Source organism: Triticum urartu, chromosome 1A (assembly GCF_056163025.1).
Source record: "Triticum urartu cultivar PI428250 chromosome 1A, HENAU_Tu73, whole genome shotgun sequence".
NCBI lineage: Eukaryota > Viridiplantae > Streptophyta > Magnoliopsida > Poales > Poaceae > Triticum > Triticum urartu.
In genome coordinates, this window is record NC_141873.1 from 11,311,903 (window position 1) to 11,383,991 (window position 72,089).

At 45.7% G+C, this 72,089-nt stretch overlaps 2 protein-coding genes and 3 pseudogenes across 2 annotated transcripts; 3 read left to right on the top strand and 2 right to left on the bottom strand.

The window, feature by feature from the left end:
* The first annotated feature begins 24,944 nt into the window (after window positions 1-24,944).
* LOC147988328 (uncharacterized) lies at window positions 24,945-25,723 on the top strand. The gene is made up of 2 exons (XM_087538450.1): window positions 24,945-25,091; window positions 25,201-25,723. Exons 1-2 carry the CDS (start codon window positions 24,979-24,981, stop codon window positions 25,721-25,723), a joined length of 636 nt encoding a protein of 211 aa, XP_087394576.1. The 5' UTR covers window positions 24,945-24,978.
* Window positions 25,724-26,241: 518 nt separating this feature from the next.
* Window positions 26,242-32,138, bottom strand: LOC125542232 (disease resistance protein RGA2). Its single transcript, XM_087543816.1, has 3 exons — window positions 31,212-32,138; window positions 26,909-31,098; window positions 26,242-26,708 (listed from the first exon to the last, which is right to left on the bottom strand). Exons 2-3 carry the CDS (start codon window positions 31,059-31,061, stop codon window positions 26,623-26,625), a joined length of 4,239 nt encoding a protein of 1,412 aa, XP_087399942.1. The 5' UTR covers window positions 31,062-31,098; window positions 31,212-32,138; the 3' UTR covers window positions 26,242-26,622.
* Window positions 32,139-40,353: 8,215 nt separating this feature from the next.
* LOC147988329 (uncharacterized) lies at window positions 40,354-41,583 on the top strand (annotated as a pseudogene).
* Window positions 41,584-47,542: 5,959 nt separating this feature from the next.
* Window positions 47,543-56,294, top strand: LOC147988330 (glutenin, low molecular weight subunit PTDUCD1-like; annotated as a pseudogene).
* A 2,170-nt stretch (window positions 56,295-58,464) lies between these two features.
* On the bottom strand, window positions 58,465-58,988 carry LOC147988331 (uncharacterized; annotated as a pseudogene).
* Between the last annotated feature and the right edge of the window lie 13,101 nt (window positions 58,989-72,089).

Here is a 72,089-nt window from a genome sequence, read left to right on the forward strand (position 1 = left end):
CAATCTACTTGCTAACTATGACAGCAATCATAATGGCAAGCAGGCCAAGATACAGAAGACCTCCAAATCCTAAAATCCCATCCCTATAGAGCAATATCTCCTTGTGCATCTTAACCATTGCCCTCTTTTCTTTCTCATTCCTTTTAATTTCAGCTTCAGATTCTGTAATCTTAGTCTCCAGTTTCTTGTTCTTCATGGCAAGATACTTAATGACTGACTTTGCTTTGCTATCCCACTCCCCATCAACCCATTCAACATACTCAGAAGTGATATCATCCTCAATAAATCATGAGCAATTCAAGTCATTTTATAACTGAACTTGTCGCTGCAAGCGTTAAACACTAAACTTTTTTGCAGCTTGACCGCAGTAGCAGTACTAGTTTGAAGATCATGCTCAGTAGACTAACCTCAAACACACATCCCCCGAGTGCGCTGCCAAAATTGTCTGCATCTACGTAGACACGTCCACTAGGAGTTTCCTGATAACCACATATATGGAGCTTGTCATGGCCACATGTGATGAATTATGGGCGATAATGCTGGGATGTAAAGAACAACGGTAAAGAACTTACCTTTTTGCCACCAAAGTGTAGCACTGAAGAAACCCTAGCCGTGGGTTCTCCCAACCCGCCGCCGCCCACGAAACCCCCTTCCCCTGTTCCACTAGATCCGCCGCCGCTGCCTCCTGTGCCACTGAATCCGCCCCACCTGCTTGCAGGACCCAGGGTTCGACCTAACTTGCGGTCGCCACCGCTCTTCTCGCCGCAGCAGCCGCCACCCAACACCCAGCTCGCTGTCATGCTTTCGCCGTTGAGATTTGGAGACGCAAATAGAGATGAAGGGATAGGGATTTGGAAAGGGAAACAAGAAAAGGGGAAAGATCGATGTGAACCTGGCAAAATGGGCTGGTGTAGCGCTGCCGGGAAGATAGCCCGCCTATGGGGCCCCTCACGTGGTTAGATGGGCTGTGCCTGGCATTATGGTGAGTACATAAAAAGTTAATTATACATATAATAAAAAAACAACGGGTTTGTAAAACAAAATAGAAAAACATGATGCCTGATAACACGCGATAGAGCCAACGAGCTGACATGACTAATTTTGATCAGTGTGATATTACATTTTGGCTCGATATATTTACTTATCTACCATGACTACTTTTCATAATCATGTGATGAGGGGGAATTACTAGGAGATTATGCAAGATGATGACATGCAGATAGCTAAGGCAGAAGGCAAAGCTTGGTAGAGTTTTAAAAAAAGTTAAGATTGTGAAAATTTTAATATGAAACTTACGAGAGCAGTTGAAGAGAAAAATAGACTATTATAAAAAAATGGAGAACGAGAAAAATATTAAGCAAGAACACTTGATAACTGAAGCCGTGAAAAATACAATTATAAAAAATTGGAAACGAGAAAAATATTAAGCAAGAACAATTGATAAGTAAAGCCAAAACTTTATTGGTACGACCAAATTGTCTTCTCCGAGTGAATTTTATGACCGAATTGTCTTGTACGAGCGAATTGTCTGACAAACACATACACATGCATGTGTCACAATATTCGAGATGCCCTGTTTATTACATAAAAATGATAGAACCCCTAAGATAATCATGCCGTCGAAACCTTCGACCAGACTAAATCCAAACCACTAAAACTTCAATCTTGCATGCCGCATGAATTCTTCAGGCGCGCCTTTTCCTTGCGGTTTCACGAATTTTGTTCTTCACACACTCCATCGAGTTCGAAGGTGACATAAGAAACTCTACGACGAAACGTCTTCTCCTTGCGTCAATGGTGGCCTGCAAAAAATGACATAAAGATTACATGAACCTAAGTTGCTACACCACCATAGTAGCTAGTCTACAAACGTAAATAATAGCATACCTGTGTAAAATCGCGGGTGATTCGGTCCCCGTCCCAATGTTCTAGACATTCTGTGACAAAAAGGCCATAAGATTTCCTGGTACATATCCAAACATTAGCGGTGGGCAATACGAACATGTGTGTTGTTGTTTGATTGTGCATGATGTCCTATTAACTCACCCATCCTCTTGCTGGGGTATGTCATACTCCTTGATAGGCCACTTACTTATGTCCAGATATTTCCCTGGTGTAATAAGATTTGCCTGACGCATATCGTGTGCTATAGCCATTCGCTATAAAGAGGATAGTGTTCAAGAACAATCATAAACAATATGTAAGAGCAATGGTACAAATGTTGGTTACATTACCAGTGCTTTAACAGTCCTCTCAGTCAGGTCCAGAGGATAGAGCGAATCGAAAACTTGGAATTCTTTCTTGATCATGTGCATGACCACGGTCATCCAGTGGCTATTGTCGATATTCAACGCGATATACGTCTACAGTGCAAAAAACCATTATGGATCAAAAGAAATACTTGATGAACTATCCTGTACTGATGAATCACAAACATTACGTACCTTATCATGCACAGTATACTCTTTCGTGACTCTATTAACTGCTCCAGCTTTGGTCAAAGCACTATCCATGTTGCAGCTCGATGGCAATGGATCGTCATGTGCGATAGCACGATCTACAAGGAATTTGGACCTCCACGCTGACCAACACGCAACTTCAAATGTCCCATATAAGCATCAATAACCTACATAAAATATCAGCGCATTACATGTTGAAAGTTGAGACATAGATTATTGAGCATTTTAAAAACAGGACATGCAAGTAGTACTTACATCGTCCGACAACCATCTATGAGCTAGTACCGGTAGAATCCTTTTGGAAGTCAGAGTTATGCCACGGCCTTTACTTTAGTAAATTTTTTTGTTCTTGTTCTTCTCAGTGCTAGCAGCTAACTCGACAAATGAAACAACTGCATCAATTATTTCCGGCGTCAACTCATCTGCCACAACCTCCGGCACATTATTGTTCGAAAATAGAGCTGCATGAAATAATATGAACGTCAACAATGGTGATCATATGCATTGGTAGTAAATAAAAAATTAAGAATGTTAGTTACGATACCTCTAGTAGCAGTACTAGTACCAGAGGTTCTCTGACCACGGCTGGTACACCTGCCGGGCTTGTCAAGTGCGTAGGGGAATTCAAATTTCTTGGGAACGGTCCGCTTCCGCTTACCGGACATAACCTCCTCATCCTTATCGATTGTTGCACCCTTTTTCCATTCTCCTTAGCCAGGAACTTGCTGACAGAAGATGGACAAATGTTTATGTCCGATGAAGGTGCTAGAGTAGAAGTACCAACCACCCAAGAGTTTTCTGGTGCACCCCCACATACATCATTACGCTTAACAGGTGAAGCTTCCTTGTGTCCATTCATCTTCGATGGGGTTTTCTGTTTGGCAAACTAAATCGTGTGAACATTTCTGGACGTAAAAAATTAAACGAGAAAATTATAGACAGAAAGATAAATACATAGTACCTCAGGTATGGTTTTATGGTCGGGAAGCACTATTTCAGGCTGCGTCATGTCAATGATCGGTTGTCCATCACTGTCCATGTCTTCCTTGTACACGAATTCCTTCTTTTCATATGGACCATTCTCGAACAAATCCACTTCGTCCGGATCATTCTCCGCGGATGGCACGGCAGCAGCCGGCTTGTACATGACACCTGCTTTGTTCAACTTCTCCAACAACCTCTGCAATAGAAATATAAACTTAGTAATGCTAGCATGGTTTAAAACAGCAAACATACTGTAAACTATAAAGTTTGGGTGTGATACCTCAGCAACTTGATCAGGGATTTGCCTCATCTGGGTGTGTATGAAGTCCATGCACCGCTTCATTAGAAGCTCCATCAAATCTTCCGACAATGCGGCTGTCGTCGACTGCTTTGCGTTTCCAGTTGCAGGCTTGGTTTTTGGCTTCATGGTAGGCGCATTATTTGGGATGTTGGGCTCCTGACCCCTATACTCCTGGGTGATATTATTTTCGATCTGCATGCGATATTGAAGTACATGTGATGAATAAACAATAAATAGTATTAAGTTACAAAACATTTAAGAAAGACGAAACACAATGACTTACCCTGACGTTACCACGGTCGCGCCCATTGTCATAGTCGAACCTATCTCTCCTAGTGGCTGCACCTTCTGTCCAGTTCCTCATAAGAGGTTGTATGGACAAGTTGGGATTATAGGCGCATTCGCCTTCAACCGGTTGCACCTTCTCCCAGTACAAGTACTACAAAAAAAATAAGGATTTAGAGTTAGTAAAATACATTACATAAAATTGCAATGATATGATAATTGACATTATGCAACATGTCTCATATGTGTACCTGCAAGAGAGCCAAATTGCCTTTCGGCCATTGGCGGAGGTGTTTGCCTTTCTTCACTATGCGAAGGGAATCAAGGAGAACACGCATGGTGAAGGCATTCCAGTTAATCTTTAAAATACGTTTCACATCTTTAACCAAAGCGTAGTACTGCTTTGGCACAATCTTGCTCGACATGGGAGCAATAATTGTTCCTAAAAGGACAAGGACTACTTTGCGAAGGAAATCGTCGTCGGTGGCTTTACTTTTAATTATGTCCTCAATGAGATTATCCATCACTATGTTTTCTGATGTCTTACTAAGAAATTGTGGTGGCACCCGCTCCTTCATGTCCTCGCCTTCTTCAGTCAGAATGTCCGAAGTGGACAGTCCTTGGTTCTCGAGGTTAAAGATGCAAACGACATCGACCGCACCGAGAGTCACCTCCCCAACCTGCTCTTGTATGATGAATCTGCCCATGCTGGCCTGAAAATTCTTAATCATATACCTAATCAGTAGGGTATGCATCTTAATAGATGGTATCTGCAGCATGCTGCACAATGTTGTATCAGCCACTCTAGCGCGTTGACAGCTCGATAGAGCTGCAACAAGCTTGCACCATTTCTCAGCGGTGCATACTATTTCTCCATTTAGCTCGTCCATCCTGTTGAAAGAAAATATATAATTTCGTGACATTAGCTAACACTAAAGCAAAAATAACAATAGACATGCAAAAATATAAAACTTTCTGGCACTAGCTAACACTAATGCAAAAATAACACTAATGCAAATACAAAACTATCACCATGTATACTGCAACATGCAGCCAAGTGTGTGCTGACATGAGGCAATAAAAAATAGCTACAATTGGTAATTGAATTTACTTGCATCTGATCAAGTTCTTTGAGTATCAGATAAATTATATACTCAATAAATTTAATATGGTAAACTGTTACTAATTCGTCTGGTTGTCTTATTAATAGTGTGACAAATTGTTCATCTGTAAATAAACTAGAGTCTATAGCAATGGTACCTATTTGAGGTTCAGCAACATATAATGCTAATAACTCTTTAATGTTCTATGTGCACAACAATATAATTGGATCGTGTGACAAAAATATAATTGGATCTTGTGACAAAAAATATATTGCATCATGCTTCTCGAGAAACAACATCTTATTCTACCATGCTATGAAAGAACCAAAGATTGTTTTCATCTACGCCATCTGGTCAGAACGCGTCTAGTCAAGTTCATACTAGTTGAAAATATGTGGTAAACCTAAGTCCATCAAAGCAACGAGACAGAGGAAGTACCTTGCCATGAAGGCGCGAGGGAAGGAGGACAATTTACTTGATCGGTCGACGAAGATGAAAGAAGTCGGCGATGCGTTCTCGGCGTAGTTCGTCGAGGTCGGCCTGCACGTGCGGACGACCTTGATCTTCTAGGGGTTTTTATGGCGTGTGGGATGCGGCGGATGGAGCTGTCGATGCCTCACCGGCAGGAGTCAATCTAGTCGACGACATGTGCGAGGAGGAGGAGATTATATACGAGGTCGACGCCTAGGTCGTCGTAACTTCCCTGTGGCCAATCTCTCGATCTATATTTTCCTCCATTGAAGCGAGGCTGAACGTGGTACTCAATCGTAGGGATTAGGAACATATGGATTAGCACGATCCCAGAATTGTGTAACAGAACAGCAACTACTCCCGTGATCGACGTGTGTGTGATCAACGTGCATGGAAAGCGCAGCGTTGTGGGCCCCACAATATGGATCCGACACTTATTTGCGGTCTGGGCCGGCCCACCTACCTTCATTGTTTCTTCCCTCAAAATAAATATCATTGCTTCATCCTTAAAAAAACTATTTGTGACACCTATTAGTTATTGTATACTTGTATATGTTCAACAATATTTATAGTATCTCTATCATTTCTACAATTTTATTTTGGGACCATGTGGGCTTGGCCAATGTGGTCCCCCAGGCAAGGTGTGCACGAATTCAGACACAAAACGCATGTTGCGTCATGTGGGAGCAGTGTTGTAGGGTTCTATCGTCGGAGAAACCCTAGAAAATGCATCGAGTGTCGGAAATGAATGATACTTGTCATGCATGCATGCCATGGTAATCCTAGGGTATGCATAAAGTTTGGGATCATTTGGTGGGACCGTCAAGGAAAACCACTTTCATACCTGCCCTCCGGCAGACCCAAATGGTCCTGCTTGTACATGGTGCATGTGGAAGCATGCATGAGATGACCCCAACTTTTGGGACCATGTGGGCTTGGCCAATGTGGTCCCCCAGGCAAGGTGTGCATGAATTCGGACACAAAACACACGTTGCGTCACGTGGGGGCAGTGTTGTAGGGTTCTGTCGCCGGAGAAACCCTAGAAAATGCATCGAGTGTCGGAAATGAACGATACTTGTCATGCATGTATGCCATGGTAATCCTAGGGTATGCATAAAGTTTGGGATCATTTGGTGGGACCGTCAAGGAAAACCACTTTCATACCTGCCCTCCGGCAGACCCGAATGGTCCTGCTTGTACATGGTGCATGTGGAAGCATGCATGAGATGACCCCAACTTTTGGGACCATGTGGGCTTGGCCAATGTGGTCCCCCAGGCAAGGTGTGCACGAATTCGGACACAAAACGCATGTTGCGTCACGTGGGGGCAGTGTTGTAGGGTTATGTCGCCGGAGAAACCCTAGAAAATGCATCGAGTGTCGGAAATGAACGATACTTGTCTTGCATGCATGCCATGGTAATCCTAGGGTATGCATAAAGTTTGGGATCATTTGGTGGGACCGTCAAGGAAAACCACTTTCAGACCTGCCCTCCGGCAGACCCGAATGGTCCTGCTTGTACACGGTGCATGTGGAAGCATGCATGAGATGACCCCAACTTTTGGGACCATGTGGGCTTGGCCAATGTGGTCGCCCAGGAAAGGTGTGCACGAATTCGGACACAAAACACACGTGGAGGCACGCATGCGATTGTCCCAACTAGGGTGTGCATACAGTTTGGTCTCAATTGGTGAGACCGAGAAGATAAACCTGATTCTAGTTCATGGTGCATGTGGAGGCATGCATGCGATTGTCCCAACTAGATTTGATTTAATAATATTTCAAATATGAAACAGAAAAGAAAATTTATAATTAGGAAAGAGAACCATGAAAAGTGAAATAAAAGACAACATTATATCATACATTATATAAATTTATAACTGTCAGAACAAAGAAAAGAGGAGAATATAGAAAACAGAAGAATTATTTGAATGAATAAGTGCAATAAAATACAACATATTATCTTACATTTAAAAACTAATTCAAATATAAGAAAGATTAGATCTATTAGAATGAAGAAGTGAAATAAAAGATAACATATTATCTTACATTTTCAAAATATTGCAAATATAAAGAAGAGAACAAATATTAGAATGAAGAAGTGAAATAAAAGAGAACATTTTATCTTACAAACTAAAAATATTTCAATAATAATAAAGATAAGAAATATTAGAATGAATAATTGAAATAAAACACACCATTTTAGTTTATATTTCGTAAATATTATCAATATACAAAAGAGAACGAACAAATGAAATAAAACATAATAGAATTTGGCATTTTTTTAAACTTTAGTAAACACTGTTAGAAATAATACAAAAAATAGATTTGATTTTAAATATTAGAAATATAAAAAAGAAAATAAATTAATAGAGCAGCGCGCGGGTAAGGCTGCACTGGGCCAGCCCACCCGAATTGGGCCCAAGGCGGAGCCGAGCAGGGCACATCGCAGCGCACAGCCGTTGGGTGGTGGGAGTTTAGTCCCACCTGGCCAAGCGAGAGAGCGCGGCACCTGTTTATATACCCGGTTGCGACTCCCCTCCCAAGCTCCTATCAATTGCATGCAGTACATTGCCTAACTCTCCTCCCCTCTGCCCCGTGGGGCCTACTAGCAGCAGAGATATTCTGCACCACGGGCCTACGTCCTGGCCAATGCACGGTAGGGTTCCTAGTCGTATGCAGGCCGTGGAGTATGAATTCTCCTGTCTGGTAGGTGGGCACTTTTTTGGCATATTTCCATGTGTATTGATCTTCAAATCACACACTAAATTATACACATGCTCACTTGCATTCCATACACATTTTTTTTGCATATATGATAAGTTAATGTTTTGACCTTCAAGTCATCTAATAATTTTTACACATGCTCACTTACATGTAATACACATAGATATTAATTGGATTTCAACAAAAATAAGGCCGTGGTGTATGAATTCTCCTCCCACATGGATGCCTTGGTCATGGTACGGTGTGCCTTGGTCACGTCGGGGCACTGTTCTAGGGTTTTATCACCGCAAAACGCCTACAAAATGCATAGAGTGTCGGAAATGAATGGTAGTTGCCAGGCATGCTTGCTATGGTCATCGTAGGGTGTGCATAAAAGAACCTGCTTGTAGTACATGGTGCAAGTGGAGGCATACATGCGACTGTCCCAACTAGATTTGATTTAATAATATTTCAATTATGAAATAGAAAAGAAAATTTATAATTAGGAAAGACAACCATGAAAAGTGAAATATGAGAAAACATTATATCATACATTATTTAAATTTATAACTGTCAGAAAAAAGAAAAAAGAGGAGAATATAGAAAACAGAAGAAAATTTTGAATGAATAAGTGCAATAAAAGACAACATATTATCTTACATTTAAAAAATAATTCAAATATAAAAAAGATAAGATCTATTAGAATGAAGAAGTGAAATAAAAGATAACATATTATCTTACATTTTCAAAATATTTCAAATATAAAGAAGAGAACAAATATTAGAATGAAGAAGTGAAATAAAACAGAACATTTTATCTTACAAACTAAAAATATTTCAATAATAATAAAGATGAGAAATATTAGAATGAAGAATCGAAATAAAACACACCATTTTAGTTTATATTTCGTAAATATTATCAATATACAAAAGAGAATGAACAAATGAAATAAAACACAACGGAATTTGGCATAGTTTTTTAATTTTAGTAAACACTGTTAGAAATAATATAGCAAAAAAGAGATTTGATTTTAAATATTATAAATATAAACAAGAAAAGAAACAAAGAAAATATCAAACATATCAGCGTGCGGGTAAGGCTGCCCTGGGCCAGCCCGCCCGAATTCGTCCCAAGGCAGAGCCGCACAGGGCACATCGCAGCGCACAGCCGTTGGGTGGTGGGAGTTTAGTCCCACCTCGCCAAGCGAGAGAGCGCGGCACTGGTTTATATACCCGGCTGCGAGCCCCCTCCCAAGATCCTATCAATTGCAGGCAGTACATTGCCTAACTCTCCTCCCCTCTGCCCCATGGTGCCTACTAGCAGCAGAGATATTCTGCACCACGGGCCTGCGTCCTGGCCCATGCACGGCAGGGTTCCTAGTCATATGCAGGCCGTGGAGTATGAATTCTCCTGCTCTGGTAGGTGGGCACTTTTTTGGCATATTGCCATGTGTATTGATCTTCAAATCACACACTAAATTATACACATGCTCACTTGCATTCCATACACATTTTTTTGCATATATGACGAGTTAATGTTTTGACCTTCAAGTCATCTAATAAATTTTACACATGCTCACTTACATGTAATACACATGGATATTAATTGGATTTCAACAAAAATGAGGCCCTGGTGTATGAATTCTCCTCCCACAAGCATGCCATGATCATGGTACGGTGTGCAAAAAGTTTGGGATCATTTGGTGGGTCCGGCAAGGAAAACCTCTTTCAAACTTGCCCTCCGGCAGACCCGAATGGTCCGGCTTGTACATGGTGCATGTGGGGGCATGCATGAGATGACCCCAACTTTTGGGAGTATGTGAGCATGGCCAATGTGGCCCCCCAGGCAAGGTATGCACGAATTCGGACACAAAACGCACGTTGTGTCACGCCGCATCAGTGTTCTAGGGTTTTTTCGACCACCTCCAAATGACCTCAACTTTGGCACACATGATTTTTTGCACAAAAAAAGGTGGGTTTCCATGGTTTTATATTTTTTGAATTTTTAATTGATTTATAATGCCCTCTAGACTGACTGGTCAAAACATCGGTCTATACCTCAGGGGGGCATTGTAAAATATTCTTTTTCCAAATTTTCTTTCATAGGCATGATTGGCACATGTGGGTCACCAAGTTTAAGAAAGTTAATCACATTTGGAGGTTGTGGGAAAAATCACATTTGTTAAAAAATTGGCTTAAGTTAGACCAAATGCCCCCTCCGGAATGCGGTCATTTTTTTGACCACCTCCAAATGACCTCAACTTTGGCACGCATGATCTCTTGCACAAACAAAGGTGGGTTTCCAAGGTTTTATATTTTTTGAATTTTTAATTAATTTATAATGCCCTCTAGACTGACTGGTCAAAACATCGGTCTATACCTCAGGGGGGCATTGTAAAATATTCTTTTTCCAAATTTTCTTTCATAGTCATGATTGGCACATGTGGGTCACCATGTTCAAGAAAGTTTGGGTGATTTGGAGGTGGTGGGAAAAATCACATTTGTTCAAAAACTGGCTTAAGTTAGACCAAATGGCCCCTCCGGAATGCGGTCATTTTTTCGACCACCTCCTAATCACCTCAACTTTGGCACACATGATCTCTTGCACAAACAAAGGTGGGTTTCTAAGGTTTTATATTTTTTATTTTTTAATTAATTTATAATGCCCTCTAGACTGACTGGTCAAAACATCGGTCTATACCTCAGGGGGCATTGTAAAATATTCTTTTTCAAAATTTTCTTTCATAGGCATGATTGGAACATGTGGGTCACCATGTTCAAGAAAGTTTGTATGATTTGGAGGTGGTGGGAAAAATCACATTTGTTCAAAAACTGGCTTAAGTTAGACCAGATGGCCCCTTCGGAATGCCGTCATTTTTTCGACCACCTCCTAATCACCTTAACTTTGGCACACATTATCTCTTGCACAAACAAAGGTGGGTTTCCAAGGTTTTATATTTTTTGAATTTTTAATTAATTTATAATGCCCTCTAGACTGACTGGTCAAAACATCGGTCTATTCCTCAGGGGGGCATTGTAAAATATTCTTTCTATTTTTTGAATTTTTTTAATTTATAATGCCCTCTTATATTGGTTTATTTTTTAATGCCCTCTTATATTTGTTTATTTTTTAATGCCCTCTTATTTTTTGAATTTTTTTATTTATAAAGCTAGGTTTCCAAGATGGCTAGGATGGCCCATGCTTTTCCTTTTCTTTATTTTTTTCCTTTACCTTCACTTTACATAAAAATTACCTGAGCACTCAAAAAATAAGATAAAAATTACATGACCCCTCAAATAATAACATACCAAAAATTCAAAAGGTGTTTTTATCAAACACATCTTTTTGACTATTTATATTTTCTTTTCTTATAAATAAGTGACATTTTCAAAATTCTAATAAGTAGGGTAATATAACTTTATTACAAAATAGAGTAGATCTTATTTCGAATTCCTTTTTTTGCACACATTATTTTTAACTAGTATTACATTACTCTTCTAAATTTACATTTAATTCATTCACACTTTGATAATGGAATATTTGCTCTCTAATTGCAACATAGGTTCAAATGATGGAACATTTGATCTTTTTGCTTATTCAAATTATGCGTTGATGGAATGTGTGAGGATGAACAATTATCACTAACTTTACTAAACCCCATGTAATATAATTCACGACAGCCGGAACATTGCCACATTCAATATTTGGTATAATTGGCACATGGGCACAGCATGTTCCACTTGCCCACATCATAGACAAGTGTTGCAGCATGTCTGAAGCAACACCGAAGCGCCATTTGTGTTCATTGCACCATGAAACAACAACTAAACATGAAGGAAGCATTCACCACCAATAAAGTTAAGGCCACACATATATAGATAGCATTCTAGGTTACCACCACAGGTAGCAGGCAGTTCACAACAGATCTAGTTCAGACACACATTACATTGCATTAATATAGCTAGTCTCCAAGCAGTTCACACCCAAATGCAGCTTTCCAAGAGTAAAACATCATCAAATATACTGATGATGAGTACGGCTTCCAGCTTCTGATGATCAGCATGATGTGGGACTAGAGGTTAGGGTTTCTCGGGACCTTCAAGAGGGCACAATGCTGAGCCCTGATCTTGTAATCATGACTGGAGATCGATGTAGCCCGACAATGTTCCATCAGATGCTCCAATAACACAGACCTCCGCTTGAGCTTGCTGCAGTAGGGGCAGCGGTACTTTTCAGTCCTCCAGTTGTGATACATACCAGGTCCTTGGGCCCTGATCTTCAACACCTCCTTCTCTTCAAAGGACTCAACGTTCGCCTCGTCCACATCATCTCCAGATTCATACTGCACACATTAATAACTGAAATTAATACATTATGCATTCAAAAACTATAAACACGTAATACTAACTCAATGCAGAAATAACAATTCAACTAGGCCTTACCTCGTACGGCTGATCTTCATCAGAGTCATCTGGGTAGAACCCAGTCTTGTCCCACTTCCTCTTGTTGCCCACAAGATCCTCCTCCTGCTGCTATATTGTCAAACAAGCACATCAATTACAATGAATTGAATTTCAGTTCACAGAATGTCATTACAAATAAAATTGTGAATGTGAACCACATTGGTATGTTGCAAGTGACCAAATGCTTTCCTTACAAATGCAGAATCTAAGGAATCAATCAAGAGACAAATTATTTCCTTCATAAATGCCAATGAAAATGCAAGCTGGATTCTTGACATTCCCTGGATTGACCCAACACTTTTCTTTTGAGGGAATCCCCCTCCCCCATACTAGTTAATGGAAACATATAGAATATTTTGTTGCTAGGATCCTGCCTTGGAATGTTTACTTCACACTTTACATATAGTATATATACTAATTACAGAAGCCAACTACAAATTTTAATATGCACAAATTACTGTTTTTGGGATAATGCAGCAAAGCTCCTACACATATTAACATAATGCAGTAGTTAATTAGGTACAACTTCAACTATAAATGCATACATCTCCAACAAACATCTAAAATTTCATTACTTACCTAAACAACAACAAATTATACTATAGATGAATCTTGTATCATCTAAATCAATTCATTGGCACATCAAAATTGATGCATTCCAAATTAAATATGTTTCCATCCAGTATCATTGAACCATAGATCAAATCAAATAATCATAAATGTCAGCAGCATTGAACTACAAATCTAATAATCATATGACATCTATGTGACCTTAAGTTCCCCCTTAAATAAGGTATTCAACCTCATACTAATTAAAATCTAACAAGCAAAATTTCCACTACTAATCTAATAAGCATCTAAAAAAACCCCAAGATGCTTTTATCTCTGAAGCAACGACATTGCAGAGGATGTTCAATGCTGTAAATATCTCTGAAGCAATGGCAAAATTCCACTACTAACCCAAACTAAATAAGCATAGACTGCCCCTTCCCCTCGAGCATGCTTCCCCTCTCCTTCAGAAGCCCCAATCCAACACAAACAAATCCAGCCCTTGAGAAGCTCTTTTTGATTAACATGACAACACCCGTTACATGAGCACATCCCTCACTATATTTACGACCAATCTAATGCACCATCTAATCACCTCAGGTAGACAATTTCCAAAAACACAAGGCCATGCACAACCCATCTCATAGCCTCTGCCTGACAGGCATCAATCAAGCATCAAATAACTGCAACTATGACAACATGCATCAATCAAGCATCTAAGAATTGCAACTATGAAAGGCATAATCCCTAGAACTAAGCATCCATTTAATTAATCATCAAACCAAAGAACTAAAGCAGGCACCAACCCAAACCAATAGAGAAGTATATATTTGAGTAATCCATCGTCTAATCCTCCAGCCAAACACCTAAAGAATTGCAAAAATTCCACTACTAATCTAATAAGCATCTGAAAAAACCCCATCCCTCAATCCGGCTACTTCTAACCTAATCTAATAATCATAAGTGGCCCACCATTCTTGCACGAATCAAATACAGAAAAACCCTAATGCAGAGAAAACCCTACCTCCAACAAATCTAACCAAACAAAGTTCTGGCCACAAACCCTACAATCTAAAAACTACCAACTAAAAGTGATAAGCAGATACCTTCTGCTCCGCCTCCTCCTCGCCGGAGCCGAACTCCACCTTCTCCCCCTTCTCCACCTCGCCAGAGCCCGCCCCAACCTTCTGTGCCTTGCCAGAGCCCGCCTCCACCTTCTGCACCTCGCCGGAGATCGCCAGAGCGAGCGCATCTGGCTGGACCGCGCCGCTGCAGCCCGCCCCCGCTTTCTCTGGATCTCCAGCGGAGGGAGCACCGCGCTGGACGACGGCACGCCCCTCACAAAGGTGCCCGCAGCGACCTGCCACGCCTGCTCCACCAGATCTGCGCCCCAATCGGGGCGCTCGCCTCCTGCGTCCGCCATGGCGATGGAGAGGATGCGGTGAGGGAGATGAGGAGGTTGGAGAGAGAGGGAGTGGGGAATGGAGAGAGGGAGACGATGCGGCGGGGGGAAATGGTGGGCGATGCGGCCGGAGGTGGTTGCCGTCCACATTTATATGATGGGACAGTTTTGGCAACTACCCGTGACACGTGCTGCACCACGCGCGGGCGGCTTCACGTGTGCACGAAAGGCCACCGTATACAAACAAATACGTATACGGTCGGGCATACGATCTAACCGGGCCCGTACGGACCTCCCAGGGCTCCTCGACGGCTATACGCGGGGGCAACAAAGATGATCGTGCCCCTCGTTATGAACCGTTTTTGGTTCATCCTGGCTGTCGATGTGTTTTTCCACCTCGCGTTCAGCCCAGGGGGGAGCACTAGAGCAGAAACGCCTGAAGATGGGACAGCGGAAGATGGCGGCGGCTAATTCTAGAGCGTGCGCATGTGGGGCGCAAAGGGTCCGCTGGATCGGTTGGTGCTCTCGGCTTGCCGGTGGGCGACTTGGTGAGGCCATCAGATTATATGGCGTGTTTCGGTGCGAGGTCAGGGTACATCATCTGCTTGTGGGTGTGGCGACAGTGGTTGTCATGCATATGGTTTTGGGTTGAGCCATATATTTGTTTTGTCTGGTCATGTTTGAATAATATAATAAAAATGGTTGCGTGCATCGCTTGATGCCGAGGTGGGGGGGGGGGGGGGGGGTACTCCTTCTCAAAAAAATGAAACTTGAGACTCCTACCGCAGTGGAAAATCATGCTTGAGGAAAACCACAGACTTTATTTAGACTTGTTGCTCTCCTAGCACATACTTTCAATGTCATTATACCCTATGGTCTCCGCCATCTCTGCCCTGACATTTGTACCCTATGCACAGTTGTATTCAAAAACTGAAAGCAGAGGATTGTCAACACCAAATGGGTTTGAGTAAATTGAAATTATGCTTCTTCAGTCTCTGATTTTGATTTGCAATTTGAACGTCAAACACTAAACGTACCATTGCTTTATATGAGAACACTAAAAGCAGAGGATGTCATATTAGGTGCACACCCTGTAAAATGGTAATCTGACTTCGAGAGGACTAAGCAAGACACAACATTGCAGCCGTTTTTTAGCTATTTTTAACTTCCCCTCCTTGACCCTCAAGTTTTTGTTTTCCTTCAATATTTTAGATGGACTAAAACTAAAGACGTAAGAAAATCTGGACTCATATCTCGCTCACTTTGACATCCTGATGCATGCGTATATATAAGGCTTCTATATATCTCCAGTCTTTGTTAGCTCTTCTTATGAAACAAATCTGTTGTAATTAAGCATGTGATATGTGTTGACAGGCCATGCAGGAATCGTTTATCACGGCATTTTTATCATGTGAGTAAACTGCAAAATGATGTGGCTTTCCTTTCAACACACATGTTTAGTTTTTAATCTCTGGCCAAAAATAATGTGAAGGGAGATATATCTTGTTTGGTTAGAGGGAACTCACATGAATAGAATGGAGAGCAGTTTCTCAAGGAGTGATTGGTTGAATGCATTAGCAAACCGGCTAATCTTGAATAACCAGCCTTCATGTAGTAGAACTTAATCTGCATGTTATGTTAGTTTCAGTTATACTTACCGTCACTTGACTAGCAAGTAAAAACAGTGAGTTTTCCAAGTCCACGAGATCATGACAGAATTGCGTCAAACACTAATTGGTACGTACATTTTAGCTAAGTTTTTGGCTCCCTTTAAAGATCAGTTTACCATAACAAACAAACATAGAAGAAAACACTGGAGAAAGTGATGCACAAAGTAGGAAATAACTTGTAAATGACTATTTTGAAAAAAAAAATCACAATAGTAGTGTTGGCTCTAGGAGCCAGAAGTTGTGATGTCAAAGCTAAAAGTATACCCTCTCTCTCTCTCTCTCTCACACACACACACACACACGCACACACACACACACACACGCACACACACACACACACACACACACACTATACCAGAAAGTAGTAAAACACAAGCGACTAAATGTCCATTTCTTCTTGATGCTCTTCTTAAGTCTGCTCTTGTAAGAAGCTAAAGAGTCTTACACATCATTTTGGCTTCAGGAAAAATGTCATTTATTATTCATCTGTTACACAAATGTTTGTAAACAAGAGGAGCACATATGGACCTGAGCTGCAATGCACATCCTTACAGTTCTGAATAAACATTGATTGTAGTTTATCCAATAAAGATGTCTCTTCTCTAAAAAGAACGATGCAGTGTGCAAGCACAACAACTTCTGCTCCTCATTTCCAGACTTAGGACCCATATGGAACACAGAAATTTCACAATATATATGCGTGCATTTCACATGGCACAATCGATTTGGTACAGAAATATTTTAAGTATTTCATGGCCAATACTGTACAACATTTATCAGATCGAAAGCAGAATAACTAGGAGAAATGCACCCTACTGATTGACTGTAAAGAATGCAGGAAGCAATAAGATAGCTGTGAGTTGGTACTTTTGCTGCCTGAGCAGGAAAAGTAGTGTTCTTTCCAAAAAGAAGCCGCAACTGCTTGAACGCAAGACATGATCAGAAACGTGGAAGACGTGTCAGAAACAAGATATCAGCAGAGAAGACGAAACTGTGGTTATTCAGTCAGTAGGCATCTTGAAGAATTCAGGAAAGCCAGCCCAAGAGGAGACAAATGAAATCTCCTGTGTGCATTGATGAAATACATCTTGCTTGGTTCCAAAGTATATACTCAGACTGAACAAAAAATGCGTCAACCTGTTCAGCGGTAGCTTACTAGTGGGGATAAAGGAAGAAAAGATGCATGTGCAGCAATCAAGAATCATACAATAACTTTTTCCAATATTTATCGAAACTATAAAGGATGTTTCCTATAATAGAAATCCGAGGGATCACCTGTTTTTCAAAAAACAGAGAAGGAAAAAGGATGTCACATACTAGATAGGATATCATATGCATTCCCCCTTTGGGCCCCCATGGCAGAGCCACAAAGGAGGCATCAGAATGTAACTATGTACTGCTCAAATGGATGCCATGTCAGCAAGAAATGCATCTTAGGGGACAGTGGCCCAGCTGTCCAAAACAGAGCATTGTTAACACCAGATGGGTTTCAATAAATCAAAACACGTATTAGAAAAACTAGATGAGTAGTGGTGAAACGATCAAAAGTGAGCAGCGGCTCCACATATGTAACATGGGAAATATTGTTATCGGAATAATCATGTTACACAAGTTAATTAGCAATCAATGCAATAGAAAAACAACACACAAAAACACGGCCAAACCACACATGAACATCACAAATAGTATTCCGTCTTTTTTAGCATGGCAACTCGGATTACAGGAATGATATCAGCATACATGAGCACGCTACAGGGACACAAACAGAATGCCTCAACTGGACAGCATCCCGTTCGCAGCCGCTGGTCAGACAAACATGTTCATGGCAAAGCGGAGCGCTCCTGACCCTGATGGGAGTATTCTCCTGATAGCTAAAAATGTCACTGTGGCTCGCAATTTCTATACCAGACACATACCCCATAAAATGGTAATCTGACTTTGGGTGACCTATAAAATTCCAAACAAGAACATTTGGTTTCAGCTTCTTCCAACCGCACCTCCTTGGCTCTCACGTTTTTTGTTTTCCTCCAATATTTCAGATGGACTGAAGCTGAAGACATAAGAAATTCCCAATTCATATCACACGCACATGGAAATCCTATGTCAGGGCTACATACATATAAGAGTTCTACACATCTCTAGTCTTTGTTAACTATTCTTACAGGAAAAAATTATAGTTCTCCCCAGGCATGAATGTCGTCTAGCTGCCATTAAAGTTTCCTGTGTGCGGAGTACCTTTAATGGGATACATTGATGTGGAAACTCATCCAGATCCTTCTTCACCTCGAATCCATTTATCCATTCAGTCTCTCGCCTTTCTGTCAGCAGCAGTGACGAGCGCCAAGATGGGATTCAAGCATTGGGCCGGCCCAAGAGACAACCTCGCCTTCCGGCTCGGCTTGCTGGGCCAGAGTGGATCCAGTAGTTTTGTATTTAAACCTGTAAGCGATAAGAACGGGGTGGCGATGGCTGAACAGATAGGTGTTGCGTGTGTGGTGTGCGCTCCTGCATGAGCTGCTTTCCTACTTTCCCCTCCTCGTCGTCAAGCTTGTAGCTCCGATCCATGGCTGTGGCCTAATACAAACCCTAGACCTTACAATCTGGTATCAGAGCCATCCTTCCCTTAGCCACCTTCCGCTCTGGATCTCCCTAGTCATGGCCACCACACCCGACTCGCTGACCAACGGCAAGCCGAAGCCATGGAGAAAATTTCTCCCGAGATGAAGGCGATCTACGATCTCCTCCGGGCCGATTTCGACGCCGCCCTGTCCAGGACCACAGCGGAGCGCAGCGAGGAGCTGTCGACAGTCTTCGCCAAGCTCGACTCCAAGTTGGACCTGCTCTCGGGCCGCATCGACGACGTCAAGCTGTCCATAGGGGTCGACCTGGATGAACTACGAGGCGAGATCGGCACTGATAGAGGGGCAGCTTCGTCTCCTACCGCACCACCGTCTCCTCGGGCGACCACCGCGCGCTCAGGATCGGGTGGATCTGAAGGCAATCGATCTGAAGCAGAGCAGAGGAATTCAGGCCCCAGATATGTACCTCCACCCGCCCGAGGTATGGCCGTCGATCCAGTCCCTTCAGCTCGCCAAATTGTACCTGTCAGCGAAGGAATTCGACAGTATCAAGCAGATGCTGTGAATTTTGGCCCCCGAATTGAATTACCCTGATTCGATGGTTCAAACCCAAAGTTATGGCAGTCTCGCTGTGAGGATTATTTCAGATTTTGGAACACTCCGCAGATTCAGTGGATACCTTTTGCTTCAGCACTCTTTGAGGGGACTGCTGCCCGTTGGCTTGAATCAGTACAGCGTAGGGCGCCTAATGTATCTTGGGTTGAATTTTGTGAGATGTTGCAGTCTCGTTTTGGGCGTAACAAACACCAAAATATCTTGAGGCAATTGTTCCATGTGCGTCAGACTAGTTCTGTTGAAGATTATGTGGAGAGATTTTCTGAATTTTACGACCAGTTAACTACGTATGAAACTAATCCCAATCAGGTGCATTATGTGACTCGGTTCATGGAGGGGTTAACACCATCGATCAGGCTCATGGTGGGCATACAACAACCTGCAGATCTGGACTCAGCTTATGCACTGGCACTATTAACCGAAGAATTAGGAGATAATTCAGCAAGGTCAGTCTCTGCAGTCCAAAGTAAACGCAACTCAGTCTTCTCCAGCAAGACAGTGAATAGCAAAACAATGGAGGACAAACGTTCCAATGAACTGCAGCGCCCTGCTGCATCTGAAGATCGTTGGTCTGCTCTGCGTGCTTACAGAAAATCCAAGGGCTTATGTTTCATTTGTGGGGAGCGATGGGCAAGGGAACACAAATGTAAACATGGGGTGCAGTTACATGTGGTACAGGAGATGTTGGATTATGTACAAAATATGCCCTCTGAACACAGTGATTCAGAAGATTCAGTGACTACTGAGGCAAATGCCATTAGTATTTCTGCTGCTGCCATGGGAGAACTATCAGCTCCAGCAACTACCACTATGAAACTGAAAATTCACCTACAGGGCAAATCTCTGGTGTTCTTAGTTGACTCTGGTAGCACTCACACTTTCCTGGATTGTGCAGTTGCATCTTCAGTTCAGGGCATATCCCAGATGCCAGTCAAGATGGTTAAAGTAGCTAATGGTGATCTGGTTTCTTGCAATCAGCAATTACTGAATGGCAGTTGGTGCTGTGATGGACATGAATTTGTCAGCAACTTTAAAGTATTTCCTCTGGGGACTTATGATGGCATTTTGGGATTGGACTGGTTAGCTGCTCACAGCCCCATGCAAATTGATTGGGCTGCTCATTGGATGTCATTCCAATTAAAGGGGAGCATTGTCACACTGCTGGGCCAGGATGCTACCCCTCAAATGATGGCACTGATTGAACTGTCAGCTATGTTAAATACTGAATCTGCTGAAGAAACTGAGATACCTCCTAAAGTTAAACAACTACTGCAACAATTTGCTCCAGTATTTGAAGCTCCAACTGGGTTGCCACCTAGAAGAAAGTACGATCACACAATTCCCCTAGTTCCTGGAGCCCAACCTGTCTACAGTAGACCTTACAGAATTCCTCCTGTTCTGAAAGATGAAATGGAAAAGCAGGTCAAAGAGATGCTTGCAGCTGGAATTATTAGACCAAGCAATATTGCTTTCTCTTCCCCCATGATTATGGTGCAGAAAAAGGACAAAACATGGAGACCAGTGTTTGATTATAGGAAATTAAATGCCATCACAATTAAAGGCAAGTATCCCATCCCAATCATTGATGAACTCCTGGATGAACTTGCAGGTGCTTGTTGGTTTTCTAAATTAGACCTAAGATCGGAATATCACCAGATCAGGTTGGCACCAGGAGAAGAGCATAAAACTGCTTTTCAAACTCATATTGGTCATTTTGAATTTTTAGTGCTGTCATTTGGCCTTACTGGTGGACCTAACACTTTCAATTTTGGCATGAATGATACATTGGCTCCCTGCATCAGGAAGTTTGTACTGGTTTTTTTGATGACATACTTGTGTTTAGTGCTTCTTATGAATTACACCTGCAGCACTTGGCTGAGGTACTGAAGCTCTTACTCCAACACCAGTGGCAGGTCAAATTGTCTAAATGTGCTTTTGCTCAGACCAAGATTGCATATCTTGGGCACATTATCAGTGGGCAGGGAGTGGCCACTGATCCTGCTAAAATTTCTGCCATTAAGGACTGGCCAGTGCCCCAATCTGCTAAGGAAGTTAGAGGATTTTTGGGTCTTGCAGGATATTACAGAAAGTTTATATCTCATTATGGTATACTGAGCAAACCCTTGTCAAATCTGTTGAAAAAAGGGGTTCCATTCCATTGGACAGATAATGCAAATCAAGCTTTCCTGCTATTGAAGCAAGCCTTGATGTCTGCTCCTGTATTAGCTTTGCCAGATTTCTCACAAAAGTTTGTGGTGGAAACTGATGCCTGTGATATAGGAGTTGGTGCTGTACTTATGCAAAAAGGGCATCCTATTGCTTATGTCAGTAAAGCATTGGGACCTAGAAACCAAACACTGTCTGTGTATGAAAAGGAATACCTGGCAATATTGTTGGCAGTGGAACATTGGAGACAATACCTACAAGTGTCTGAGTTTGTCATTAGAACTGATCAAAGAAGCTTGGCTTGTTTAACTGAACAAAGGTTGCACACCAGATGGCAGCAGAAAGCCCTGACCAAGCTGTTGGGATTACAATACTCCATTGAATACAAGAAAGGTGTAGAAAACAGTGCTGCAGATTCTCTGTCGAGGAGACCTCCTATACCTACTGATGTTCTACCAGAGCTGCAGTACTTGTCTGTTGCACAACCAGTTTGGTTAGAGGAAATTGCACAAAGCTATTGCAATGATCCATTTGCAACTGAACTAATACAGCAGCTCAAAGTGTCCCCAACCTACAATGATAAGTTCTCTCTCAGAGCTGGAATACTTAAACAAGGGAAAAGTGTCTGGGTGGGAAACAATCCTTCCCTCCATAGCAAAATTTGTGCTACTCTTCATGACAGCCTGCTGGGTGGTCACTCCGGTTTTCCAGTGACATACAAGCGTATCAAACAGCTTTTCAAATGGAAGAAAATGAGGGGATTCATAAAAAACTATGTGCAACAGTGCCTTACCTGTCAGCAAGCTAAACCTGAAAGAGTACCATACCCTGGTCTTCTGCAACCTCTGCCCGTTCCTTCACTTCCTTGGGAGATGGTCACGATGGATTTTGTGGAAGGCTTGCCCACATTGGGGCGGTACAACTGCTTGTTTGTGGTCATTGACAAGTTATCCAAGTATGGACACTTTATTCCCTTACATCATCCATTTACTGCAGAAACTGTAGCTGATGCGTTTCTGAACTTTGTCTACAAACTGCATGATGCTCCTGTCCATTGTGTCTGACCGTGACAGAATATTCACAAGCAAATTCTGGAGTGAGCTTTTTCAGAAGTCTGGAATCCTTCTTCGAATGAGCTCAGCTCGACATCCTCAATCCGATGGGCAAACCGAGCGAGTGAATCAGCAGGTGGAGTGCTTCTTGCGCTGTTTCGTCAGTGGGCACCCGACTCATTGGGCAAAGTGGATTCTCTGTGTGAATATTGGTATAATACCAACTAGCATTCGGCGACAGGGAAAACACCGTTTGAAGTTATCTATGGGCACGTTCCTCGCCACTTTGGCATATCACCTGATGATGCAATTGAGAATGGTGATCTACAACAGTGGTTATCTGACCGTACTGTTGTTCTGGATTCTGTAAAGCAACATTTACTTCGAGCTCAACAAAGAATGAAACATCAAGCTGACAAACATCGTTCCGATCGGGAATTTGCAGTCGGTGACAAGGTCTTTCTGAAACTGCAACCATACCTTCAATCGTCAGTGGCTCCTCGAGCAAATCATAAACTGGCATTTAAGTTTTACGGCCCGTTTGCTGTTCTAGAACGAATCGGACAAGTTGCTTATCGTCTAGATTTACCAGCTACAAGCAAAGTCCACCCTGTATTCCATGTATCCTTGCTGAAGAAGGTGCTGACTCCAAACTGTCCAGTCCTGCCTCTGCTTCCATCGCCTGATGATCAGTTTTAGATACCTGAGCAAGTTTTGCAACAGCGAGTGGTACGGCGTGGCTCTGACTCCGTCGTCCAAGTCTTGATCAAATGGAGTTCAGCACCAGTGGAGTTGGCCACCTGGGAAGACAAAGTTGCATTGCAGCAAAGGTTTCCGCGAGCTCCGGCTTGGGGTCAAGCCGTGTCCAAGGGAGGAGGGATTGTCAGCAGCAGTGACGAGCGCGAAGATGGGATTCAAGCATTGGGCCGGCCCAAGAGACAACCTCGCCTTCCGGCTCGGCTTGCTGGCCAGAGTGGATCCAGTAGTTTTGTATTTAAACCTGTAAGCGATAAGAACGAGGTGGCGATGGCTGAATAGATAGGTGTTGCGTGTGTGGTGTGCGCTCCTGCGTGAGCTGCTTTCCTACTTTCCCCTCCTCGTCGTCAAGCTTGTAGCTCCGATCCATGGCTGTGGCCTAATACAAACCCTAGACCTTACACTTTCCCTTCCATGGTGTACTATAATTGCTAAGAGAAGTAGTTTCTCTTCTGTTTTTAAATCCATCCCACCCCTGAGTCAGTATGGGCTAGTACTGTATTTGCTTCTGTAATAGCAGCCAGTAGAACAGCTATTTCTTTAATGTTGCACAGCATCCAGTTTTTTTTCCTAACTTTGTTTATGATATACAAGGTTGAAAAATAAAATGCCCTGCTAATAGATCTCTGACCTTTTAACTGGGAAGTACTCTGCAACTGTGGGTGCACTCAATTCTGTCGGTCAATGTAGAATCCAGTTTAGAGCCCAGATATTTGTTCTGTTATGTTGTTTAACATGCTTTCATGAGGCCTTCAATATTCGAACTGGTTGTGTGATTAAGCTGTTAAGAGGAATTTTACGAAGATATGCTAGTCCGTTTGATTAAACAATGTTACCCCCATAACTTGAGTGGAATTATTTGGAAAATACTTGAATAAAATATGACTTACTCAGATGCACCTCAACAGTTTGTGATCTGGCCGGCTGAACCCTTAGCCAATATTACCAGAGGGGGTGGCGAAGAAAATTCCTTTTGAAACTCGCCCAAATATTTCTTCATCTCCAATCCCTTCATTCATCCAGTTTGTTACTGATGGAACTGTTTGCCGCATTTCCTTTCCATGGTGTAGTACGAAGTACCAAAAGCTGTCAGTTAGTATATTTTCCAATTAAAAATCCATCCACCCCTTAATATGTATGGGCTAGTATTTGCTTTCTGTTAGAGCAGCCATGAGCTATGCTGTTTCTTGAATGTTGCAAAACATCTGTTTTTTGTTTTTGTTTACTTTGTACATGTTTCTTTATTCTTTATTAGGATATAATAAAAGATTGACAAATGAAATGGTGACCATGCTAATAGATCCTTGACCTTTTTTTAACTGCAAAGTATTCTACAACCGTGGATGCCCTGCCCTCATGTTGTTAATGTAGAATTCAGTGTGGAGCCCAGATATTCATCCTGTTATTTAACAGGCATCCATGAGGCCTTCAATTTTTGAACTGGAAAGCTTGCGTGTTCAGGATTTGTGCGATTATGCTGTTAATGCACACCATTCATTCAGTATAGGGCCCAGCAATTCATTTTGTTTATCGTGCTTGAGACCTTTGTTTGCTTGAATTAACCTTCTTAAATCTTGCTGTTAATCCGTCACTTTTCCTCGTGATGCTGTTTCAGGATTCTTGTCTGCCATGGGTGACTAGTGACTACACAATCCGGATAAGCACCAGCTTGATCGAGCAGCTCGCGCGCGATGACGAGAAGCAGGTGAAGAGGAGGACCAGGAAACCCAAGCCTAGGAAAGTCGTGGAGCAACCAGAGGAGCCTCAGGACAATGGCAGGGAACTTCCAACTGAACCCAAGAGCAGCCCTGCTCCTGTTTTGCCTTTTCCGCCACCCATGTACCTGCCAGTGACCCCCGCTCCTGTGCCGCCCCCGCCCGTGATCCAGGAGGTGGAAGCCATAGGCGCCGTGGTGGAGAAGGTGCTGGAGAAGCTGCTGGAGAAGCTGCAGAAGAAGGAGGCGATGATGCGCGAGGAGCTCACCAAGAGGGCCAAGGAGCTGGCAGGGAACCCCTCTCCGTGCACCGACGAGAGGGCGGGCTGCGCCGAGTGCTACAGGAGCAACGTGCAGGACCCGCTCAAGTGCGCCGAGGCGGTCAAGAGGTTCGAGGCTTGCGTTCGCATGGCGAGGCGGGGCGGTGCTGCCATGGGAGCTGCTCAGTAGTAGCTGAGTGAGCGAGGTGTCGTACACACGATTTTGCTTCTGTCGGGATTGATTGATCGAATAACCTGAATGGATTTTTGGTGAGACCTGAAACACCATCAGTTGTAGATTAATTCTGGTAACGGATTGCTACTGGTGTTGGCAAGAAGAGGCCATGAGTGTCCTTGAATTTGGGGCGTGGCTCCATGCTACTTGCATACTACAAAATGAAACATGAATTTGCAGGGTTCAAAATTAATGTTTACTACATACATTGTGCTGCAAAATCTGCAGGGTTCCTTGGTTTTTAGCTCGTTTGTTTGGGATGAGTTTGAATAGCCATTATGTGTTGATTCTTCCGTGTCACATACATTGCACTGCAAAATGAAACATGAATTACGGGTGCAAAATAATGTGATTTAGCTTCAGCTGCGGCATGCTTTTTGTGGGATAAAAAAAAACACCTGCTGCTGCTGGTGGTTATTGGTAAAATCCATGTCTGAGTGGCTGATAAAAAATTATGGAACCTTGTATAAATGTTGGGGTAAAAAAATTCATCTTGTTATTATTCCCCAGTCTTTTGGTGGACAGAAGATTGTATGGTGCAAGAAGCTATTCAGATACAACAATACTGGGCTACATGACAGGAATGGTGTACACGCCCCAAGGGCCAGCAGGCAACAGCAAACCAGAACAAAGATGAGATGGTCTTGGCCTAGGATGTTGATTCAGAGATGCTCAACTCGACGCCAAGCAGCAGCAGCCGCCCTACACCGCAGGCCCCAGCAGTTCTCGACGGAGAGCGACTGCAGAACAGTTAAGTTGTAGAAGCAATCACAGGCCATTCCCCTAGCAGAGCAGAACAGAGCAGTGCAAGAATCAGGGATCAGGCCTGTCATTGAATAGAAGCTGAATGACCTTCAGCTCCGGCAGGCCTGCCTCTGCTCACGGACTAGCCTCGGTATTTCCTTCCATGTCTTCGGTTTCAATGGTTTGAATTCCGTTACTGCACATACCACAAGCGATGTCAGAAAAAAAAACTTGTACAAACTAATGTGTTATATCATAATGTATAGCATGATGCCATTCAAATAATGGAGAAGAAACTTTTGCAAACGTGTTGACCATTATGTACAAGGGATGGAATGGATGACTGCATCTGTTTGTTAAATGTGGCAAAGATAGAAGGACGTGCAGCAAGCATACCTTTATAGCAGGCATCTAGTACTTTGCTGTCAATGCTGCCCAGTTGCTGCTGCAGGCATCTAGGGAGCTTCTTTATAGCAGGGCAGCCTCTAATTTCAAGATACCGGAGAGAAATGTATACTTGCGGCTCATTCGGCAGGGATGCCAGGGTACTGCATCTTTCAAGATCAAGGATTTCCAGCGATGGGGGGTGCTCTCCCGACAGACACTCCAGCGATGTCAGCCCACTGTTGACATAAATGACCAGTCTCTTGAGGGGTGCAGGCAGACGGAGAGGCCCACCCAACATGCCAGCACAGTCCCGTATTGTTAGAATTTCGAGATGGGGAGGAAGTAAATGCTCTCTTGCAGTTGGTGCTGTTGCTGCTGGTGGCTCTGGCATGATAGGACTTCTGCTTCTGGAGGTAGTGGCTTCTGGTTTCTGGAGCCCACCCAGCTGGCATGATAGGACTTGAATACTACTGCAGCCATCAATCCATATGGTCTTTAAGGATGCAGGCAGACTTAGAACCGCTGGTAAGCTTCCACATCCAACTAAACTCAGATATTCTAGGCATGGACAAAAGTGATTCATGGGTGAGGATGGCAACTCTGATACAGCTGTAGGCACGTCTGCCTCACTGCTAGAAGACACTTGGACTAACTCTGCCATGCCCTGCTGCTTGCCCAATATGGACTCAAGCTTAATGCACCCAACAATAGTCATTTTCTTGAGAGATGCCGGGATGTTGAACATCTCTACTAAACTTGGGCATCTTTCTAAGCAAAGAGACTCCAGACCTCTCGGGTGCTGACTCCTTTCGGACGCCAACGGCTCAAGAGGAGCTTGTGCATATCCAGTCAGATTTTCGCAGTTTGTAATCACTAATCTCCTCAAGGATACCAAGCTTTGGAACACATTCTCTGGCCAGTGGACGAGCACATCACATCTATCAATTTCCAACTTTTCAAGGTGTACAAAATAGTCCCACGGCTCTAGTGCACCTGGTCCAAAGAATGAGTTGCAGCATCTTAGCTTCACAACTGTAAGAGGGGATTTCTGGTTCCATTGCTCCTTGTTGTCCACAGGTAGAATTGAAGTGCACTCAACCTCTGATGGTGTTTCTGTATTTTTTAGTTTCAGTATCAGATTGGTCAATGAGGACAAATATTTGTCCACAAACTGGAAGATCTCTTGCTTGCCATCTTCAATTTCTAACACACTGATTTTTGGTACCTCAGGTAAATCTATCAACATTGGGCATTGCTGAACTGATAGTTTCTCAAGCTGTGGAAAAAATATTTGTTCACCTTTGGCAGCACCATCCCATCTCTGAAAACTCCCCAACCATTTCATTTTGAGCACCTTGAGGGCAGGAAAGGCTGAACGTACCAATCTATAACCACCTCCGCTACATGGTTCTTCAAGCAATGGTGCTTCAGGTAAATTTATCAGCTCTGGGCATTTCTCAATTGACAGTTCCTCAAGACAAGGAAACAATATCTGTTCTCCTTGAGTCTCTTCAGCTGCATTCCATCTCTGAAAGATCTCCAAGTTTTTCATTTTGAGCACCTTCAGGGCAGGAAACACTGAGCATACCAATGTATAACCACCCTCACCACAAGGTCCTCGCAGCAATGGTGCTTCAGGTAATGCTACCAACTTTCCACAATTGCTCATAAACAACTTCTCAAGCACAGGAAATATTGTCTGTTCTACTTGCCTCTCATCTATTTCCCACCATCCCTCAAAACCCAACAGATGGTCTAGCATAAGCACCTTCAGTTTTGGAAAAGTGAAGATTGTACTGCATCTAAACAAACATCGCAATCTTTCACAATGGAAAAGATGGATCTCAACCATGTTTTGCAACATACCCATGCACTCTCCTCCATAGGAATATATCTTCAGAACCTGCAGCCCACCATGAGGTTCGAACTTGTCGAGCACCTTGCTGTCGCCAACCTTAGTCCATCTTAACGACAGTTCTCTGAGATCCTTCTTGTTTCCAAGATTCGCCACTCCTGCTTCTGCTTTTTCAACATTCTCTACCTGGCATAGCTCTAGCTGACCACCAATGTTTAGACCATGCAGCTCTCCAACATCAGCGCAATCAGGGCCAGGAACTCCTGCTACAAAAACTGTGAGTGTCTGCAGCTTAGTGAGATTTTCAAGTCCTGGAGGCATGCTCTTCAACTCCGGACATTCATGAGTGTAGAGGTGGCAGAGGGAAGTCATATACTTCATTTGCCTTGGAAGTCGTTCAAGATAACAGCAGTTGGAAAGGTCCAGCACTTGCAGGTTATATAGAATACTTATATCCTCAGGAAGTGCTTTGATAGAACTTTCTGAGAGATCAAGGTACCTCAGGTGATGCAGATACTTTGGTTTGAGTAGAAATGATTCTGTTCCCAGACAGAGCTTCAAGGCATGCAAAGTGTTGTATTTTGATAGATGCTGCAATGGGCTGAACACATTACTATCACATAGCAATGTTTGAATGGCAGGGGATCTTTTCTCCAAAGAAGCATTCAAAATACCTTCTGTTCCTTTACATGATAAAAACAAATGCCGAGCAGTATCTCCAAGCCACTCAATTTTACTTAGCTCCATAGTCACAGCAACACATTCCTTTCCCATAACAGACATTGCAATATCATGCATAAGATCGTGGATTTTACATGTTGTTCTGGAATAATACTCCCAGTCTTCTTTACTCCTCTCTATATCCAGAAAGAATGACCTTGAAGCAAGCTCATCAAAAATAAGTTGTCCAATGGTTTCAAGACTATCTTCCTTGTGTTCAGGGATAAAGCCATTTGCGATCCATAGTTGGATCAGCTTCGCTACATCAATCTTGTAATCCTTTGGAAATACAGCACAAAAAGCAAAGCACTGCTTCATGTGCGATGGCAAGTCGTTGTAGCTAAGCTTGAGTATTGGCAAGATTCCAGTTTCCTCAGTGCAAATGCTGCTTCTAGATGCTATAGCATTCCATTCTTTCACGGTGGTCTTGGTACGAAGTACAGAGCCCAGTGCACTTGCAGCTAATGGAGAGCCACAGCATCTCTTCACAATCTCACCAACCATCTCGAGTAGCTCGGGAGGCTTTCCATTCTCTGAACTGAATGCTCTATCCACAATAATTTCCTTTATGAAGTGATCCTCCAAAGCAATGAGATTGTAGGCTGCCCTATCTGCACCCATAATTTCAGCAACTCGTTTATCACGAGTTGTTGTCAACACTGCACTGCCCTTGCCACCATGCTGAAGACATACCTTCAGCCTTTCCCACTTACGTAACTCTTTGTTGTCCCAAACATCATCCAATACAAGGAGATACCGCTGTCCGCTGACCAATTTTTGAAGTCTATCCAATGGTGGTTTGTCTGTATCAACATTCTTATTGGGAGATGCTTCAACTATACTCTTGGCCAGGGAGTTCACATCAAAGGTATCAGAGACACAAACCCAAAGCAGCAATTGAAAATGCTTCTGAACTTCAGGTTCATTGTATATGAGCTGTACTAATGTGGTCTTGCCAAGGCCACCCATTCCAACAATGGGAACGACTATGAAATCTGCATTGTTAGCTTGACCAAGTAGTGTAGCGACAATATTCTTCTTATCCTTGTCTCTGGATCTGCTGGCAATGTCTTGCAGGTCGGTGAGAACAGAATCCGTCTGCCTCCACTGCTTGGGCACCGGCGGCTGTGGTCGGTACTTGAACCTAAAGGCATGCATCTCCGCTATAAGGACATCAATGGCCTTCAGAATCCGGCAAAGCTTGCGACCCATTTTATGACGGAACACAATACGGTTGTGAGTAGGGAAGAGTTTTATTACATCAAAGCCAAGCTCTTTGTAGTGCCCCTTCTTCCTGGCTTCACGGCGGAGCGCTTCGTACTTGAATTCATCGAAGACTTCATTTGCCTCATAGACCACAGTCTTGAGCTCCTGGAGCCAGGCTTTGGCACCATCTCTATGCTCCGTTGCCTGCTCCTCAGCGTCAGTCATGACGTCAAGGATGGCTGGAAGCTTGCGCTTGAGAACCTTGTGCTGCTCCTCCATTCCCTCCATCACCTTGTACTCATCCAGGAGTGAGCTGGACGCCTTGCTCATTAGGATGGACACCAGTGGCCGGATGGCCATGGCGGCCACCAGCTCCGCCATTGGAACTCTCGGAAGAAACTCCCCCAACACAGATGAACTGCAGAAATTAATGAAGGAGAGAATGGTGTGAGCAAGACATTTATAAGTAGAGCTTGGGATCTGATCTTCAACAAACTACAAGTCAAAATACAATCTTGCAGCCATAGTTACCTTCACGAGCTTGCCCCTGATCAGCACCCAGGACCAGCAACGCAGCAGCAGCAGCGAGGAAGACGTGGTCCTCACAGGCACGTCGGCGCCAGCTACAGCATTGTAACGGCGGCAGCAGCAGCAGCAGATTCAGAGCCTTGTCGGTGCCGGCGACGCGGCGCAGAAGCAGGAGGCGACTCCGGTGAAGTTATGGCGGCCAGCACCGAACGGATGCGTGGGCGGGGCTGTAGGCAGGCTCTAGTCCGGAGTTTGGAGATTTTTGTGAGATGTTGAAGCTTTTGGATGCCTGAGTTGAGAAGAGAAATGTTGTGAGCGGGACGAGTATAGTGCTTGAGCTCTCCAGTATGCAACGGTCGTATGTAGCCTTAGATCTGTTCTCGATCAAATCACAGAAAAAATATTTAATTTTGTCATTAGCAATGCAGGCTTTAATAAATTAATCAAAATGGCCACACCGAGGCGCTGACAGGCATTTGAGACAGCGTACACTGCCATTACAAAACGCCCAATTGCAGGCAGGAAGATAATTTGTTTCAGATACGTCTGGTGCATCACGTGAGTAGTGACATGCTTGTCACCCAATACAAGGGGGAAAAGGTGATTCGTTTTTCATTTTCATCAGTCATGACACGGGGTTCACGGCCTTGACATTTACGAGCGTGCTACCAATGCCTTGCCATCAGCATCAGCACCCAGTTGGTGGCACTTATTCACAAGTTGTGATGTGAATCCATTGCATCATTTGTTTCCTATTAGGAGTAACATCAACGTTCAATCCACTTGGATTCAGCATATTTGCAATTGAATCTAACGCCCCAATACATTTTAGCCGGATGTTTACGGTATACAACGGTCGTATACAGTCCCAGATCTGCTCTCGGGCCAACCGCAAGAAGAATATATATTTAACCTGGCCACCGGCGACAGCCGTCTGAGACAGCGTGCAGTGCCATTACAAAACGTCCACTTGCAGGCAGGAAGATAATTTTGTTTCAGATACTACGTTTGATGCATCAGGCGAGCAGTCGCATGCCTTTCACCCAGGACGAGGAGGAAAGTGATTGATCTTTCAGTCTCGTCAGTCACTCATGGCATTTGTTTTATGCGTTGCGTTACAAAGCGTGGTGCCAGCATCAGTAGCCAGTTGCAAGCTGGGTCCTGCTGACGCCGGAGGTCGCCGCAGCCATGGACGGACAGATAGCGGTGGTGGTGGTGGTGGTGAGGTGGGAGATTCGCTGCACCACTGCCAGCAGCCACAGAACAAGGCGGCCCGGCCGGCCTTGGAGGAACGGTGGCGGCGGTGGCGGCCGGCCTCGGTGACCTCGGCGGCGAAGAGGAGAAGGAGATGCAGACCGGCAAAGTGTGGGTGGGCTGGGCTGGGCTTATGATTCGGGGGCCTCTTATGTTGGGCCTACTCGCTCTAAACTGAACTCTGATTTCTTTTTTCTAAGGGTTAATTAGATAAATGCCATTCCAATTATGACGATTCATAAAAATGCCACTGCAATTTTCAAACTTTAAAAAATAACACTGTAATTTTTACAAACTTTGAAAAATGCAACTCCAGACTTCGAAAAATGCCACCAGAAATGGCATTTTTCAAAGTTTGAAAATTACAGTGGCATTTCTCGGAATCGCCATATTTGAAGTGGCATTTATCAAATTAACCTCTTTTCTAAATGAACTCTATATTCATGTTGTGAGTACACTGTGGTGTACAACTTGGTCAACCTGAAAGTTATTGAGACCGGTGAATAGTGGTGATCATTCATTGGGCTGCGCTGCGGCAATCCTTTGCTCCTCCTATTGGCGGTTCGCCAAGGTCGAAAGCAACCCTAACGTCAATCATGCTACTGCAGAGGAAGGGATGTCGGCCAATGGCGTCATTCTCTCCTTGGACTCCCCTCCCATGCCCAAGGGGCTTGCGCCAATGGGTCTACAGACCAACCCGCTTCTTGTGGGGGTAAACTTTCACTTTAACATTTGTCCAGGTGAACCTGACACCAATCCTATCTATCTCGCGAAGACCAAGATAAACAATGCAATCATTAAACATTTGTATACGTGTAAAATTGACATGTGCATTCTCTTGTCTTCCGCGAATTGGAGGAGGTTAAAATCGCCCCCGACAACCACGGGAAGGGTGGCGGCCGAACCCTTTCGGTGAAGCTTCTCGAGGAAGGAGGCAGACCTACATTATGGTGGGGCGGGCAACTTCCATGGAGGTGGATATTTTAAAATATTCAATAATTACATTTCGGAGTTTCAAAAAATTCTGAAAAACAATTCTACATATTCATATGAATGTATTCTACATGTGTATAAAATCTCACAACGAAATACATTATGATGAGAGCTACGAAAAAAGAGAAAATTGTGCATTTCTAATAGTGAACAGTATTTGCACTGTTCATCAGTTTGAAAACCGCGATTTGTCTTTCTTGTGTAGCTCTCATCATAATGTATTTTATCTTCAAAATTTACACACATGTAGAATACATCTATGTCACTCCCCCCGTTTCTTTTTAGTCTGCATATAAAGTTTGGTCAAAATCAAGCTTTGTAAAGTTTGACTAACTTTATATTAAAAAATATCAACATTCACAATATAAAATTAATATTACCAGATGTGTCATGAAATGCATTTTCATACTATATAGTTTTAGTATTGTAGATGTTTATATTTTTTTATATAAATTTGGTCAAACTTTGTGTAGTTTGACTTTGGTCAAATCTTATACGCACAGTAAAAAGAGACGGAGAGAGTAACATGTATGATTTTTTTCAGAATCTTTTAAAACTTTAAAATATGTTTTTTGATTTTTTTTAAAATACCCACCTCCATGAAGGTCGACCGTCGTTGGCATTTTGCTCGCCTTTGGCCTCATTCCCATCCCGAGACGCGAGGTGGCCGAGCTTTTACCACAAGTGGCAGCTTTTTGGTTTTCACCGTGCCTCTTTCCTAGCGAGCATCTTTCGACCGCTAGCTGTCGTCTATGGTTACAGTACCCCCTCTTTTCCACGAGCACCACTCCGCCTCCGCCTCCGCATCCTCCGCCTCCGCATCCTCGTCGGCGGTTGAGATGAACCACTGCGACTTCTTTGCGCCGCCACCTCCGCACCACCGCTGCTTCGAGTCCCGGCTCTGCTCGGAGGTCTTCTGCACCGCCGTGGCTTCCCTTCCAGATCTCCGATCCGCATCACCGTTGAGCTCCAGGTCCCTGCTCCGTTCGGAGGTCTCCTTGTAGTCTTTTGGGCAAATTATCGAATTAATGAATGAACTGAGCTGCTCCAGCTCCTTCGTTCTCAATCAAAACCTTTACTATTTCCTTTTTCTTTCCCGTGATTCTCTAACTGCTGCTAGGGACATCACAATTGGTATCAGAGATCAGACTAGGTCGCCCCACTACACACAACGGCGCCGCTGCGCGTCGGTACCTGACGCGGACGACCCCGAGGGTCACCTCCAGGGTCACGCCGACGAGCCGTACAACCTGCAGTCCGTACCTCGCGGCGAGCAGCTTCCGCGCGGGCGATGCGAGGACCACCGCGACGCCGGCGACTACTACGATCGTCGCTGCGACGCCTGCGACTACTACGAGCGCCGCCGCGTCCGGGGCGATGACAATGACGGCCACGAGCGCCGCGAGGGATTTCACCTGAAGCCGCCCAAACACGCATTTCCAGTCTTCAAAGGGCAGTTTCCTCTGCTCTGGATTGATAATTGCTATACCTATTTTGAGATGTACAATGTTCATGTCCGACATTGGATTGGCACTGCTACACTGTATTTTGAGGATCATGCTGCTCTATGGTTGCAAGCCTACAAGCGCACTCATCGCCAGATTAATTGGGATTCTTTCATCACGGCAGTGGTTGCTGAATTTGGGTCTGATGAGTATGATGGGCAGATGTCGACGTTGCTGCAACTTAGGCACACGAACACGTCACCGTGTACCCTCGACGCCGGGGGTGATGCACCGCAGCTCACGTCGAAGGAGACCCGCCGGAAGCGCGATACGCAAGACAATCCGGCGGGCGCTTTTGAGGACCCGAAACCCCACACGCCCGGGAGGGACCCCTTCTGGACGTGCGGCGGCTATGGGCTGCCCTAGGTCGACCTGATCGCCCCTAGGGCCTCGAGGTTCGCCGCCCTACAATGAAGAAGAACGAACGAAGAACGAGGAAGAAGAAGAACAAGGGGGAAGGAAAAGTAAAGGTAAAAGATGTAGATAGATTTTTTCGATTGTGTGTTGTTCAATCGGCCGTCACCCCCAACATATATAAGAGGCGGCCGGACTTCCCGTACAAGCAAAGGATTTATCTAGGCTTTCCTTACAAGAAAATTACATCAATTCACATCCTAGAATCCTAGTTCTGGTCCCACTCGGATTCAGCCCGAATCTGGCTCAGTCTTCTGTCTTGCTCCTTGCGTGGGCCGTGGAATCTGCATATGACTTCCGATGGAGACGGTTCAAAATTATGTGTGCTTCGACGAGGCCAACAATTCGTATGTTGATCACTTTTCCAAATAAGGGCATCTTGAAAAGCAAAGTTGACCGTTTCGACGTTGCGAACAACTCCTGTGTTGAACACTTCTTCATCCGAAGCCATCTAGATAAGTATTTGAGCCCATCTTCAGAATCTGGTCGTATTGGCCTCGACAGTTTCTACTGTTCACCGCAGCAAGCTTTCCCGGCAAGGTTACTGTTCACGGCGGCAAGCTTTCTCCGGCAGGTTACTGTTCACGGCGGCAAGCTTTCCCCCGGCAAGGTTACTGTTCACGGCGGCAAGCTTTCCCGGCAAGGTTACTGTTCACGGCGGCAAGTTTTCACACCGGCAAGCTTCTCCGCCGGCAAGCTCTCCACGCCGGCATGCTTCTCCGCCGGCAAGGTTTTACCCCGGCAAGGTTTCATTCAGTCGACAAAGGCCGAATACTTTCTCACTCAGGGCCGGCCCGTAAAGTGTTGCCTCTAACTTTTGCACATGAATCTGGATTCGTGACCATGCCAAAATCTGGTGTCAACACATGCCCCCCTGTTTTTCGGCAAAGCTTGTGTGCCGAAAAATAACTTGTACCATGTTGGTTCTAAGGACGATGTCAACACTCCATCGTTCATTCTGCATCTTCTTAGGACGGTAAGTATATATCGTCCATTACTATGTAAACTGATGACGAATTCCATGGCATAGGCATCAATGACATAGTTGAAGAATATGGATAATGTGTGGAACGAAGATGTTGAAACCTTCGGCTTGGTCCTTCATAGTTCTTTTCCTTCTTCATCTTTGCCGCACGTCGTGTAATGGATGCTTTCACATAATTCTTATTTTGAGCACTTCCTTTGGGAACCCATGCCATGTTCCTTTCTTCAAGTTCATGTGCACTAAGTTTTTGTAGTTCCCTCTTTTGCCAATAGGATAAGACGAGTGGGCATCTCGGCTGTGATTCTGTTTTGACCAATGGCAATTTCTTTTTGGCCTTGTGCACTCTCAACTTCTTTTCTTCAGATTTGGCACTTCGACTCTCAATAATTGATTGCTTTGTCTCATTGTCTTTAGTAGCCAATGTCAACACATTAATTGGCTCCTTTTCATTTGAGATCAAATCTGAAGTTGCACTCTTACGACCATCTCTTTTAACACGGTAAACTTGCTTGACCACCTCTTTCTTCTTCCTTGAGCTCTGGACCAATTTCTTATGACTGAAGCGGTCTTTAACATGTGATTGTTCAAATGTTGATCTTCTCGGAGCTGCATAATATTGGTGAGATGATCTAAAATAAGATGGAGAATGTGCCCTTGTATCATACCTGTCCCATGATGGATATGGATCTATATGAGCATAGGGAGGCATCCACGACATTGGCATTGGTGGCTTAAAATAAGGATATGAATATGTTGCATTAAAATTCTCACTTTGCCAATATCGATCCTTGGATTTGCGCCTAGGGGGTGATCTTGACGCTTTTGCATTAGTTGGCCGATAAGCACTGCTCTCCTCACTTATCTTCTGATATTTTTCCAATAGTTGTGCGAAAGTGAATTTCGACTTTTTACCTTTGTGCTTACGTCGGCTTTTGTTTTCTTTGGCTGTGCTTGCACCGATCTTTGGATTTTCTTGTTGCCCCCCAGTCCTTGGTGTCTTCATTGTAGCTTCGATGGAATTCTTGCCCTCAAGATTATGTTCATTATGCTCTTCAACAACTTCTTTACTTGAAAACTTGATCCCATCACCTGCAGTTTTTACCTTCTCTTTAAATGAATCGGCTTGAAGCAGCCGATGCAAAAACCTTTTACCATCGGGACCAATTGGAATAGAATCATCATCTTTTGGTGTCTCAACAAATTTCAATCGTCCTTTATCAATGGCCGATTTAACTATTTGACGAAACATGTTGCAATCCTCAATACTATGCTTGAATGAATCATGCAACTTACAATAAATTCGTCCTTGGATAGATGGCTTGACATGGCGATCAAGAATTCTAATGTAATTATTTTTCAACAATAAATCGAAGATTTGATCACACATGTTTGAATCAAAGGTATACATTTTGTTTTCTAGCCGATCTTGGTGTGCGAACGGCTTTGGAGGTAAGCAAACGAATGGTTCAGATTTAGAATCTTCCCATTCGGCTATACATTGTGTTTTGCACTCTATCTCCGATGTCTTTGGATAAGATATAATATTAGCATCGGATTTCTCAAAATAATTTAACCTTGTCTTTATATTTCTGAAATAAAAATAGTTAAAACACACATGTCTCAATTGAGACCATGCGTAAGCCAAGTATGAAGCAAGCAAAGCTACCCAATTAGATATGAACTCTAAATAAAGCAATGGGATAAGCTTTGGCTTCAATAATAAGTCACTATCGGTCTCTTCGAATGGTACAATGTATTGACCGATATGCTTTGTAACAATTTTATTGCTAACAAGTAAATCACCCTTCATCATTGGTCTTTCAAAATTACTTACGAGATTTTTTCTAATAGATGCATCAGCAATAAAGCTGTGACCAAATCTGAAAATAGGCAAATCACTTGCTAGACATACCTCTTCATACACGCTGGGAGATCATGATGGTTGTGATACTTGAATAATACTTTGCTCCACTTTTAAATGACTCTCCAATGCCTTGGCGTCCTTTTTCTCTTCAATAAATTCGGTACATATACTATTTGATTCGGCTTTTTTAACAACCGAATTAACTTTGTTATCCGAATCACCACTCTTTCTTTCTTTAATTTGCAAGGTTGCTTGTTCTTGTCTAAATTCAGCAAACATTATAGCTAGGCTATCTTTAAGCTTTTTTCGACCAATTTCTGCCCAATCTTCATCGGATTGCCCCCCAATACTTTGAGACGCTTTCGACAATGGTGTGTTGCCGAAATTCTGTAATTGTGCGGGGGCAACGTGATATGCTACATTACTAGGTAAAGACACTTGCGTGGTAGAATTCTCACTTATTCGGCAATGAGCATGAAGGTGCGGAGCCGAATTATGAACATCTACAATTGCGTATGGTGCCGAAAAATTAGTAGCATGAGGTGTAGCATACGATGTTTGAGGGTAATTGGCCGAATAACTGGTAGTAGCATGGCCAATTCCCCTATCCACCGGCATGTTTGGATTAACATGTTGCAAATTAGTTGCCGATGAATAAAAAGATGAATCACTATGTTGCATGCCGTTGAAAGTTCCTACATGGGGTGTTTCAACTTGATTAACCAAACTCATCATGTTGTTCATCGGCATATAGATTTGTGGGGTTGCCGATGCATGGGAGTTGGGATACATATGTTGCATGTTGCTAAAATTATATGAAGTTGAAGCATGAAGATTATTCTGAATTGGCTGTTGCACATAATTAGATGCATGATTGATAAAATTAGGGCTAGCCGATACAATATTCTCATTATACGATCTAGCAACAACATATGCATTATTTGCATCTACATAAGTAAATTGGGTATTCATATTACCTTTGTAGATTGCAAACCCTAGATGACGATCTCTTCGTAGCGAGAACGGGCTGGAGACCGTTCAAAGCTTCGTCCCCAGCGGAGTCGCCAAAAAGTGTGTTCGCACACGAACACGTCACCGTGTACCCTCGACGCCGGGGGTGATGCACCGCAGCTCACGTCGAAGGAGACCCGCCGGAAGCGCGATACGCAAGACAATCCGGCGGGCGCTTTTGAGGACCCGAAACCCCACATGCCCGGGAGGGACCCCGTCTGGACGTGCGGCGGCTATGGGCTGCCCTAGGTCGACCTGATCGCCCCTAGGGCCTCGAGGTTCGCCGCCCTACAATGAAGAAGAACGAACGAAGAACGAGGAAGAAGAAGAACAAGGGGGAAGGAAAAGTAAAGGTAAAAGATGTAGATAGATTTGTTCGATTGTGTGTTGTTCAATCGGCCGTCACCCCCAACATATATAAGAGGCGGCTGGACTTCCCGTACAAGCAAAGGATTTATCTAGGCTTTCCTTACAAGAAAATTACATCAATTCACGTCCTAGAATCCTAGTTCTGGTCCCACTCGGATTCAGCCCGAATCTGGCTCAATCTTCTGTCTTGCTCCTTGCGTGGGCTGTGGAATCTGCATATGACTTCCGATGGAGACGGTTCAAAATTATGTGTGCTTCGACGAGGCCAACAATCCGTATGTTGATCACTTTTCCAAATAAGGCCATCTTGAAAAGCAAAGTTGACCGTTTCGACGTTGCGAACAACTCCTGTGTTGAACACTTCTTCATCCGAAGCCATCTAGATAAGTATTTGAGCCCATCTTCAGCATCTGGTCGTATTGGCCTCGACAGTTTCTACTGTTCACAGCAGCAAGCTTTCCCGGCAAGGTTACTGTTCACGGCGGCAAGCTTTCTCCGGCAGGTTACTGTTCACGGCGGCAAGCTTTCCCCGGCAAGGTTACTGTTCACGGCGGCAAGCTTTCCCGGCAAGGTTACTGTTCACGGCGGCAAGTTTTCACACCGGCAAGCTTCTCCGCCGGCAAGCTCTCCACGCCGGCATGCTTCTCCGCCGGCAAGGTTTTACCCCGGCAAGGTTTCATTCAGTCGACAAAGGCCGAATACTTTCTCACTCAGGGCCGGCCCGCAAAGTGTTGCATCTAACTTTTGCACATGAATCTGGATTCGTGGCCATGCCAAAATCTGGTGTCAACACCGTACAACCTGCAGTCCGTACCTCGCGGCGAGCAGCTTCCACGCGGGCGATGCGAGGACCACCGCGACGCCGGCGACTACTACGATCGTCGCTGCGACGCCTGCGACTACTACGAGCGCCGCCGCGTCCGGGGCGATGACAATGACGGCCACGAGCGCCGCGAGGGATTTCACCTGAAGCCGCCCAAACACGCATTTCCAGTCTTCAAAGGGCAGTTTCCTCTGCTCTGGATTGATAATTGCTATACCTATTTTGAGATGTACAATGTTCATGTCCGACATTGGATTGGCACTGCTACACTGTATTTTGAGGATCATGCTGCTCTATGGTTGCAAGCCTACAAGCGCACTCATCGCCAGATTAATTGGGATTCTTTCATCACGGCAGTGGTTGCTGAATTTGGGTCTGATGAGTATGATGGGCAGATGTCGACGTTGCTGCAACTTAGGCAAACAGGCACAGTAGCTGAGTACAAGAGGTCTTTTCAAAACTGCATGTATCACTTGTTATCTACTGATGCCACACTACCCTCCAAATGGTTTGTGTCTCATTTTATTCATGGCCTACATGATGAGCTTCGCGCTGCAGTTAGATTACACCACCCAGCTAGTGTTACCAGGGCTGCGGCATTGGCACACATACAGGAGGAAGAGCATGACCACCACCAGCTTCCTCGTACACGACCGACAGCTTCCATCAAACACCCTACCACTGCGGCGACTTATGTGGCCCCCCAGGGTACCGGTGCTGTTGTTCGAACAGACGGAGGCTGAAAAAATATAGATGATTATGCTCGGGAACGTCAATTATGGGATTTCCGTAAGGCCAATGGCCTCTGTTTTCGCTGTGGAGACAAATACACTAAAGAGCACAAGTGTAAACCAGGAGCTCCACTCATGATGATTGAATTGGGTGAATTTGGGGAAGTCTTTTCTGATGACACCGTGCATGCTATGGAGCTGCTGGAGGAACCAGCTACGGGCCAAGCATGTTCGATGCTTTCCAGTCATGCCTTGGCTGGTACAGAGGACGTGAACACTTTGCGTCTCCGAACATTGGTGGGTAACAAGGTCATGCCAATCCTTGTCGACTCCGGTAGCACTGGCAGTTTTGTCAACTCAGATTTTGTGCATCGGGCTCAGCTTCCTGTCCAAGAAGCCAAAAGTATTTGCGGTGAGACTTGCTGATGGCTCTCGTATATACTCCACCACAGCAGTTCCGCAACTCACATGGTGGTGTCAAGGGGCAACTTTCTGTCACAACATGCGAATTCTGAACTTGGGCACTTATGATGCCGTGTTGGGGATGGACTGGTTGGACAGTTTTAGTCCCATGACTTGTCACTGGCGTAACAAGCACATTTCCTTCCCTTATGGTGACAAGGAAGTGCATTTGCAGGGTATTCTCACCGAAAAACAACAGCAATTACAGGTCATGGAAATTGACCAGCTTCGGAAGTCTTTAACTGGTAACGATGTGTCGGCGCTGGCACTGCTTGAGCTTGCTCCGACAGACCAAGTGACGGGATCAAATTCTCCTGATGTGCTGAAATTGCTAAATGAATTTGATGATCTGTTCCAAGAGCCAAAAACCTTACCGCCTCATAGGGATTTTGATCATGCCATTACTCTGTAGAAAGATGCACCACCTGTGAATTCTAGGCCATACCGCTACTCTCCATTGCAGAAGGATGAGATTGAGAGGCAGGTCAAGGAAATGCTCGATGCAGGACTAATCAAACTTAGTTTTAGTCCTTTTGCATCCCCGGTGTTGCTGGTAAAAAAGAAAGACAACACTTGGCGCTTCTGTGTAGATTACCGCAATTTAAATGAAGGGACTATCAAAAACAAGTTCCCAATGCCAATTGCAGATGAACTCATGGATGAGTTGGGAGGTACTAAATTTTTCTCAAAATTAGACTTGCATGCGGGATATCACCAGATCCGGATGTTGGAGGAGGATGAACCCAAGACAGCTTTCAAAACCCATCATGGCCACTATCAATTTAGGGTGATGCCTTTTGGTTTACCGAAAAAGGGTTTCCCCCCGCTTTGTATTACAAAGCAACAACAGCGATACAACCAACGATAGGTGCTGGGGCGGAAGCAGCACATGCACGCCCAAAAGAAAAGAAAGAGAAAACACAAAAGAAAAAATGCCGACAACGGTGGATCAACGAAAACGAAGGTGACTCACAACCGCTGCGCTCGCGGGAGAATTCCACCACGCTCCTAGCACCACGAAACGCCGCATACCAAGTAACACCTTCAAGAAGGAACGCGACGACAACGAAGCTGCTACCGGACATGGCCTAGGGTTTCCCCCGGTACGCGAAGGGCCGTGGGAGGGATGGGGGATATCCGACGCCCTTCAGGAAGGCACGGTGGCGCCCACGGGCGTCACCGCGTCGGTGCCGAACAAGCCAACAAGGATTTCTCCCAACCTCCAATCAACCACGACCCCAGACGATCCATTGCGCTCAACCATACATGCCGTCCACCAATATGCGCCACCATGGACTCGCAGTCACCATCGCCGTCTCACCGTGACAAGCGAAGCGAGACCGGTGGGATCGAGAGGAACCAGCTGGAAACGAGGAGCAGCAGGGTCAGCAGCCACGTGGGAGGGGACAACCTCCACCACCTCGGCGGTGACCGACCGGACGTAGCTCAGGAGCAAACCAGGCACCCCTGCCCGGCCGAGCCCGAAGCGGGCTCGTGAAGCTCCCGTCGCTGCGCTGCAGTACACGTGCCACCGTCTCCGCCATCCCCAGCCCAAGCCACGCCTCCGTCCGCTGGAGATGACGCCGGAAAGCACATGCCAGGCCCACCCAGACCTAGATGGGGCCCAAAAGGACCTAGATCTGGGCCGGAAGGGCGCCGCCGCCAGCCATCGCGCCGCCCCGCAGCCAAGCAGCCACGCCGCCGCCACCTTGCCACTCAGAGTTGCGCCGCCTGCGAAGACGAGCCACCACCAGATCCGACGCCGGCCTGGGTGCACCGCCGCCGGCGCCATCGCCCGAGCTACAACACCGAGCGGGGAGGAAAAGAATGCGGCCGCCGCCGGCGGCATCACGCGAGCCAGGCCCGGTGGCCTACGCCGCCGGCGGCGGGAGGGGATAGGAGGAGGGGGGGGGGCGCTGGGAGGGGCAGGGAAGGGGAGCCCCCGGTCGCCTCGCTCGGGAAGGCGACGCGGGGGGTACGGGGGGTCTAGCCCTTGTTTTTTCAACTACCCGCCTTTTGGTTTAACAAATGCTTCGACCACGTTTCAGTGCCTAATGAATTCAGTTTTTGCCATCTATATTTGGAAGTTTGTCATTGTCTTCCTAGATGATATCCTAGTGTACAGCCCTGATTTGGACACACACCTTCAACATTTGCGGCTGGTGCTAGCTATTCTGCGGGAACATAAATTGTATGCCAAGATGACAAAATGTTCTTTTGCCACAAACAGTATTGAGTATCTTGAAAATATTATATCTCATAAGGGAGTGGCCACCGATCCAGAAAAAACAGTGGTCATGGTCAAATGGCCCGTCCCGACCAACACAACCGAGCTGCGAGGTTTTTTTGGGATTAACTGGTTACTACAGAAAGTTCGTGAAGAACTATGGCATCATCGCCAAGCCTCTCTCATGAACCTTCTAAGCAAAAAGGGTTCATCTGGACGGACCAAGCTACCGTGGCTTTTAAATTGTCGAAGGATGCCACGGCTAACACTCCGGTACTAGCGTTACCTCATTTTAAACTGCTGTTTGTCGTGGAGACCGATGCTTGTGATACGGGTGTTGGGGCTGTATTGGCAGAAGAAGGACATCCAGTGGCCTATATGAGTAAAGCATTGGGAATACAAAATAGTAAATTGTCAATTTATGAAAAGGAGTTCATGGCTGTAATTATGGCAATTGACAAGTGGCGTGCTTACCTCCAGCGGGGACCCTTTACTATACTCACGGATCATCAGAGTTTGTGCTCCCTTGCGGATCAACACCTCACTACTGAACTACAGAAAAAGGCAATGTCAAAGTTGTTGGGCTTGCAATTCTCGATAAAGTATCGCAAGGGCAGCGAGAACAATGCTGCTGACTCTTTATCCAGAGTGGGTCACTTACTACAGATGAATGCCCTATCAATTTGTCAACCTGAATGGGCACAAGAAATCTGGAGTTCATATGATATGGACTCTGAAGCTACCGAGTTACTTGCTCAGCTAGCCGTGAAGAGCCCTGATGCACGTGGATATTCGTTGGACAAGGGCTTGATTCGCTACAATGGGCGGTTGTACATTGGCAACATGTTGTCCTTGCAAACAAAGTTTCTCAGTGCTTTGCATGACAGCCCAGTGGGGCGGGGGGGCATTCCGGCATTCATGCCACCTATCAGCGGGTGAGTAAGGTGTTCTTTTGGTCTGGCCTCAAAATGGTCGTGGAGGATTTTGTGAAGCAATGCCCCACATGCCAGAAAGCAAAGAGTGAACGATGTCACCCTGCTGGAACATTACACCCTCTTCCTATTCCCACCAAGCCATGGAATGACATCACCATGGACTTTATAGAGGGCTTGCCTATGTCGGAGGGCATGAATGTCATACTGGTAATGGTGGACCGTTTGACTAAATATGCACACTTCATGCCTCTCCGACACCCTTATACCGCTCCCTCTGTGGCGAAGCTTTTTCTTGATCAAGTGATGAAATTGCATGGCGTTCCAGAAACGATAGTCTTCAAGTAATCTGTGGATTTCTAGCCTGGATATTCAATTAATCCAAAAATCCATGTCTGTTTGTTTGTTATTGTTAATTATGGTATATGTTTCGTGTTGTGTATGGGATCATATCATTTCAGTGTGGATCAGATAATAAAGTTTGGTTAGTGCAGTCAATGTGAATATGAAGAATCATACTGGAAAATACACAGGAGCGCCTGGGTGCTCCACCCGCCTATACGAAAATTAAATTCAAAAAATACCAGGAAAATAAAAAAAATCCAAAATCTTCGATCATTAGTTATTGCAAACTTCAGAGCTACATTGACAAACTATAGTATGTCCGGAATTGGTGCAATTACTCAGTTAAACACAAGAGAACAAATGGATGACATGTGCATCAGATAAACATGCTTTGATTAGCAACTCAATTTTGTTATTGCAATATATGTTCTCTCACATGCCAGCATGTGATAATTCCGCGCAAAACAGTTGGCCCGGACGTGTTGGATATTCCACCGAAAGGTTTATGTTTATGTTTAATTCAAGAAAACCGGCAACATATTATGGAAAAAGTAGGACCATTTGTCAGTGATACATAAATTCATTGGATATTGAAACCTCCTAGATATTATGGAAAAAGGTTTATGTTATTCCTTGGGTCACTATTTTTTGCCCGAAGGAGGTTCTGCAGTGAAAAAATTGTTATTATTTTGTGCCGTCATACAAGTAAATACCGACGATCTGGTAATGGAGGGATAGATAGTTATAGGTCCAAGAGAGGGGAAGGAGATGCGAGCAAGACTTATATACATTCTTGCTTCCTTTGAAATACAATTCTGCTCTAGCTTCACTAAGAAACAACATAAGCTTGTTAATTAGTCCTAAGTCAACCACTTGAGATGTTGGCGGATGCTCTAATCCATGTACTTTGTTTATTTATTTCCCCTTCATGATGCAGCTCTTCAGTAGATTATTCACTGGTGTCCTAGTTGCATGTAGTATCATCTGTTCTGGATTGGATCGAAACATACGACCAAAATAAAATATCCATCATCGATCCCGACAAGGTGGTCTGACCATAACTGCACTAGTATTTTACACACGCCCAGTTTAATGTTGCTTGGGGCAGCCTAAAAGCAACATTTCGGTCAACTGCTTAATGTCTTCAGTTTCTTAACCTGATCGTAACTATTAACTAACTTGCATTTCTTTTCTCCAAAAAGGGGGTTAAACTCCAGGCCTCTGCACTAGTGTGATGCACGGGGCCATTAGTTTTTTGAAAAAGTTAACTAACTTGCATGAGCTGGCATGGCATCTGCACATGCATGTTTTTTCCAGAATTGATAATCTGCACAGTGTCGCATAACACACAGCTTTCGAGAAAGAAACTACTAGAATGCATGTATATGACTTACTGCACAAAACAATCACCGCCCTTCACTTATTCGCAGAAAACAACCGGCATTCAGCAGTGAATTTTCAAATTGCATGGATAGGCCGATAGGTAGCATTTGATGCTGAAATTGATCGGTGGGAGGCGGCTGTCAGCCTAACGTGGCATAAAATTAAAACGGCATTTGAGAAATAGTTAAGGTGGACATAGGGCCCATTCATCGGCGTCTCTCCCTTTAAAATTTTATTTTCTTATATTTTTCAACCATTTAATTTATTTTGCAATTTTTCATGTGCGTTTATCTTATAAATTAGTTAGGAAATAATATATTTTTTCTTCAGTCATGTACAAAATTTTGTCTAGATACCAACTTGTATGGTTTGCATAGATAATAATAATATTTAACAAAGTGGACTAGAGAACATTTTGAACTAGAGATGTGATTGTTTCTCCTTAAATACATGAATATTTTTCATGTATTCTCTATCTATCTAAACAATATTTAGCGGTTGTTGGGAAATTTCATTTGAGTGAATGAGCATTTTAGTAAGAAGAAATTTGTCAGACCAAGGTTACAAGCGCCCACCCATGTCACCATTGACCGACATTGCGGCGACAACACTGACTCGACGCATTGAGAGAAGATGGAGAAGTCCATGGAGCCACCCACACACGGTCATCGGATTTCTCCTTTGACATCTTGATTTCAACTCAGGATGGCCCCTGACTAGTCGGATATATCCCCACGAGAACAAAGGAGCCCTTCCCGGTGCTTCATTTCCTCCCTCTCCGAACCAACAATGGTGTGGAGTCCTGGACCTCTATGAAAACAGCGATACAAGAGAAATGCAGATCGTTCAACTCAGGTAATTATGTGGAAACTAGGAAAAGCCTGGATCTTCACTGTGGAAAGTACTTAGAAATTAGCTTCAGCAACCAACATATATATTTTTACCTTCAGCGGCACTGCTGCAGCATGTTTTTTGTGGGATATTACATCTGCACCTGTTGTCATTGGTATAATCTACTACTACAGCCTTTTTTTCGACAAAGGGTGGATTTTATTGACTCAAATGTAGCATCAAGAGAATACAAACATAACGAGCACATCTACTACTACAGCCTGCTGAAGTACATCTGAGAATGGTCGATCAAAAAGCCAAATTTGGATTGCATCGTCATATGGAACCTTGTACAAAGTTGTTAGGCACAAATCATCAGGTTGGGTAGGAATAAACATGACCTTGAGCGGAAATGTAGTGCAAGTTAGTCAGACCATTCTAGCGGACCCACTACCTGACGCAGCTGCTCTCTGTATCTTGTAATCTCTGTGTAACTGCCAGTACCCCTCTCTTCACATTTGCGGTATGATCACGGTCTGAGGACTGCATCTTTTGGAAAATATACATATATTCAAGTGGGGGAATCGCCCCGCGGTTGACATTTCAAAAACAAGAAGTTGTTTAGAACTGCTGCTGACCCCTGACTATCAACCAAGTCCACCCAAAGGACCTGGAACCAAATCCAGACCAGGTCATCAGGGATGCAGCTAGCAGTAGCAGAGCAGCCATCAAGGAAGCCTAGTATCCAAAAAATTCACAGGATCCTTCCGCAAGGTTCCAAACTGCAGAGTGCAGACAGTTTCTCATCAAAATGAAGCTTTAGGGCCTCTTGCGGAAGAATGATTCAACATGTCGCATACACCTGCCCAGCAACCAGCACTGCCGAGGTACCATCAGTACTGAAACAGATAAATCACAGTTTCAAATAGTAATATATTGAAACAGCTCATGGCATTTATCAAATCTATATCAGGAAAGCAAGACTACATGGCATGGCACCAAAAAACACTCTGGAGTCCCAGGTGACCACATAACTAGTCTTTCTTTAGTTTCTTCCTCACCTGTATCATCCAAATTCAACAAGTGAACCAAAGCTGGTCATTGTCCATTGACATTTACCAAAGTGAATCAAGAACTGTATCATCCAAATCCAACAAGTGCCAGTCTGAACACCAACTGGCTGACATGAACAACACACCTGCTGCTCCTGCTGCTTAACCACAAGTGTCCTTCAGATTGTTCCACTGCATCTGACGATAACCTCTCCTATGAGATACATATAATGTGAGATTTCAGTTTAGATTCAATAGGGAACAGGCTCGTCACGGGGGCGCCACGAGGGCCTCCCACCTACAAGGAAGCATGGATTTTGCAAGAAATTGTATGCAGCTGTCGCTCATATATGTACATCTCAGCGACAGATTTTGTACAGAACAACAGAATGACCTCATACTGTGCCAGTGTGCAGTATAACATCTACTACTATCTCCGGCAGCCATCAGATCTACTGATCTAGTACTATCTCCACCTAATCTACTTCTCAACGCACTGGAATTTTATGCAAGGTTTGTCTGTACTAATTCACCACTGCTACCCTACCACGAAGAAGTAGCGATTTCTCCACCAATCCAGCTAGCAATCAGATCAAACACTAGGCAAAGAAATTCCTCTCTGAAACTATATATCCATACAAGTACCATTCACTCCAAGATCGAGCACTAGCCGGCGGACAGAGATTTGATGAATAACCTGCTAGTTGCAACTGCAGGACCTCTGACCTGCCCTGCCGGAGGCTCCCCACGATGGATGGCGGACTAGCGTGCCAGCCAGTGTAATTGTAGACGGACAAAGTTGCAACGGAGGGCCCATCGCGACACACGGCGACCTCCATAGCTGGGATCATATGTATTTTCAAATTTGAATTAAATATGTAGTGTCACCATTCCAGATTTTTGGTACATATGAGCAAAAATAAATTTATTCACGGGCCATTCAACACTTCTCAGCTCATCGGATATTGGCTCAGATCGAGTGCACATATCATTAACATATTTTGAACCAAATTTATAATCATAAAATCCTCTGGTTTTATTCAAACAAGCGGCGGAGATGCCCCATCCTCCTAGCATTGTTTTTCTTTATCATGTAGGATCTCTTCATTCAGCCTTTAATAGATTAATAACAAAAAAAACATAAGTATGGCCTAGATAAGATGCTTCAAAATAGCTGGGCACAAACAAGTTGCCATGAAAAGATAGAACTTTTTTTGCGGGGAACAATCTAGACCTTCCTAAAATCCAACAAATAAAATATGCTCGCTGTCCATGATCTAGGAGGGTATCTACGAATAGGTACTTAGGGTTTGTTCATGAAAAATATTAAAATGTTTGGCAATTTTCCTTTTGGGTAGACAAAGTACCTCGAAATATGTAAATTCATTCTTATACACCTGAACAAGCACCATAGTAAACCAAATTATGTTGCCCTCAAAGTATAACAAACATATTATATTTTTGAATAGGTTATCTGTGTATATGGTCTACACAATTCAAATAAGTATCAACCTCGTGCCCAAAAGATTTAGTAAAAGGTACCTGGTGGTCCCAATGAAATATTTACATGACATTACAAACTTAGTCCACCAAAAGAATGATCCGATCCAGATAAATCCTTCTTCACACATAGGTCGAACTGATGATGACGTATCTAGAGTTAGGACCGGATATATGCTAGTAACTTGTAAGTAACTACCATCCTTTTACATGTAAAGGGAATTCTATGAGTCATGCCATGCTCTATACCTGTTAGTTCAGCTTATCATCTTAGGGAGCAATACAAAGCTAGTTTTATAAAAAAGCAACCGAGTCTAGACAAACCCTCCACATATAAGGCTTTAATAATCGAGCATATCTTAACAGCCCACACACGATTGCAACTTAGTTCTACACAAGTTTTGCCTTTTCTTGTTTATGGTTGACAGCCTATACAAGGTTCCAAACTCGGTTGCAAAAGTGATACTATCCTAATAAGTGTGTGACATGTAAAGTGAATAAGGTGAGTCATATATACCACACATCAGGATTTCTATACTTTGTGTGTGATCATATGCACAACTAAAAAGCAACTTTGATGATCAATCCAAAAGTACACTTGTAGCTAGTGCAACCTAACACAATGTACCAAAAAATCATTTCTGGTGCATCCAAACAGAATTATTAAAGTTGATGCAAAGAAGGAAAGAGGTGGTGCCCGGACTACTACAAATAGACATGAAGTATAAAGATCATCACAAGCACAAGCATCAAAACCAAGCAAAACTAGTTAGCACCAATCCATCATGAAGACCTTCCTCGTCTTTGCCCTCCTCGCCGTTGTGGCGACAAGTACCATTGCGCAGATGGAGACTAGCTGCATCCCTGGTTTGGAGAGACCATGGCAGCAGCAACCATTACCACCACAACAGACATTATTTCCACAACAACAACTGTTGGATAATCCAAACAATCTCTAGTAGTATACGTGTTGGATGTCTAGTAGTAGTCCGAGTACTAGTAAGTTTAGGTAGCTAAATTTGGTACGGTGCAATCAGCGTTGCCGGGTTTTAGATTAGGAAAGTAAATCAAGTGAGTCCGGTTAGGACTTTGTGTCCGTATCACATTAGTTTTGGAGTCAGGTCGTGCACCTATATATATGCACCACCTTGCGTCGTTTGTAATCACCAGAAAAACGAAAAGCAATAAAGAGATATTACGAGGCACGACACGTGCCTCTGGCTAACTTCGAGTTGCTGCGTTCGTGTGCCTGTTCTGGTCCCGGTGTTTGCGTGAGCGCCGGCGAAATATCAAGTGCTACAGCTAGTTGGTATACGTCAAGACGAGTTGCGCGTACACGACCCGTCGAGCTGCAGCGTGATCGTGTGTTTGATCCTTGGGAAATTTCAACAATTGATATCAGAGCAAGGTGTGAAGGCTTCGCCGTCAAGTTACGTCACGGCGGAGTTGAAGGATTCTTCGTCGCCGTCAAGTTGTGTCATGGACGACGGAAAATCGAAGAGGATCATGTCGACTTCGAAGGCGAGTGGTGGTGGTGTGACCATCCAGTTCCCCATGCTTGAAGGTGGCAATTATGGGGTGTGGGCTGCAAAGATGAAGATCTTCATGCGTGCACGTGGAGTCTGGGCAGCGGTGGAAGGTGATGGTGCGGTCGAGGAGATAAAGGACCAAGAAGCTTTCGCCGCCATAGCCCAAGCTGTGCCTGATGCCGTTTTCATGACCATATCGGAGAAAGAGACGGCAAAGGAAGCTTGGGAAGCTCTCAAGGAGATGCATGCTGGAGATGATCGTGTCAAGAAGGCTCGTGTTCAAGCTCTAAGGAGGGAGTTCGAGAGGATGTGCATGAAAGAATCAGAAGGGGTTGGTGAATTTGCGTGGAAGCTAACCTCCCTGGTTAATGAGATGCGGGCTCTCGGATCAAAGATGGAGGACATCGTAGTTGTGGAGAAGTTACTTCGAGCCGTTCCCGATAAGTTTTTACCGATCGTTGGCACCATAGAGCAGTGGGGCGATGTGACAAAGATGTCGGTGATGGAGGTGATCGGGAGGCTGAAGACCTATGAGTTGACGTTGAAGGGGCGTGAACGCGACCAAGAAGAAGAGCAGTTGATGTTCTCGCGTAGTAGGGAGAAAGTGAAGGAAATATGCCCTAGAGGCAATAATAAAGTTATTATTTATTTCCTTATATCATGATAAATGTTTATTATTCATGCTAGAATTGTATTAACCGGAAACATAATACATGTGTGAATACATAGACAAACAGAGTGTCACTAGTATGCCTCTACTTGACTAGCTCGTTAATCAAAGATGGTTATGTTTCCTAACCATGGACAAAGAGTTGTTATTTGATTAACGGGATCACATCATTAGGTGAATGATCTGATTGACATGACCCATTCCATTAGCTTAGCACCCGATCGTTTAGTATGTTGTTATTGCTTTCTTCATGACTTATACATGTTCCTATGACTATGAGATTATGCAACTCCCGTTTGCCGGAGGAACACTTTGTGTGCTACCAAACGTCACAACGTAACTGGGTGATTATAAAGGTGCTCTACAGGTGTGTCCAAAGGTACATGTTGGGTTGGCGTATTTCGATATTAGGATTTGTCACTCCGATTGTCGGAGAGGTATCTCTGGGCCCTCTCGGTAATGCACATCACATAAAGCCTTGCAAGCATTACAGCTAATGAGTTAGTTGTGAGATGATGTATTACGGAACGAGTAAAGAGACTTGCCGGTAACGAGATTGAACTAGGTATTGGAATACCGACGATCGAATCTCGGGCAAGTAACATACCGATGACAAAGGGAACAACGTATGTTGTTATGCGGTCTGACCGATAAAGATCTTCGTAGAATATGTAGGAGCCAATATGAGCATCCAGGTTCCGCTATTGGTTATTGATCGGAGACATGTCTCGGTCATGTCTACATTGTTCTCGAACCCGTAGGGTCCGCACGCTTAAGGTTACGATGACAGTTATATTATGAGTTTATGCATTTTGATGTACCGAAGTTTGTTCGGAGTCCCGGATGTGATCACGGACATGACAAGGAGTCTCGAAATGGTCGAGACATAAAGATTGATATATTGGAAGCCTATGTTTGGATATCGGAAGTGTTCCGGGTGAAATCGAGATTTTACCGGAGTACCGGGAGGTTACCGGAACCCCCCGGGAGCTAGATGGGCCATAGTGGGCCTTAGTGGAAAAGAGAAGGGGCTGCCCAAAGTGGGCTGCACGCCCCTCCCCTCCCTTGGTCTGAATAGGACAAGGAGAGGGAGCCGGCCACCCTCTCTCTCTTCCCCCCTCCGCGAATCCTATTCCAACTAGGATTGGGGGGGGGGGGGGATCCTACTCCCAGAGGGAGTAGGACTCTCCTGGCGCGCCTCTCCTAGGCCGGCCGCACCCCCCCTTTAGTACTTTATATACGGAGGCAGGGGCACCTCAGAAAGACACAAGTTGATCCACGTGATCTTATTCTTAGCCGTGTGCGGTGCCCCCTTCCACCATAGTCCTCGATAATATTGTAACGGAGTTTAGGCGAAGCCCTGCTGCAGTAGTACATCAAGATCGTCACCACGCCGTCGTGCTGACGGAACTCTTCCCCGACACTTTGCTGGATCGGAGTCCGGGGATCGTCATCGAGCTCAACGTGTGCTAGAACTCAAAGGTGCCGTAGTTTCGGTGCTTGATCGGTCGGGCCGTGAAGACGTACGACTACATCAACCAAACGCTTCCGTTGCGATCTATAAGGTACATAGATCATACTCTCCCCTCTCGTTGCTATGCATCACTATGATCTTGCGTGAGCGTAGGAAATTTTTTGAAATTACTATGAAACCCAACAGAAAGATAAGCAGAAGTACCGGAAGTTCGACAAATCTAAAGTCCGTTGCTACAATTGTCAGGACCATGGACACTATTCGCGAGAATGTCCTAATCCGCGGAAGGAGGAAAAGAAGGAGCACGGGACTCTACAACTAGCTGGAGTGGGCATGGATGATGACCCGAGATTGCTTTAAGGAAGAAGCGGCGGTTGAAAAAAAACAAAAAAAGAGTCGTGTCTTTAGTTTTGTTTGTGTCTGAGTCGTCCGTGTGTCTCGGCGAGAAGACGAAGGCCAGCGTGAAGATGGATGCGCACCGGTTAAGTTGAGTTCCTGCATGAGAGGCTATGTGTTTAGTCTACATGTAGCATGCTAAGATGTGACGGCGTGGACTGGTAATCCAGACGATGTGTTGGTTCAGAGTCTACGAGTCGAATGTTTGAATTAGGGGGTGATTGTTGGATAATCCAAACAATCTCTAGTAGTATACGTGTTGGATGTCTAGTAGTAGTCCGAGTACTAGTAAGTTTAGGTAGCTAAATTTGGTACGGTGCAATCAGCGTTGCCGGGTTTTAGATTAGGAAAGTAAATCAAATGAGTCCTGTTAGGACTTTGTGTCCGTATCATATTAGTTTTGGAGTCAGGTCGTGCACCTATATATATGCACCACCTTGCGTCGTTTGTAATCACCAGAAAAACGAAAAGCAATAAAGAGATATTACGAGGCACGACACGTGCCTCTGGCTAACTTCGAGTTGCTACGTTCGTGTGCGTGTGTTCTGGTCCCGGTGTTTGCGTGAGCGTCGGCGAAATATCAAGTGCTATAGCTAGTTCGTATACGTCAAGACGAGTTACGCGTACACGATCCGTCGAGCTGCAGCGTGATCGTGTGTTTGATCCTTGGGAAATTTCAACAACAACCATTTCCACAACAAGAACCACTATTTTCACAACAACAACCATCATTTTCGCAGCAACAACCACCATTTTCGCATCAACAACCAATTCTACCGCAGCCACCATTTTCACAGCAACAACAACCAGTTCTACCGCAACAATCACCATTTTCGCAGCAACAACAACTAGTTTTACCTCCACAACAACAACACCAACAGCTTCTGCAACAACAAATCCCTATTGTTCAGCGAGAGAAGTGCATATTACACCCCTCAACTCTAGCCCTAGTCTAATATACACCCCCCAACTCCAATACCATCTAGTTTACACCCCCCAACTCTCAAAACCGGCCAGAATTCAACCCTCCCCTCCTCGTTGACCGGTTTTGACCCAGTTGACCAGTTTTGACCGGTTGACTGGATGAACAGTAACTAAATAAAAAAACACTTTTTCAACGAGTGAACAGTAAATTCGAAGGAAAAAAGTTGGAAATAAAATTCAACAAACAATTTCGATTTTTTACTGGGTGAATAGTAAATTCAATAAATTACTATTTTTTTCAAAAAGATCTGAATTCTTTTTGCATGGACGATTTTTAGTGCGTGATGTCCATGCCAATTTTCAGCTTGTTTGGATATTTGAGTGGTATTTTAAGAAAAAAATATTGGCCCGAACTGTACACGAACAGTTAACTATTTCACAAACATCACATTTGTCTTTTTTGCTGAGAACTATTCAGATGTTCGAACAAACTAAAAATTGGAACGAACATCACGCACTCAAACATCATCCATGCAAAAATAATTCATAATTTTTTTATTTTATTTTTCGGAATTACTGTTCACATGAACAAAAAAATAATTTTTAAAAATAAAATTATTTTTTAAAATTGTATTTTTTTCTGAATTTACTGTTCATTCGGTGAAAGAATGTGTTTAAAAAAACTAGTTACTGTTCACCCAGTCAACAGGTCAAAACTGGTCAACTGGGTCAAAACCGGTCAACAAGGAGGGGAGGGTTGAATTCTGGCCGGTTTTGAGAGTTGGGGGTGTAAACTAGATGGTATTGGAGTTGAGGGGTGTATATTAGACTAGGGCTAGAGTTGAGGGGTGTAATATGCACTTCTCTCTTGTTCAGCCATCCGTTTTGCAGCAGCTAAACCCATGCAAGGTATTCCTCCAGTAGCAGTGCAGCCCTATAGCAATGCCACAATGTCTTGCTAGGTCGCAAATGTGGCAGCAGAGTAGTTGCCATGTGATGCAGCAACAATGTTGCCAGCAGTTGCCGCAAATCCCCGAACAATCCCGCTATGATGCAATCCGTGCCATCACCTACTCTATCATCCTACAAGAACAACAACAGGGTTTTGTCCAAGCTCGGCAGCAACAACCCCAACAGTTGGGTCAAGGTGTCTCCCAATCCCAACAACAGTCGCAGCAGCAGCTCGGACAATGTTCTTTCCAACAACCTCAGCAGCAACTGGGTCAATAGCCTCAACAACAACAGGTACTACAGGGTACCTTTTTGCAGCCACACCAGATAGCTCACCTTGAGGTGATGACTTCCATTGCACTTCATACCTGCCAACCATGTGCAGTGTCAATGTGCCATTGTACAGCTCCACCACTAGTGTGCCATTCAGTGTTGGCACCGGAGTTGGTGCCTACTTATAAGAAAAGTTGTCTAATAATATATAGTTGGACCACCGTTGTCTAGTCGGTGGACATGTCGAGGAAACGGTGACAAATAAAGTGTCACGCAATGTCATGTGTGATCCGCACAAAGTAGTAATTAAATTCTGGAATAACAAATAAAGTGTTCTTTAGACAATGTTCATATCGGCGTTGTGTGGACGTCGATCTGACTACTATGCTTGCAAGTTCATAAGTTTGTCTTGCCTGCGGGCAGAAAATAGGATTTGGCCTTGTGGCCAGGACACCTAACACCACCCAACCCCCCTAAAAAACTAACACCACCAACGCTTTATGTTGGGCCCTGATCACTCGCTCTAGGCCGTGGGCCTCTATTCCAACCCCAACCATCATTTCCCTGAAAGGAAGATAAAATAAACATTCACTCTTCTCGAATGCTGACAATAGAGAGATGGGCGAACCCCATATCTTTGCATGTCATGTAGATTGTGATCTCTATATATATTACTTTTATGTGTTCTTGGCGATGATGGCTTGACGGTGGAGGCGACGTTGTGTTGAGTGATGATGGCCCCCGGGCTCCATTTTCGTCCTGGCGAGGCATTCACATCGCACGTCGGGGGAGTTACTGGTGTTTTGGTTTCTCCCATTTTTGTCACACTCATACCTGATGGTGTGTCGTGCTTGATGGCCGTGGGTCGTGGGCCAAACCAGAATAGGCTTGTGCCATGACGCGAAGGCTATAAGAGAAGAGCAATACCGACCTAAAGAAGGAATAATCAACTACAACTTACTTCAAGTTCCGGATGATCCCATTTAGTCAAGTGCAAAAACTACAACTTACTTCATAGTTCAACTTGCATAATCTCTTACTACTACTGACTAGATCAACTTGCATCATCACTTCTTCCATCCGTCTGTAAAACAATGCATGTCAAAGAAATTTGTCATATTTTTGCATGCTAAAGAAAATTGACACAATATAATTCAAACAATTTTTCATAAAATGTGTCTAATACCACAATATACTTCACACTAATTTTTTTCAAATGTTGTAACACAAAAGAATTCAAACTATTTTTAACGTGTCTAATAACACAATATAATTCAAACTATTAAAAAATGTGTATAATAACACAATGTAATTCAAACTATCTTATTAAAAATGTGTCTAATAACACAATATCATTCAAACTTATTTTTTAAGTGTGTCTAATAACACAATATCATTCAAACTACCTGCCTACGAGCCGCCTCCTCCTCCTCCTCCACAAAAAAGCTAGGGTTGCTGCCTCCCGCCGGCACCGCCGCAGGTCTGCCTTCTCTCCAGTGGCCGTAGGGCCATGGGGGCGTGGTGGATCTTGGCAAGGGCTGGCAGGAGGGCTCCGTTTTTAGTCATTTCTTTCAGTATTGCTAGGGTTTATGTCCTGCTCAGGAAGACGAGACGGTGGCGGCTCCCTGAAGATGGAATAAAGGTCTCCCCGCCTAGCCCCTGTTCCGGCGGTGCGTCTAGCACCGTTGGTGGGCATGTGGACGTGTGTCTCCGGTGAATCTGTCTTTGGTGGATTTGCTCGGATCTCGTCGTTGTTCGTCTATGTTCGTGTATCTTCGGATTTGATCTTTCTGATCTACGTTATTCTTCATCTGCGAAGGTTGCTGTTCTAGTGCGCTGGTCCTACGGGGCCTTAGCACGACGACTTCCCGACTGTCTACTACAACAAGTTGTGTCCAACTCTGGCGATGGAGGGACGATGACGGCGGCGCGCCTTCAGCTCGCTTCAGTGTTGGTAGTCGTCGCTAGGTGGTCTACGGATCTGGATGTAATTTTTATTATTTCTGGTATTTGTTGTACTACCATGATTGAAAATGAATAGATCAGAAATTTTCTCAAATAATAATAATAATAACACAATATCATTCAACCTCTATTTTTTAATGTCTAATAACACAATATCATTCAAACTATTTTTTAAAATGTGTCTAATAAGTACTAACACAATATTATTCAAACAATTTCTTTTTTAAAATGTGTATCGTAACACAATATCATTCAAACTATTTTTTAAATGTGCCTAATAACACAATATCATTCAAACTATTGTTTTAGTACTCATTCATGCTTACTAAGCCCTAATACAAATTTTCTACCTAGCTACAATAAGATAGAGATTGGTTATACCTCTATGACACGTCAATGGAGCATGCAATCCTCGGGGAGCATCGGGGGAAGCGGGGAGAGCGGCACGGTAGGGTCATGTCATTTAGCTTTGCATGCATCCTCCTCCTACACAGGTTGGCTGACGAGGCACCGAGCAGCGCATCCAGAGCCGCAGGGGCATGACAAGATGCGTCCAGAGCCACATCACCATGATCAACGCCGTGGCCCTGGCCGCCCTCGCCCGCGCCCTGCCCAGCGCCATGAGCCCCATCATTGGCATGCCTTGATTTGTATGCCCTCCAGCGGTACCTTTGCACCGGATCGTCGCTATCCGCCTCCACCATGGCCCTATAGAGGTACTCCACTGGAAGAGAGTTGTTCGGGCGCATACGGACCTTCTCTTCGTTAGTGAGACAATCGGCGATGCCAACCGCCTCCTCGTAGAGCATCGGCAGGTCAGTGAACCACGACCATATCTCGCGCAGAGGGGAGAGTTTCACCAGATCGCTGGCAGCGACATGAACGAGGAGTTGCGCCAGCGGAGGAGTGATCTCCATTGCGGATTGGAGATTGGAAGGCGACGACTGCAGATCAATTGGCGAGGGTGCGAAGGGTGGCGGATTTGGGCGAGCTTGGAGTGATGGACTGGAGGCGGCTGGCTTACTGAATAAGGTTGTATCACTTTGACTACTCCGCACGGGAGGATGACAAGTGGGTTTGGAAACCGGGTGGCAGGGCGCTTGGACTGGGGGAGCACGGATTGTTTCAGCAAAAAGCAAGGGGGTTATCCGCAAAAGCGAGGGGTTATGTATTCGCATGTGTAAAAATTGTATTGTAGTGTCTCTCGAATTGCGTGACCAAATTAATCATAGTGCGTCAGAGAATTTCAAGGACAAAACGTGTAATTTTCTCCATGAATTCTAGTTTTGCCCTCCAAGGGCTGGACCAAAGCAGACCGAAGTGGCAGTAGCACCATCCCTCCCTTCCATCTGGCAAGGGCAAAACCGGAATATGACTTACGAGATCGATGGAAAGGAGATGAAAGATGAGATGACGCAAATGCTCCTAGGTCCCATTTCTTCTCCCATTCCCCGCGACAGATTTTGAGAACCCGCCGGCGCCGCCGCCTGCGGGGAGCCGATCCCGCGCCTGAGCGCAGCCATGTCGATTGGTTCTCTCATCGCCTCCAGGCTCGCCAGGTCCGGCCACGCCCTCCCCGCGGCCACCGCCGCGACCATCTCTCAGGTGCCGCCTCCCCCTCCAACTCTTTTTTTGAACTATCACCGGGGGAGGGATAGCGATCCCTCCACCTGAATTTTATTGCCAAATCATCACCATAGGGGGGAGGTCCTCATTTTTACAAACAGCAACGCACACTTAGAGGGGGAGATCTATCAAAGCCCAGACTAGATCACCGCATCAACGCACACACCCACGCATCAACATCCCCGCGATCCCGTGGACGTAGCCGCTCCCGCCAAAGAACAGCATCCTCGCTACAGCAGCTTAATACCCGATCTAGGGACGGCACCATAGCTTGGAAGACCACACTGTTCCGATGCTTCCACAGGTGCCAGCAGCAAAGGAGGACAAAGGTGTCAGGAGAGGCATCTCCAACAGCTGCACTCACATCCAGGGCGAAGAGCCGCTCCACCGATGTGTCCGCCGTGATCACCACACCCCCCACGGCGCGCCAGAACTCGCGCGCAAATGGGCAGCCAAATATCAGGTGGTCCGCAGTTTCCAGCTCAGTCGAGCAGACGGGGCAGCCGGCCCCCGTGCGATCAACAATGGTTTTCCGAAGGAGGACATCTCGAGTGTTGACCCGACGGTGGACTAGCAGCCAACAGAAGAATTTCACCCGCGACGGCGCGCGCGCCCCCCAGATGAAGGCTGCATGAGGCGAGAGATGGCCGCCGTAACGCAGAAGGGCGTAAGCGCGGCTCGTAACAAGCCCTCCGGACCGCGGGTGTCCACAGAGCGGCAGCATCCTCTCGTCCACGCCCGGCGTCGCAGGTGCATCAGGAAGGATGGCGAGGAGGGCTGCACGCTCCCGAGCACCAGCCCGGGTGTGCCTTGGGACCAAGATGTGGTCGAGCCCGCCGCCCCAAACATGGGACACTGTGGCCTCGGGGCACGTGGTGTGAGAGTATAGCGCCGGGAAGGCCACACTCAGGGGGCTGCAAGGCAGCCACCAGTCGAGCCAGAAGGAGGTTCTGCGCCCGTCTTGCACACGCACGCGGGACATGGCACAATAGAGCGGTAGCATGCCGCGTAGAGAACGCCCATGCGCCCCGGCACGACGACAGCTACCAGGGTGGAGAAGGGAGCACCCGTTCAGCTCCGCCCAGATCCATGACGCCCACCTCGACACCGACGAGTGTAGACGATGGAGCATCTTGAGCAGCAGGCGCTTGTTCGGGGTAGCGAGGTCCCGCACCCCAACGCCCCCTCGCACTTCGCCCTGCAGTCTTGGCCCCATGCAACCAGGCATTGGGCTCCCGTGGCGCGGTCGGCCGCATTCCATAGGAAGGCGCGACGAAGCGCATCCATGGTTTTGATAACAGCCGGTGGAAGGACGACTGCGGCCATGGCATATGTGGGAAGCGAGTCCAGCACCGCATTGATCAGGACCAGGCGCGCCCGCCACCCGGCCAGGTAGGCATCGACCTTTGCGATCATCGGCGCAAAGTCGGCTGCCGACAGCTTGTCCCATGACAGCAGCAGGCCCAGGTATGGTTGCGGGAACCCCTGTACAGAGCAGGAGAGGGCCCCCGCAGCCCCAGCCACCACCTCATCCGCAACGTGAATCGGCACCAAGGTGCTCTTCCCGTAGTTGATGCCCAGCCCAGTGGCCGCGGCGAAGTCGTCCAGGATTTGCCGTAGCCGCGCCGCCGCCTCCACCGACGCGCGGATGATGATAAGGGTGTCGTCGGCATATTGGAGCACGATCGGCGGTTCACCGTCCACCACCGGGTGTTTGAGCAGGGGGTCGCGCCGCACCATCCGTTGCAGGACGTCCGCCACCAAGAGGAAGAGGTAGGGCGGCATCGGGTCTCCTTGGCGAACCCCACACCTGACCGGGAACCACGGCCCCGGCACTCCGTTGAGCAGCACAGCGGAGCGAGATGAACGGAGGATAGCATCCATCCATGCGCACCACTTCGTAGGGAAGCCACGCACCTCCAGGACTCGACGAAGGCACTCCCAGTTAACAGAGTCGAATGCTTTAGCAAAATCTAGCTTGAGGACGAGGGCGGGGGCTTTCCTTGCGCGGCAGCATTGCACCACTTCGGTCGCATAGACGAAGTTCTCGGAGATGCTTCGCCCCGAAACGAAATCGGACTGATCGGCATCGATAACATCCCCAATCTGCCGCTGCAGCCGGGTGGTGAGCGCCCGGCATAGGATTTTGACGTCGCAGTTCTGCAGTGAGACGGGGCAGAACGAACTTGGAGTTGGGGTCGCCCCACTCCCCTTTGGCAAGAGAGCAATGTATGCCCGATTGATTGGTTCCAAGTCCACCGAGCCGTCATAGAAGGCGTCGAAGAGCTGCAGCAGATCGCCCGATACTGCCTCCCACGCAACATGGTAGAAGGCAGGCCCCAGGCCATCCGGGCCAGGGGCGCTCGAGCGGTCGAGGAGGCCTGCTGCCTCCTTGATCTCGGCCGGAGTGAAGCGGCTCACAAGGGCTCCCCTGTCGATGCCTCGGACGCCCTGGTACAGCGCCTCTAAATCGAAGCGCCACTCAGGGGGGCAGCAGCACCCGAGAAGGTCGGCAAAGAAACCCCGCAGCGCGGCTGCTTTCCCATGGTGATCAACCACCTCCAGCCCATCGACATCCAGCGCGTGGATCCAGTTTCCACGAAGGCGCTGGGAGGCACTGGCGTGGAAGAATTTGGTATTCTCATCGCCTTCCCGGACCGCACGGCACTTCCCACGCTGTTTCCAGTGCGCGCTCTGCCTCTTGATGGACGCGGCAAGGCAGCGACGAGCATCATGCCTCAGCTTCGTTTCATCTGTGGACAGACATCTAAACTCTTCCAAGAAATCAAGGAGGTCAACCACAAACTTGCAATCATTATCAAAGGTGGGGATGAATTTGTGTTGCCGTTTCCAAACCTTGGCCGCAGACCGGAACTTCTTCTTACGTGCCGCGAGCCTTCCCGCCGCGCAACACCTGCCTACCGCGCATGTCCATGATGGGATGGTAGTGGGAAGGAAATGAGGGTTGAGCAGCCAAGAGTTCTCGAAGAAGAAGCGAGCTGGTTTGGGAATACGGGTGGACGCAGTGACAACAAGGGGGACGTGATCAGAGGTAGGCCGGGGACGCGAGGAGAGAGCCGAGTCCGGAAAAGATGCCCCCCATTCATTGTCGAAGAAAGCCCTGTCGAGCCGGGCCAGAGTCGGCGGATCTCTGCGGTTCGTCCAGGTGAAACGGTGATCCGTTAAGGCCAGTTCATGCAGGGCCAGGGAGTTGATGAGAGAGTTGAAGATCGCAGCCCTAGACGCATCAAAGTTATGGTTATTCTTCTCGCGGGGAGACCTAATCAGATTGAAGTCCCCAAGAACAATCCAAGGCCCGGAGATACTCGAGGAAACCGCGGTCAAATCCTCGACAAAATCCATAGTGAGAGCATGATCAGAGGGCGCGTAGACATTCGTGATAGTGAATGAGAGCGGGGAGGTAGTGGAAGAGAAGGATGTAGAGAGCGTGAAGGCCGAAGCGGAGGAGGAGACTAGGGAAAACAGGCGCCCATCCCAAGCGGTGGTGATGCCCCCCTGACTCCCATCGGCATCCTTGGAGACAAACGAAGCAAGGCGCCCGGGGAGGAACGAGCGAGCTTTGCACGGGGGGAGGGCGGCCAATTTAGTCTCCTGAATGCATGCGAAAACGGGATCAGCTGAAGCAATCAGGTTTCGCACGATATCACACTTATCCGGGTCTCCCAGCCCTTGAACATTCCACGATAGGACAGAGAGATCAACAAAGGAGGGATTATCCATAACACAAACAAACACCGAGGTACAAACAGACACACGCCCACCTAGGAGCGGAATTACACACAACCACGAACGGACGACAGGAGGATAAGCGAAAGAAAAGGTAGGCGCATGCAGCGCAAGACGACGGAATGGAAGGAAGCAGACTAGGCATCGTCATCATTGGTCGTCGGGATAGCATGGATGGATGCGGCGCAGCGCAGCTCAGCCACCGCCTTTGCCGTCATGGGCTTGTGCACTCCATCGAGCATTTTGTCCTTCAGGACTTTGGACTTGAGGTGAGGCGAGCACCCGGAGAGCGCGTCCCGTAGAGTGCGCAGCTTGACCGCTTTCGCCTCCATGCTGACGTACTCCGCTGGCTCGGAGCTAGCAACCCGAGCGCTGCGGCGAGGCCCGGGCACGTCGCCGACGCCGCGCCCGTTTGTCGCCTCCAGCCGCTGCTCGGTGACGTCCACGATGGTCACGCCGGACCCAGTGCTCCCGACCGAGGAGGACACGGAGTGGAACGGCGAGCCCAAACGGTGGAGCATCGCCGAAGGAGGAGAATGGGGAGGAGGATGCGAGTGCGTGCCTTCCAGCCGGAGAGGGCCACGCTGCAGCCAAGCTGGAAGGGGAGGCGCGCCCAGGACGCGCAGCACGGAGTCGAGCTGACTGGCGTCTCCTCTGCGCCCCTCACCCCCATGGCGGAAGGGAGCGCGGGGCTGCGCACCCCCTCTCCCCAGCGGCTGGCCCGGCAGGACAGCACGGTTGTGGGTGAAAGGGGGGAGGCGGGTAGAAGAACGAGAGGTACTCCCCGTTGGCTGTGAAGGAGTCAGCATGCGCCCAGGCTCGTACGGGGCGGACCGAGACGACATGAGCCCCCCAGCGCCCTCCCAGAGGCCACACGTCACAGGGAACGTTGCGAGGGTTTTTGAGAAGGACGACCGCACGCACGGTGGCGAGCTCACTGCCCGCCAGGACGAGTGGGTCGATCTCAAGAACCTTCCCAAACCCAGAGAACATGACGGGGATGTCGCGCGGGTTGATGAACTCGGCGGGGAAGCCTGTGGCGGCGAGGACGGCGCACACGTCGAGGCGCGGCTCCACGCGATCGAAGAATTCCTCCGCGATCAGGTCGATGCGCGCGCCTTCGTGGGGGAACGGCTGCATGGCTAGGGCCTCGTCGCGGTCCGCCACAGACGCGAACCGGAGATACATGGCGCCCACCGACGACGGCACCACCTCCGGCAGCAGGTGACCGATGCGGTCCATGACCACAGCTTGCACCGCAACGGTGGGGTTAATGAAGGCGTTCGGGGGCTCGATGCTCACCATCGCGAGCCTCTGGGCCGCGGCGTAGTCCCCTTCTGGCATAAACACCTCGAGCACATCAGGGCGCTCGGAGTCGGCAATGGCAGAGGGGATCGAGTTGCCCGAGGATAGGGAGGACGGCGAGCGCGAAGACTGGCGCGACCCACTGGACGACGAGGCCTGCTCCCGAAACACAAGCAGCTCAGGGTGAGCATGCTGCATGGAAGGGGTCGCAAGGGCCATCACCGGCTCGGGGTGGCCAACGGAGGCGGCCGGAGGAGAGAGCGGCGGAGAGCGGACGACCCCAGAGAGGAACACGTCGCGGTTGCATGGCGGGGAAGGCGGGGCGTCATGCCTCGCGGGAGCAGAAGCAGATGCATGGCCACTAATGCCGCTGATCTCAAGACGGCGCGGGGTCGGGAGCCCCCCGACGGGGGAGAGAGCGGCAATGCGGGCATAGGGGTAAGGGGTGGATTGGCGTCGGGGAGGAGGAGGCGGTGGCGGTGTGGGGGACGGTTGGGAAGCGAGGCAGCGCGGGGAGGGGACGCAGCAGCGCGACGTGGAGGGTCCATGGGGCAGCGAGGGGAGGCGGCGCGGTGCCCGGACAGCCGACACCGACGGGACCGAACGGGATCCCTACAGTCTTTCACGAAGTGGCGTGTGAAAAGGCAACGAAAGGAGCCGTCCAGCGAGAGGGGAGGGAGAGGCGTTCTAGGTTTAGATTGAGGGGGAGGGGCAGGCGGGGAGAGAAGGGCAGCCAGAAATGGGCTGCACCCCTCCCGGGGAGCCATGATGGCGGTGGGTGGCGTTGCGGGCCCCGGCGCCGCATTAACGCCTGATAGGTCACCCCAACAGGTAGAAATCACATATTTGACCTGAGGTCCAAATCAAATCACAAACTGACTTCGTTCCGAAAAAATTTCACTCTGCTGACCCTTTTGTGTGGCGCCCGACAGCTAGGCGCCACACACTACTATGCAGCGCCTCTCTATTGGGCGTCGCACCTCGTGCCAGCGTGGCAGCCCTGGTTCAGTTGTGGCCCCACAGACAGCACTGCAGCACCTTAGACTTAGGCGCCACACTTGTAATGTGCAGCGCCTAGCTCTTGGGCGTTGCATAGTGAGTTAAAGCGCATCGGCCCAGCCCGGCCAGGCAGTTCTTCCCCCTCTCCGCTCTCTGGACAGAGAGCAGCGGCGGCGCCCCCATCGAATCCCCCCCACATCCCTCTCAGACCTGAAGATTTGATCCGTGGATTCGATCTCCAATCCATCCTACTAGGTAAATTCCTTTGTTCCCTTTCTTTTCCTCCGTAAATTTGTTGCCATTTTAGAGATTTGTCCAAGATTTGATGGAACCCTTGATTTGCTTGATTTAGGATGTGTAGTCATAGTGGTAGTACCGTAGTGTTGTTGCTTAGTTCACAATATATAGTTCTTGTTAGTGAAACCCTAGATTGTTTTGTTTATATATATATATATATATATACATATATATGAGATGCCTATTTATATAGATAACAATGAGATGTTGAGTTTTGTAGAGATATATATATGATCTGTTTTTTAGATATATATTAGATGTTGATTTTATTTGAAATATTAGATGTTGAGTTTATTTGAACACATATGACATATTCATTGTGTGAGAAGGAGATGTTGAGATTCTTGTAATTGAACACATATTAGAGGTTTAGTGTATACCGAAATTTGAGAAGAGAAGAGTCAAAACTCTACGTCAGGATGCCTTACCAGAGCGATGAGGAGACTGGGAAGTAAAAGAATTCCTAAGCTCTCCGATATATAATTCCTAAAGACTCAAAACATTTTTTCTAGACACAACTCGGCTGCTAAAAACGATCAAGCAATGGGGCTCCTAAGGTCGGGGAAGGCTCTGATTACCAACTTGTAACGCCCTCGATGCGGCTATAGCTCCCACGTGTCGAGGCACGACTTAGAGACATAACCGCATTGAAAGCAATGTCGCAAGTCAGGCAATCATTACAACAACCCATGTGATATATAATAGAAGGGGGAAGAACATAGTTAGCTTACACTCGCTGAAGGTAATATGCCCTAGAGGCAATAATAAAGTTATTATTTATTTCCTTATAATCATGATAAATGTTTATTATTCATGCTAGAATTGTATTAACCGGAAACATAATACATGTGTGAATACATAGACAAACAAAGTGTCACTAGTATGCCTCTACTTGACTAGCTCGTTAATCAAAGATGGTTATGTTTCCTAACCATGGACAATGAGTTGTTATTTGATTAACGAGGTCACATCATTAGTTGAATGATTTGATTGACATGACTCATTCCATTAGCTTAGCACCCGATCGTTTAGTATGTTGCTATTGCTTTCTTCATGACTTATATATGTTCGTATGACTATGAGATTATGCAACTCCCGTTTGCCAGAGGAACACTTTGGGTGCTACCAAACGTCACAACGTAACTGGGTGATTATAAAGGAGCATTACAGGTGTATCCAATGGTAGATGTTGGGTTGGCGTATTTCGAGATTAGGATTTGTCACTCCGATTGTCGGAGAGGTATCTCTGGGCCCTCTCGGTAATGCACATCACATAAGCCTTGCAAGCACTGCAACTAATATGTTAGTTGTGAGATGATGTATTACGGAACGAGTAAAGAGACTTGCCGGTAACGAGATTGAACTAGGTATTGGATACCGACGATCGAATCTCGGACAAGTAACATACCGATGACAAAGGGAACAACGTATGTTGTTATGCGGTGTGACCGATAAAGATCTTCGTAGAATATGTAGGAGCCAATATGGGCATCCAGGTCCCGCTATTGGTTATTGACCGGAGACGTGTCTCGGTCATGTCTACATTGTTCTCGAACCCGTAGGATCCGCACGCTTAAGGTTACGATGACAGTTATATTATGAGTTTATGCATTTTGATGTACCGAAGGTTGTTCGGAGTCCCGGATATGATCACGGACATGACGAGGAGTCTTGAAATGGTCGAGACGTAAAGATTGATATATTGGAAGCCTATATTTGGATATCGGAAGTGTTCCGGGTGAAATCGGGATTTTACCGGGTTACCGGGAGGGTTACCGGAACCCCCCGGGAGCTATATGGGCCATAGTGGGCCATAGTGGAAAAGAGAAGGGGCTGCCCTAGATGGGCTGCGCGCCTCCCCCTTCCCCTAGTCCTATTAGGACTAGGAGAGGTGGCCGGCCCCCTCCTCCTCTTTTCCCCCTCCGGGGAATCCTAGTTGGAATAGGATTGGAGGGGAGTCCTACTCCCGGAAGGAGTAGGACTCCTCCTGGCCGGCGCCCCCTCCCCCCTTGGCTCCTTTATATACTGAGGTAGAGGCACCCCAAAGACACACAAGTTGATCCACGTGATCTATTCCTTAGCCGTGTGCGGTGCCCCCTGCCACCATATACCTCGATAATACTATAGCGGAGTTTAGGCGAACCCTGCTGCTGTAGTTCATCAAGATCGTCACCACGCCGTCGTGCTGACGGAACTCTTCCCCGACACTTTGCTGGATCTGAGTCCGGGGATCGTCATCGAGCTGAACGTGTGCTCGAACTCGGAGGTGCCGTAGTTTCGGTGCTTGATCGGTTGGATCGTGAAGACGTACGACTACTTCCTCTACGTCGTGTCATTGCTTCCGCAGTCGGTCTGCGTTGGGTACGTAGACAACACTCTTCCCCTCGTTGCTATGCATCACATGATCTTGCGTGTGCGTAGGAAATTTTTTGAAATTACTACGAAACCCAACAGTGGCATTCGAGCCTAGGTTATTTATGTTGATGTTATATGCACGAGTAGAACACAAGTGAGTTGTGGACGATACAAGTCATACTGCCTACCAGCATGTCATACTTTGGTTCGGCGGTATTGTTGGACGGGACGACCCGGACCAACATTACGCGTACGCTTACGCGAGACCGGTTCTCCCGACGTGCTTTGCACACAGGTGGCTTGCGGGCGACTGTCTCCCCAACTTTAGTTGAACCAAGTATGGCTACGCCCGGTCCTTGCGAAGGTTAAAACGGAGTCTATTTGACAAACTATCGTTGTGGTTTTGATGCGTAGGTAAGATTGGTTCTTGCTTAAGCCCGTAGCAGCCACGTAAAACTTGCAACAACAAAGTAGAGGACGTCTAACTTGTTTTTGCAGGGCATGTTGTGATGTGATATGGTCAAGGCATGATGCTGAATTTTATTGTATGAGATGATCATGTTTTGTAACCGAGTTATCGGCAACTGGCAGGAGCCATATGGTTGTCGTTTTATTGTATGCAATGCAATCGCGATGTAATATTACTAAACGGTAGTGATAGTCGTGGAAGCATAAGATTGGCGAGACGACAACGATGCTACGATGGAGATCAAGGTGTCGCCGGTGACGATGGTGATCATGACGATGCTTCGGAGATGGAGATCACAAGCACAAGATGATGATGGCCATATCATATCACTTATATTGATTGCATGTGATGTTTATCTTTTATGCATCTTATCTTGCTTTGATTGACGGTAGCATTATAAGATGATCTCTCACTAAATTATCAAGAAGTGTTCTCCCTGAGTATGCACCGTTGCGAAAGTTCTTCGTGCTGAGACACCACGTGATGATCGGGTGTGATAGGCTCTACGTTCAAATACAACGGGTGCAAAACAGTTGCACACGCGGAATACTCAGGTTATACTTGACGAGCCAAGCATATACAGATATGGCCTCGGAACACAGAGACCGAAAGGTCGAGCATGAATCATATAGTAGATATGATCAGCATAATGATGTTCGCCGATGAAACTACTCCATCTCACGTGATGATCGGACATGGTTTAGTTGATTTGGATCACGTGATCACTTAGAGGATTAGAGGGATGTCTATCTAAGTGGGAGTTCTTAAGTAATATGATTAATTGAACTTAAATTTATCATGAACTTAGTACCTGATAGTATCTTGCTTGTTTTATGTTGATTGTAGATAGATGGCTCGTGCTGTTGTTCCGTTGAATTTTAATGCATTCCTTGAGAAAGCAAAGTTGAAAGATGATGGTAGCAATTACACGGACTGGGTCCGTAACTTGAGGATTATCCTCATTGCTGCACAGAAGAATTACGTCCTGGAAGCACCGCTGGGTGCCAGGCCTGCTGCTGGAGCAACACCAGATGTTATGAACGTCTGGCAGAGCAAAGCTGATGACTACTCGATAGTTCAGTGTGCCATGCTTTACGGCTTAGAATCGGGACTTCAACGACGTTTTGAACGTCATGGAGCATATGAGATGTTCCAGGAGTTGAAGTTAATATTTCAAGCAAATGCCCGGATTGAGAGATATGAAGTCTCCAATAAGTTCTATAGCTGCAAGATGGAGGAGAACAGTTCTGTCAGTGAGCATATACTCAAAATGTCTGGGTATAATAATCACTTGATTCAATTGGGAGTTAATCTTCCAGATGATTGCGTTATTGACAGAATTCTCCAATCACTGCCACCAAGCTACAAGAGCTTCGTGATGAACTATAATATGCAAGGGATGAACAAGACTATTCCCGAGCTCTTCGCGATGCTGAAAGCTGCGGAGGTAGAAATCAAGAAAGAGCATCAAGTGTTGATGGTCAACAAGACCACTAGTTTCAAGAAAAAGGGCAAAGAAAAGAAGAAGGGGAACTTCAAGAAGAACGGCAAACCAGTTGCTGCTCAAGAAAAGAAACCCAAGTCTGGACCTAAGCCTGAAACTGAGTGCTTCTACTGCAAGCAGACTGGTCACTGGAAGCGGAACTGCCCCAAGTATTTGGCGGATAAGAAGGATGGCAAGGTGAACAAAGGTATATGTGATATACATGTTATTGATGTGTACCTTACTAATGCTCGCAGTAGCACCTGGGTATTTGATACTGGTTCTGTTGCTAATATTTGCAACTCGAAACAGGGGCTACGGATTAAGTGAAGATTGGCTAAGGACGAGGTGACGATGCGCGTGGGAAACGGTTCCAAAGTCGATGTGATCGCGGTCGGCACGCTACCTCTACATCTACCTTCGGGATTAATATTAGACCTAAATAATTGTTATTTGGTGCCAGCGTTAAGCATGAACATTATATCTGGATCTTGTTTGATGCGAGACGGTTATTCATTTAAATCAGAGAATAATGGTTGTTCTATTTATATGAGTAATATCTTTTATGGTCACGCACCCTTGAAGAGTGGTCTATTTTTATTGAATCTCGATAGTAGTAATACACATATTCATAATATTGAAGCCAAAAGATGCAGAGTTGATAATGAAAGTGCAACTTATTTGTGGCACTGCCGTTTAGGTCATATCGGTGTAAAGCGCATGAAGAAACTCCATACTGATGGACTTTTGGAACCACTTGATTATGAATCGCTTGGTACTTGCGAACCGTGCCTCATGGGCAAGATGACTAAAACACCGTTCTCCGGTACAATGGAGAGAGCAACAGATTTGTTGGAAATCATACATACCGATGTATGTGGTCCGATGAATATTGAGGCTCGTGGCGGATATTGTTATTTTCTCACCTTCACAGATGATTTAAGCAGATATGGGTATATCTACTTAATGAAACATAAGTCTGAAACATTTGAAAAGTTCAAAGAATTTCAGAGTGAAGTTGAAAATCATCGTAACAAGAAAATAAAGTTTCTACGATCTGATCGTGGAGGAGAATATTTGAGTTACGAGTTTGGTGTACATTTGAAAAATTGTGGAATAGTTTCGCAACTCACGCCATCTGGAACACCACAGCGTAATGGTGTGTCCGAACGTCGTAATCGTACTTTACTAGATATGGTGCGATCTATGATGTCTCTTACTGATTTACCGCTATCGTTTTGGGGTTATGCTCTAGAGACGGCCGCATTCACGTTAAATAGGGTACCATCAAAATCCGTTGAGACGACGCCTTATGAACTGTGGTTTGGCAAGAAACCAAAGTTGTCGTTTCTTAAAGTTTGGGGCTGCGATGCTTATGTGAAGAAGCTTCAACCTGATAAGCTCGAACCCAAATCGGAGAAATGTGTCTTCATAGGATATCCAAAGGAAACTATTGGATACACCTTCTATCACAGATCCGAAGGCAAGACTTTTGTTGCTAAATTCGAAAACTTTCTTGAGAAGGAGTTTCTCTCGAAAGAAGTGAGTGGGAGGAAAGTAGAACTTGACGAGGTAACTGTACCTGCTCCCTTGTTGGAAAGTAGTACATCACAGAAAACTGTTTCTGCGACACCTACACCAATAAGTGATGAAGTTAATGATAATGATCATGAAACTTCAGAACAAGATACTACTGAACCTCGTAGATCAACCAGAGTAAGATCCGCACCAGAGTGG

What these genes read in the sequence shown, in the direction of transcription:
- LOC147988328 (XM_087538450.1), top strand. Translation starts at nt 24,979, where the DNA reads ATGAGGCCTTCAATTTTTGAACTGGAAAGCTTGCGTGTTCAGGATTTG. An exon ending in AGCAATTCATTTTGTTTATC is followed by an intron (nt 25,092 to 25,200) that starts GTGCTTGAGACC and finishes ATGGGTGACTAG; the next exon opens with TGACTACACAATCCGGATAA.
- LOC125542232 (XM_087543816.1), bottom strand. Translation starts at nt 31,061, where the DNA reads ATGGCGGAGCTGGTGGCCGCCATGGCCATCCGGCCACTGGTGTCCATC. An exon ending in ACTAGATGCCTGCTATAAAG is followed by an intron (nt 26,709 to 26,908) that starts GTATGCTTGCTG and finishes TGGTATGTGCAG; the next exon opens with TAACGGAATTCAAACCATTG.